The sequence below is a fragment of the Quercus robur genome, chromosome 10 (genome assembly GCF_932294415.1).
Source record: "Quercus robur chromosome 10, dhQueRobu3.1, whole genome shotgun sequence".
In the NCBI taxonomy this organism is placed as follows: domain Eukaryota; kingdom Viridiplantae; phylum Streptophyta; class Magnoliopsida; order Fagales; family Fagaceae; genus Quercus; species Quercus robur.
The window spans coordinates 22408112-22479883 of NC_065543.1; positions in this window are offsets into that span (position 1 = coordinate 22408112).

The following is a 71772-nucleotide window of genomic DNA, read 5'->3' on the forward strand; positions in this document are numbered from 1 at the left end:
CCAGGCCCGTTCCGTCTTGAAACAAAGCCTGGATGATGGTTTTTAATTTTTAGAATTTTTTTTCCATTTATTATTGAATTTTCTAACTCGGGTTGGGTTCGAACGGATAGGAAGGAAATTATTTTTGTTCTCTATTTTTTGGCTTGTCCTTGCCCGTTTCGCCATGAAACGAAGCCTGGATGATATTTTTTAATTTTTAGAATTTTTTTGCATTTATTATTGAATTTTCTAACTCGGGTCGGGTTCGAACGGATAGGAAGGAAATTATTTTTGTTCTCTATTTTTCAGCCTGTCCTTGACCATTTCGTCTTGGAATGAAGCCTGGATGATGTTTTTTAATTTTTAAAATTTTTTTGCATTTGTTTTTGAATTTTCTAACTCGGGTCGGGTATTTGAACGGACTGGAAGGAAATTGTTTTTGTTCTCTATTTTTCGGCCTGTCCTCGCCCGTTTCATCCTGAAATGAAGCCTGGATGATGTTTTTTAATTTTTAAAATTTTTGTGCATTTATTTTTGAATTTTCTAACTCGGGTCGGGTTTGAACGGAAAGGAAGAAAATTATTTTTGTTCTCTATTTTTCGGCCTGTCATTGCCCGTGTCGTCTTGAAATGATGCCTGGATGATGTTTTTTAATTTTTAAAATTATTTTGCATTTATTTTTGAATTTTCAAACTCGGGTCGGGTTCGAACGGATAGGAAGGAAATTATTTTTGTTCTCTATTTTTCGGCTTGTCCTTGCCCGTTTCGCCTTGAAATGAAGCCTGGATGATGTTTTTCAATTTTTAAAATTTTTTTGCATTTATTTTTGAATTTTCTAACTCGGGTCGGGTTCGAACGGATAGGAAGAAAATTTTTTTTCTTCTCTATTTTTCGGCCTGTCCTGGCCCGTTTCGTCTTGAAACGAAGCCTGGATGATGTTTTTTAATTTTTAGAATTTTTTTGCATTAATTATTGAATTTTCTAACTCGGGTCGGGTTCGAACGGATAGGAAGGAAATTATTTTTGTTCTCTATTTTTCGGCCTGTCCTTACCCGTTTCGTCTTGGAATGAAGCCTGGATGATGTTTTTTAATTTTTAAAATTTTTTTGCATTTGTTTTTGAATTTTCTATCTCGGGTCGGGTATTCGAACGGATAGGAAGGAAATTTTTTTTCTTCTCTATTTTTCGGCCTGTCTTCACCCGTTTCGTCTTGAAATGTAACCTGGATGATGTTTTTTAATTTTTAGAATTTTTTTGCATTTATTTATGAATTTTCTAAATCGAGTCGGTTTCGAACGGATATGGAGGAAATTATTTTTGTTCTCTATTTTTTGGCTTGTCCTTGCCCGTTTCGCCATGAAACGAAGCCTGGATGATGTTTTTTAATTTTTAGAATTTTTTTGCATTTATTATTGAGTTTTCTAACTCGGGTCGTGTTCGAACGGATAGGAAGGAAATTATTTTTGTTATCTATTTTTCGGCTTGTCCTTGCCCGTTTCGCCTTGAAATGAAGCCTGGATGATGTTTTTTAATTTTTAAAATTTTTTTGCATTTATTTTTGAATTTTCTAACTCGGGTCGGGTTTGAACGGATAAGAAGAAAATTATTTTTGTTCTGTATTTTTCGGCCTGTCATTGCCCGTTTCGTCTTGAAATGATGCCTGGATGATGTTTTTTAATTTTTAAAATTTTTTTGCATTTATTTTTGAATTTTCAAAGTCGGGTCGGGTTCGAACGGATTGGAAGGAAATTATTTTTGTTCTCTATTTTTCGGCCTGTCCTTGCCCGTTTCGCCTTGAAATTAAGCCTGGATGATTTTTAATTTTTCAAATTTTTTTGCATTTATTTTTGAATTTTCTAACTCGGGTCGGGTTCGAACGGATAGGAAGAAAATTTTTTTCTTCTCTATTTTTCGGCCTGTCCAGGCCCGTTTCGTCTTGAAACAAAGCCTGGATGATGGTTTTTAATTTTTAGAATTTTTTTTCCATTTATTATTGAATTTTCTAACTCGGGTTGGGTTCGAACGGATAGGAAGGAAATTATTTTTGTTCTCTATTTTTTGGCTTGTCCTTGCCCGTTTCGCCATGAAACGAAGCCTGGATGATATTTTTTAATTTTTAGAATTTTTTTGCATTTATTATTGAATTTTCTAACTCGGGTCGGGTTCGAACGGATAGGAAGAAATTATTTTTGTTCTCTATTTTTCAGCCTGTCCTTGACCATTTCGTCTTGGAATGAAGCCTGGATGATGTTTTTTAATTTTTAAAATTTTTTTGCATTTGTTTTTGAATTTTCTAACTCGGGTCGGGTATTTGAACGGACTGGAAGGAAATTGTTTTTGTTCTCTATTTTTCGGCCTGTCCTCGCCCGTTTCATCCTGAAATGAAGCCTGGATGATGTTTTTTAATTTTTAATATTTTTGTGCATTTATTTTTGAATTTTCTAACTCGGGTCGGGTTTGAACGGAAAGGAAGAAAATTATTTTTGTTCTCTATTTTTCGGCCTGTCATTGCCCGTGTCGTCTTGAAATGATGCCTGGATGATGTTTTTTAATTTTTAAAATTTTTTTGCATTTATTTTTGAATTTTCTAACTCGGGTCGGGTTCGAACGGATAGGAAGAAAATTTTTTTTCTTCTCTATTTTTCGGCCTGTCCTGGCCCGTTTCGTCTTGAAACGAAGCCTGGATGATGGTTTTTAATTTTTAGAATTTTTTTACATTTATTATTGAATTTTCTAACTCAGGTCGGGTTCGAACGGATAGGAAGAAAATTATTTTTGATCTCTATTTTTCGGCCTGTCCTTGACCGTTTCGTCTTGGAATGAAGCCTGGATGATGTTTTTTAATTTTTAAAATTTTTTTGCATTTGTTTTTGAATTTTCTAACTCGGGTCGGGTATTCGAACGGATAGGAAGGAAATTGTTTTTGTTCTCTATTTTTCGGCCTGTCCTCGCCCGTTTCATCCTGAAATGAAGCCTGGATGTTGTTTTTTAATTTTTAAAATTTTTTTGCATTTATTTTCGAAATTTCAAACTCGGGTCGGGTTCGAACGGATAGGAAGGAAATTTTTTTTCTTCTCTATTTTTTGGCCTGTCTTCACCCGTTTCGTCTTGAAATGTAACCTGGATGATGTTTTTTAATTTTTAGAATTTTTTTACATTTATTTATGAATTTTCTAAATCGAGTCGGTTTCGAACGGATAGGGGGGAAATTATTTTTGTTCTCTATTTTTCGGCTTGTCCTTGCGCGTTTCGCCTTCAAATGAAGCCTGGATGATGTTTTTTAATTTTTCAAATTTTTTTGCATTTATTTTTGAATTTTCGAACTCGGTTCGGGTTCGAACGGATAGGAAGAAAATTTTTTTCTTCTCTATTTTTCGGCCTGTCCTGGCCCGTTTCGTCTTGAAACAAAGCCTGGATGATGGTTTTTAATTTTTAGAATTTTTTTCCATTTATTATTGAATTTTCTAACTCGGGTCGGGTTCGAACGGATAGGAAGGAAATTATTTTTGTTCTCTATTTTTCAGCCTGTCCTTGACCGTTTCGTTTTGGAATGAAGCCTGGATGATGTTTTTTAATTTTTAAAATTTTTTTGCATTTGTTTTTGAATTTTCTAACTCGGGTCGGGTATTCGAACGGACTGGAAGGAAATTGTTTTTGTTCTCTATTTTTCGGCCTGTCCTCGCCCGTTTCATCCTGAAATGAAGCCTGGATGATGTTTTTTAATTTTTAAAATTTTTGTGCATTTATTTTTGAATTTTCTAACTCGGGTCGGGTTTGAACGGAAAGGAAGAAAATTATTTTTGTTCTCTATTTTTCGGCCTGTCATTGCCCGTGTCGTCTTGAAATGATGCCTGGATGATGTTTTTTAATTTTTAAAATTTTCTTGCATTTATTTTTGAATTTTCAAACTCGGGTCGGGTTCGAACGGATAGGAAGGAAATTATTTTTGTTCTCTATTTTTCGGTTTGTCCTTGCCCGTTTCGCCTTGAAATGAAGCCTGGATGATGTTTTTTAATTTTTAAAATTTTTTTGCATTTATTTTTGAATTTTCTAACTCGGGTCGGGTTCGAACGGATAGGGAGAAAATTTTTTTTCTTCTCTATTTTTCGGCCTGTCCTGGCCCGTTTTGTCTTGAAACGAAGCCTGGATGATGTTTTTTAATTTTTAGAATTTTTTTGCATTTATTATTGAATTTTCTAACTCGGGTCGGGTTCGAACGGATAGGAAGGAAATTATTTTTGTTCTCTATTTTTCGGCCTGTCCTTACCCGTTTCGTCTTGGAATGAAGCCTGGATGATGTTTTTTAATTTTTAAGATTTTTTTGCATTTGTTTTTGAATTTTCTAACTCGGGTCGGGTATTCGAACGGATAGGAAGTAAATTTTTTTTCTTCTCTATTTTTCGGTCTGTCTTCCCCCGTTTCGTCTTGAAATGTAACCTGGATGACGTTTTTTAATTTTTAGAATTTTTTTGCATTTGTTTATGAATTTTCTAAATCGGGTCGGGTTCGAACAGATAGGGAGGAAATTATTTTTGTTCTCTATTTTTCGGCCTGTCATTGCCCGTTTCGTCTTGAAATGATGCCTGGATGATGTTTTTTAATTTTTAAAATTTTTTTGCATTTATTTTTGAATTTTCAAACTCGGGTCGGGTTCGAACGGATAGGAAGGAAATTATTTTTGTTCTCTATTTTTCGGCTTATCCTTGCCCGTTTCGCCTTGAAATGAAGCCTGGATGATGTTTTTTAATTTTTAAAATTTTTTTGCATTTATTTTTGAATTTTCTAACTCGGGTCGGGTTTGAACGGATAGGAAGAAAATTTTTTTTCTTCTCTATTTTTCGGCCTGTCCTGGCCCGTTTCTTCTTGAAACGAAGCCTGGATGATGTTTTTTAATTTTTAGAATTTTGTTTGCATTTATTATTGAATTTTCTAACTCGGGTCGGGTTCGAACGGATAGGAAGGAAATTATTTTTGTTCTCTATTTTTCGGCCTGTCATTGCCCGTTTCGTCTTGAAATGATGCCTGGATGATGTTTTTTAATCTTTTAAATTTTTTTGCATTTATTTTTGAATTTTCAAACTCAGGTCGGGTTCGAACGGATAGGAAGGAAATTATTTTTGTTCTCTATTTTTCGGCCTGTCCTTGCCCGTTTCGTCTTGGAATGAAGCCTGGATGATGTTTTTTAATTTTTAAAATTTTTTTGCATTTGTTTTTGAATTTTCTAACTCGGGTCGGGTATTCGAACGGATAGGAAGGAAATTATTTTTGTTCTCTATTTTTCGGCTTGTCCTTGCCCGTTTCATCCAGAAATGAAGCCTGGATGTTGTTTTTTAATTTTTAAAATTTTTTTGCATTTATTTTCGAAATTTCAAACTCGGGTCGGGTTCGAATGGATAGGAAGGAAATTTTTTTTCTTCTCTATTTTTCGGCCTGTCTTCACCCGTTTCGTCTTGAAATGTAACCTGGATGACGTTTTTTAATTTTTAGAATTTTTTTGCATTTGTTTATGAATTTTCTAAATCGGGTCGGGTTCGAACGGATAGGGAGGAAATTATTTTTGTTCTCCATTTTTCGGCCTGTCATTGCCCGTTTCGTCTTGAAATGATGCCTGGATGATGTTTTTTAATTTTTTAAATTTTTTTGCATTTCTTTTTGAATTTTCAAACTCGGGTCGGGTTCGAACGGGTAGGAAGGAAATTATTTTTGTTCTCTATTTTTCGGCTTATCCTTGCCCGTTTCGCCTTGAAATGAAGCCTGGATGATGTTTTTTAATTTTTAAAATTTTTTTGCATTTATTTTTGAATTTTCTAACTCAGGTCGGGTTTGAACGGTTAGGAAGAAAATTTTTTTTCTTCTCTATTTTTCGGCCTGTCCTGGCCCGTTTCGTCTTGAAACGAAGCCTGGATGATGTTTTTTAATTTTTAGAATTTTTTTTGCATTTATTATTGAATTTTCTAACTCGGGTCGGGTTCGAACGGATAGGAAGGAAATTATTTTTGTTCTCTATTTTTCGGCCTGTCCTTACCCGTTTCGTCTTGGAATGAAGCCTGGATGATGTTTTTTAATTTTTAAAATTTTTTTGCATTTGTTTTTGAATTTTCTAACTCGGGTCGGGTATTCGAACGGATAGGAAGGAAATTATTTTTGTTCTCTATTTTTCAGCCTGTCCTTGACCGTTTCGTCTTGGAATGAAGCCTGGATGATGTTTTTTAATTTTTAAAATTTTTTTGCATTTGTTTTTGAATTTTCTAACTCGGGTCGGGTATTCGAACGGACTGGAAGGAAATTGTTTTTGTTCTCTATTTTTCGGCCTGTCCTCGCCCGTTTCATCCTGAAATGAAGCCTGGATGATGTTTTTTAATTTTTAAAATTTTTGTGCATTTATTTTTGAATTTTCTAACTCGGGTCGGGTTTGAACGGAAAGGAAGAAAATTATTTTTGTACTCTATTTTTCGGCCTGTCATTGCCCGTGTCGTCTTGAAATGATGCCTGGATGATGTTTTTTAATTTTTTAAATTTTTTTGCATTTATTTTTGAATTTTCAAACTCGGGTCGGGTTCGAACGGATAGGAAGGAAATTATTTTTGTTCTCTATTTTTCGGTTTGTCCTTGCCCGTTTCGCCTTGAAATGAAGCCTGGATGATGTTTTTTAATTTTTAAAATGTTTTTGCATTTATTTTTGAATTTTCTAACTCGGGTCGGGTTCGAACGGACAGGGAGAAAATTTTTTTTCTTCTCTATTTTTCGGCCTGTCCTGGCCCGTTTTGTCTTGAAACGAAGCCTGGATGATGTTTTTTAATTTTTAGAATTTTTTTGCATTTATTATTGAATTTTCTAACTCGGGTCGGGTTCGAACGGATAGGAAGGAAATTATTTTTGTTCTCTATTTTTCGGCCTGTCCTTACCCGTTTCGTCTTGGAATGAAGCCTGGATGATGTTTTTTAATTTTTAAGATTATTTGCATTTGTTTTTGAATTTTCTAACTCGGGTCGGGTATTCGAACGGATAGGAAGTAAATTTTTTTTCTTCTCTATTTTTCGGTCTGTCTTCCCCCGTTTCGTCTTGAAATGTAACCTGGATGACGTTTTTTAATTTTTAGAATTTTTTTGCATTTGTTTATGAATTTTCTAAATCGGGTCGGGTTCGAACGGATAGGGAGGAAATTATTTTTGTTCTCTATTTTTCGGCCTGTCATTGCCCGTTTCGTCTTGAAATGATGCCTGGATGATGTTTTTTAATTTTTAAAATTTTTTTGCATTTATTTTTGAATTTTCAAACTCGGGTCGGGTTCGAACGGATAGGAAGGAAATTATTTTTGTTCTCTATTTTTCGGCTTATCCTTGCCCGTTTCGCCTTGAAATGAAGCCTGGATGATGTTTTTTAATTTTTTAAATTTTTTTGCATTTATTTTTGAATTTTCTAACTCGGGTCGGGTTTGAACGGATAGGAAGAAAATTTTTTTTCTTCTCTATTTTTCGGCCTGTCCTGGCCCGTTTCGTCTTGAAACGAAGCCTGGATGATGTTTTTTAATTTTTAGAATTTTGTTTGCATTTATTATTGAATTTTCTAACTCGGGTCGGGTTCGAACGGATAGGAAGGAAATTATTTTTGTTCTCTATTTTTCGGCCTGTCCTTACCCGTTTCGTCTTGGAATGAAGCCTGGATGATGTTTTTTAATTTTTAAAATTTTTTTGCATTTGTTTTTGAATTTTCTAACTCGGGTCGGGTATTCGAACGGATAGGAAGGAAATTATTTTTGTTCTCTATTTTTCGGCCTGTCATTACCCGTTTCGTCTTGAAATGATGCCTGGATGATGTTTTTTAATTTTTTAAATTTTTTTGCATTTATTTTTGAATTTTCAAACTCGGGTCGGGTTCGAACGGATAGGAAGGAAATTATTTTTGTTCTCTATTTTTCGGCCTGTCCTTGCCTGTTTCGTCTTGGAATGAAGCCTGGATGATGTTTTTTAATTTTTAAAATTTTTTTGCATTTGTTTTTGAATTTTCTAACTCGGGTCGGGTATTCGAACGGATAGGAAGGAAATTATTTTTGTTCTCTATTTTTCGGCTTGTCCTTGCCCGTTTCATCCAGAAATGAAGCCTGGATGTTGTTTTTTAATTTTTAAAATTTTTTTGCATTTATTTTCGAAATTTCAAACTCGGGTCGGGTTCGAATGGATAGGAAGGAAATTTTTTTTCTTCTCTATTTTTCGGCCTGTTTTCACCCGTTTCGTCTTGAAATGTAACCTGGATGATGTTTTTTAATTTTTAGAATTTTTTTGCATTTGTTTATGAATTTTCTAAATCGGGTCGGGTTCGAACGGATAGGGAGGAAATTATTTTTGTTCTCCATTTTTCGGCCTGTCATTGCCCGTTTCGTCTTGAAATGATGCCTGGATGATGTTTTTTAATTTTTTAAATTTTTTTGCATTTATTTTTGAATTTTCAAACTCGGGTCGGGTTCGAACGGATAGGAAGGAAATTATTTTTGTTCTCTATTTTTCGGCTTATCCTTGCCCGTTTCGCCTTGAAATGAAGCCTGGATGATGTTTTTTAATTTTTAAAATTTTTTTGCATTTATTTTTGAATTTTCTAACTCAGGTCGGGTTTGAACGGTTAGGAAGAAAATTTTTTTTCTTCTCTATTTTTCGGCCTGTCCTGGCCCGTTTCGTCTTGAAACGAAGCCTGGATGATGTTTTTTAATTTTTAGAATTTTTTTTGCATTTATTATTGAATTTTCTAACTCGGGTCGGGTTCGAACGGATAGGAAGGAAATTATTTTTGTTCTCTATTTTTCGGCCTGTCCTTACCCGTTTCGTCTTGGAATGAAGCCTGGATGATGTTTTTTAATTTTTAAAATTTTTTTGCATTTGTTTTTGAATTTTCTAACTCGGGTCGGGTATTCGAACGGATAGGATGGAAATTATTTTTGTTCTCTATTTTTCGGCCTGTCATTGCCCGTTTCGTCTTGAAATGATGCCTGGATGATGTTTTTTAATTTTTTAAATTTTTTTGCATTTATTTTTAAATTTTCAAACTCGGGTCGGGTTAGAACGGATAGGAAGGAAATTATTTTTGTTCTCTATTTTTCGGCCTGTCCTTGCCCGTTTCGCCTTGAAATGAAGCCTGGATGATGTTTTTTAATTTTTAAAATTTGTTTGCATTTGTTTTTGAATTTTCTATCTCGGGTCGGGTATACGAACGGATAGGAAGGAAATTATTTTTGTTCTCTATTTTTCGGCTTGTCCTTGCCCGTTTCGCCTTGAAATGAAGCCTGGATGATGTTTTTTAATTTTTAAAATTTGTTTGCATTTGTTTTTGAATTTTCTATCTCGGGTCGGGTATACGAACGGATAGGAAGGAAATTATTTTTGTTCTCTATTTTTCGGCCTGTCCTTGCCCGTTTCATCCAGAAATGAAGCCTGGATGTGGTTTTTTAATTTTTAAAATTTTTTTGCACTTATTTTCGAAATTTCAAACTCGTGTCGGGTTCGAACGGATAGGAAGGAAATTTTTTTTCTTCTCTATTTTTTGGCCTGTCTTCACCCGTTTCATCTTGAAATGTAACCTGGATGATGTTTTTTAATTTTTAGAATTTTTTTGCATTTGTTTATGAATTTTCTAAACCGGGTCGGGTTCGAACGGATAGGAAGGAAATTATTTTTGTTCTCTATTTTTCGGCCTTTCCTGACCCGTTTCGTCTTGAAATGAAGCCTGGATGATGTTTTTTAATTTTTAAAATTTTTTTGCATTTATTTTTGAATTTTCTAACTCAGGTCGGGGTCGAACGGATAGGAAGAAAATTTTTTTTCTTCTCTATTTTTCGGCCTGTCCTGGCCCGTTTCGTCTTAAAACGAAGCCTGGATGATGTTTTTTAATTTTTAGAATTTTTTCGCATTTATTATTGAATTTTCTAACTCGGGTCGGGTTCGAACGGATAGGAAGGAAATTATTTTTGTTCTCTATTTTTCGGCCTGTCCTTACCCGTTTCGTCTTAGAATGAAGCCTGGATGATGTTTTTTAATTTTTAAAATTTTTTTGCATTTGTTTTTGAATTTTCTAACTCGGGTCGGGTATTCGAACGGATAGGAAGGAAATTATTTTTGTTCTCAATTTTTCGGCCTGTCCTTGCCCGTTTCATCCAGAAATGAAGCCTGGATGTTGTTTTTTAATTTTTAAAATTTTTTTGCACTTATTTTCGAAATTTCAAACTCGTGTCGGGTTCGAACGGATGGGAAGGAAATTTTTTTTCTTCTCTATTTTTCGGCCTGTCTTCACCCGTTTCGTCTTGAAATGTAACCTGGATGATGTTTTTTAATTTTTAGAATTTTTTTGCATTTGTTTATGAATTTTCTAAATCGGGTCGGGTTCGAACGGATAGGAAGGAAATTATTTTCGTTCTCTATTTTTCGGCCTGTCCTTACCCGTTTCGTCTTGGAATGAAGCCTGGATGATGTTTTTTAATTTTTAAAATTTGTTTGCATTTGTTTTTGAATTTTCTATCTCGGGTCGGGTATACGAACGGATAGGAAGGAAATTATTTTTGTTCTCTATTTTTCGGCCTGTCCTTGCCCGTTTCATCCAGAAATGAAGCCTGGATGTGGTTTTTTAATTTTTAAAATTTTTTTGCACTTATTTTCGAAATTTCAAACTCGTGTCGGGTTCGAACGGATAGGAAGGAAATTTTTTATCTTCTCTATTTTTTGGCCTGTCTTCACCCGTTTCATCTTGAAATGTAACCTGGATGATGTTTTTTAATTTTTAGAATTTTTTTGCATTTGTTTATGAATTTTCTAAACCGGGTCGGGTTCGAACGGATAGGAAGGAAATTATTTTTGTTCTCTATTTTTCGGCCTTTCCTGACCCGTTTCGTCTTGAAATGAAGCCTGGATGATGTTTTTTAATTTTTAAAATTTTTTTGCATTTATTTTTGAATTTTCTAACTCAGGTCGGGTTCGAACGGATAGGAAGAAAATTTTTTTTCTTCTCTATTTTTCGGCATGTCCTGGCCCGTTTCGTCTTAAAACGAAGCCTGGATGATGTTTTTTAATTTTTAGAATTTTTTCGCATTTATTATTGAATTTTCCAACTCGGGTCGGGTTCGAACGGATAGGAAGGAAATTATTTTTGTTCTCTATTTTTCGGCCTGTCCTTACCCGTTTCGTCTTAGAATGAAGCCTGGATGATGTTTTTTAATTTTTAAAATTTTTTTGCATTTGTTTTTGAATTTTCTAACTCGGGTCGGGTATTCGAACGGATAGGAAGGAAATTATTTTTGTTCTCAATTTTTCGGCCTGTCCTTGCCCGTTTCATCCAGAAATGAAGCCTGGATGTTGTTTTTTAATTTTTAAAATTTTTTTGCACTTATTTTCGAAATTTCAAACTCGTGTCGGGTTCGAACGGATGGGAAGGAAATTTTTTTTCTTCTCTATTTTTCGGCCTGTCTTCACCCGTTTCGTCTTGAAATGTAACCTGGATGATGTTTTTTAATTTTTAGAATTTTTTTGCATTTGTTTATGAATTTTCTAAATCGGGTCGGGTTCGAACGGATAGGAAGGAAATTATTTTCGTTCTCTATTTTTCGGCCTGTCCTTACCCACTTCGTCTTGGAATGAAGCCTGGATGATGTTTTTTAATTTTTAAAATTTTTTTGCATTTGTTTTTAAATTTTCTAACTCGGGTCGGGTATTCGAACGGATAGGAAGGAAATTATTTTTGTTCTCTATTTTTTGGCCTGTCCTTGCCCGTTTCATCCAGAAATGAAGCCTGGATGTTGTTTTTTAATTTTTAAAATTTTTTTGCATTTATTTTCGAAATTTCAAACTCGGGTCGGGTTCGAACGGATAGGAAGGAAATTATTTTTGTTCTCTATTTTTCGGCCTGTCCTTGCCCGTTTCGTCTTGGAATGAAGCCTGGATGATGTTTTTTAATTTTTAAAATTTTTTTGCATTTGTTTTTGAATTTTCTAACTCGGGTCGGGTATTCGAACGGATAGGAAGGAAATTATTTTTGTTCTCTATTTTTCGGCTTGTCCTTGCCCGTTTCATCCAGAAATGAAGCCTGGATGTTGTTTTTTAATTTTTAAAATTTTTTTGCATTTATTTTCGAAATTTCAAACTCGGGTCGGGTTCGAATGGATAGGAAGGAAATTTTTTTTCTTCTCTATTTTTCGGCCTGTCTTCACCCGTTTCGTCTTGAAATGTAACCTGGATGACGTTTTTTAATTTTTAGAATTTTTTTGCATTTGTTTATGAATTTTCTAAATCGGGTCGGGTTCGAACGGATAGGGAGGAAATTATTTTTGTTCTCCATTTTTCGGCCTGTCATTGCCCGTTTCGTCTTGAAATGATGCCTGGATGATGTTTTTTAATTTTTTAAATTTTTTTGCATTTATTTTTGAATTTTCAAACTCGGGTCGGGTTCGAACGGATAGGAAGGAAATTATTTTTGTTCTCTATTTTTCGGCTTATCCTTGCCCGTTTCGCCTTGAAATGAAGCCTGGATGATGTTTTTTAATTTTTAAAATTTTTTTGCATTTATTTTTGAATTTTCTAACTCAGGTCGGGTTTGAACGGTTAGGAAGAAAATTTTTTTTCTTCTCTATTTTTCGGCCTGTCCTGGCCCGTTTCGTCTTGAAACGAAGCCTGGATGATGTTTTTTAATTTTTAGAATTTTTTTTGCATTTATTATTGAATTTTCTAACTCGGGTCGGGTTCGAACGGATAGGAAGGAAATTATTTTTGTTCTCTATTTTTCGGCCTGTCCTTACCCGTTTCGTCTTGGAATGAAGCTTGGATGATGTTTTTTAATTTTTAAAATTTTTTTGCATTTGTTTTTGAATTTTCTAACTCGGGTCGGGTATTCGAACGGATAGGAAGGAAATTATTTTTGTTCTCTATTTTTCGGCCTGTCATTGCCCGTTTCGTCTTGAAATGATGCCTGGATGATGTTTTTTAATTTTTTAAATTTTTTTGCATTTATTTTTAAATTTTCAAACTCGGGTCGGGTTCGAACGGATAGGAAGGAAATTATTTTTGTTCTCTATTTTTCGGCTTGTCCTTGCCCGTTTCGCCTTGAAATGAAGCCTGGATGATGTTTTTTAATTTTTAAAATTTGTTTGCATTTGTTTTTGAATTTTCTATCTCGGGTCGGGTATACGAACGGATAGGAAGGAAATTATTTTTGTTCTCTATTTTTCGGCCTGTCCTTGCCCGTTTCATCCAGAAATGAAGCCTGGATGTGGTTTTTTAATTTTTAAAATTTTTTTGCACTTATTTTCGAAATTTCAAACTCGTGTCGGGTTCGAACGGATAGGAAGGAAATTTTTTTTCTTCTCTATTTTTTGGCCTGTCTTCACCCGTTTCATCTTGAAATGTAACCTGGATGATGTTTTTTAATTTTTAGAATTTTTTTGCATTTGTTTATGAATTTTCTAAACCGGGTCGGGTTCGAACGGATAGGAAGGAAATTATTTTTGTTCTCTATTTTTCGGCCTTTCTTGACCCGTTTCGTCTTGAAATGAAGCCTGGATGATGTTTTTTAATTTTTAAAATTTTTTTGCATTTATTTTTGAATTTTCTAACTCAGGTCGGGTTCGAACGGATAGGAAGAAAATTTTTTTTCTTCTCTATTTTTCGGCCTGTCCTGGCCCGTTTCGTCTTAAAACGAAGCCTGGATGATGTTTTTTAATTTTTAGAATTTTTTCGCATTTATTATTGAATTTTCTAACTCGGGTCGGGTTCGAACGGATATGAAGGAAATTATTTTTGTTCTCTATTTTTCGGCCTGTCCTTACCCGTTTCGTCTCAGAATGAAGCCTGGATGATGTTTTTTAATTTTTAAAATTTTTTTGCATTTGTTTTTGAATTTTCTAACTCGGGTCGGGTATTCGAACGGATAGGAAGGAAATTATTTTTGTTCTCAATTTTTCGGCCTGTCCTTGCCCGTTTCATCCAGAAATGAAGCCTGGATGTTGTTTTTTAATTTTTAAAATTTTTTTGCACTTATTTTCGAAATTTCAAACTCGTGTCGGGTTCGAACGGATGGGAAGGAAATTTTTTTTCTTCTCTATTTTTCGGCCTGTCTTCACCCGTTTCGTCTTGAAATGTAACCTGGATGATGTTTTTTAATTTTTAGAATTTTTTTGCATTTGTTTATGAATTTTCTAAATCGGGTCGGGTTCGAACGGATAGGAAGGAAATTATTTTTGTTCTCTATTTTTCGGCCTGTCCTTACCCGTTTCGTCTTGGAATGAAGCCTGGATGATGTTTTTTAATTTTTAAAATTTTTTTGCATTTGTTTTTAAATTTTCTAACTCGGGTCGGGTATTCGAACGGATAGGAAGGAAATTATTTTTGTTCTCTATTTTTTGGCCTGTCCTTGCCCGTTTCATCCAGAAATGAAGCCTGGATGTTGTTTTTTAATTTTTAAAATTTTTTTGCATTTATTTTCGAAATTTCAAACTCGGGTCGGGTTCGAATGGATAGGAAGGAAATTTTTTTTCTTCTCTATTTTTCGGCCTGTCTTCACCCGTTTCGTCTTGAAATGTAACCTGGATGACGTTTTTTAATTTTTAGAATTTTTTTGCATTATTTTATGAATTTTCTAAATCGGGTCGGGTCCGAACGGATAGGGAGGAAATTATTTTTGTTCTCTATTTTTCGGCCTGTCATTGTCCGTTTCGTCTTGAAATGATGCCTGGATGATGTTTTTTAATTTTTTAAATTTTTTTGCATTTATTTTTGAATTTTCAAACTCGGGTCGGGTTCGAACGGATAGGAAGGAAATTATTTTTGTTCTCTATTTTTCGGCTTGTCCTTGCCCGTTTCGCCTTGAAATGAAGCCTGGATGATGTTTTTTAATTTTTAAAATTTTTTTGCATTTGTTTTTGAATTTTCTATCTCGGGTCGGGTATACGAACGGATAGGAAGGAAATTATTTTTGTTCTCTATTTTTCGGCCTGTCCTTGCCCGTTTCATCCAGAAATGAAGCCTGGATGTGGTTTTTTAATTTTTAAAATTTTTTTGCACTTCTTTTCGAAATTTCAAACTCGTGTCGGGTTCGAACGGATAGGAAGGAAATTTTTTTTCTTCTCTATTTTTTGGCCTGTCTTCAACCGTTTCGTCTTGAAATGTAACCTGGATGATGTTTTTTAATTTTCAGAATTTTTTTGCATTTGTTTATGAATTTTCTAAACCGGGTCGGGTTTGAACGGATAGAAAGGAAATTATTTTTGTTCTCTATTTTTCGGCCTGTCCTGACCCGTTTCGTCTTGGAATGAAGCCTGGATGATGTTTTCTAATTTTTAAAATTTTTCTGCATTTGTTTTTTAATTTTCTAACTCGGGTCGGGTATTCGAAAGGATAGGAAGGAAATTGTTTTTGTTCTCTATTTTTCGGACGGTTCTTGCCCGTTTCGTCTTGAAATGTAACCTGGATGATGTTTTTTAGTTTTTAGAATTTTTTTGCATTTGTTTATGAATTTTCTAAATCGGGTCGGGTTGGAACGGATAGGGAGGAAATTATTTTTGTTCTCTATTTTTCGGCCTGTCATTGCCCGTTTCGTCTTGAAATGATGCCTGGATGATGTTTTTTAATTTTTTAAATTTTTTTGCATTTATTTTTGAATTTTCAAACTCGGGTCGGGTTCGAACGGATAGGAAGGAAATTATTTTGTTCTCTATTTTTCGGCTTGTCCTTGCCCGTTTCGCCTTGAAATGAAGCCTGGATGATGTTTTTTAATTTTTAAAATTTTTTTGCATTTATTTTTGAATTTTCAAACTCGGGTCGGGTTCGAACGGATAGGAAGGAAATTATTTTTGTTCTCTATTTTTCGGCTTGTCCTTGCCCGTTTCGCCTTGAAATGAAGCCTGGATGATGTTTTTTAATTTTTAAAATTTTTTTGCATTTATTTTTTAATTTTCTAACTCGGGTTGGGTATTCGAACAGATAGGAAGGAAATTGTTTTTGTTCTCTATTTTTCGGCCTGTCCTCGCCCGTTTCATCCTGAAATGAAGCCTGGATGTTGTTTTTTAATTTTTAAAATTTTTTTGCATTTATTTTCGAAATTTCAAACTCGGGTCGGGTTCGAACAGATAGGAAGGAAATTTTTTTTCTTCTCTATTTTTCGGCCTGTCTTCGCCCGTTTCGTCTTGAAATGTAACCTGGATGATGTTTTTTAATTTTTAGAATTTTTTTGCATTTATTTATGAATTTTCTAAATCGAGTCGGTTTCGAACGGATAGGGAGGAAATTATTTTTGTTCTCTATTTTTTGGCTTGTCCTTGCCTGTTTCGCCATGAAACGAAGCCTGGATGATGTTTTTTAATTTTTAGAATTTTTTGCATTTATTATTGAATTTTCTAACTCGGGTCGGGTTCGAACGGATAGGAAGGAAATTATTTTTGTTCTCTATTTTTTGGCTTGTCCTTGCCCGTTTCGCCTTGAAATGAAGCCTGGATGATGTTTTTTAATTTTTAAAATTTTTTTGCATTTATTTTTGAATTTTCTAACTCGGGTCGGGTTTGAACGGATAGGAACAAAATTTTTTTTTCTTCTCTATTTTTCGGCCTGTCCTGGCCCGTTTCGTCTTGAAACGAAGCCTGGATGATGTTTTTTAATTTTTAGAATTTTTTTGCATTTATTATTGAATTTTCTAACTCGGGTCGGGTATTCGAACGGATAGGAAGGAAATTATTTTTGTTCTCTACTTTTCGGCCTGTCCTTACCCGTTTCGTCTTGGAATGAAGCCTGGATGACGTTTTTTAATTTTTAGAATTTTTTTGCATTTGTTTATGAATTTTCTAAATCGGGTCGGGTTGGAACGGATAGGGAGGAAATTATTTTTGTTCTCTATTTTTCGGCCTGTCATTGCCCGTTTCGTCTTGAAATGATGCCTGGATGATGTTTTTTAATTTTTAAAATTTTTTTGCATTTATTTTTGAATTTTCGAACTCGGGTCGGGTTCGAACGGATAGGAAGGAAATTATTTTTGTTCTCTTTTTTTCGGCTTGTCCTTGCCCGTTTCGCCTTGAAATGAAGCCTGGATGATGTTTTTTAATTTTTCAAATTTTTTTGCATTTATTTTTGAATTTTCTAACTCGGATCGGGTTCGAACGGATAGGAAGAAAATTTTTTTCTTCTCTATTTTTCGGCCTGTCCTGGCCCGTTTCGTCTTGAAACAAAGCCTGCATGATGGTTTTTAATTTTTAGAATTTTTTTCCATTTATTATTGAATTTTCTAACTCGGGTCGGGTTCGAACGGATAGGAAGGAAATTATTTTTGTTCTCTATTTTTCAGCCTGTCCTTGACCGTTTCATCTTGGAATGAAGCCTGGATGATGTTTTTTAATTTTTAAAATTTTTTTGCATTTGTTTTTGAATTTTCTAACTCGGGTCGGGTATTCGAACGGACTGGAAGGAAATTGTTTTTGTTCTCTATTTTTCGGCCTGTCCTCGCCCGTTTCATCCTGAAATGAAGCCTGGATGATGTTTTTTAATTTTTAAAATTTTTGTGCATTTATTTTTGAATTTTCTAACTCGGGTCGGGTTTGAACGGAAAGGAAGAAAATTATTTTTGTTCTCTATTTTTCGGCCTGTCATTACCCGTGTCGTCTTGAAATGATGCCTAGATGATGTTTTTTAATTTTTAAAATTTTTGTGCATTTATTTTTGAATTTTCTAACTCGGGTCGGGTTTGAACGGAAAGGAAGAAAATTATTTTTGTTCTCTATTTTTCGGCCTGTCATTACCCGTGCCGTCTTGAAATGATGCCTAGATGATGTTTTTTAATTTTTAAAATTTTTTTGCATTTATTTTTGAATTTTCAAACTCGGGTCGGGTTCGAACGGATAGGAAGGAAATTATTTTTGTTCTCTATTTTTCGGCTTGTCCTTGCCCGTTTCGCCTTGAAATGAAGCCTGGATGATGTTTTTTAATTTTTAAAATTTTTTTGCATTTATTTTTGAATTTTCTAACTCGGGTCGGGTTCGAACGGATAGGAAGAAAATTTTTTTTCTTCTCTATTTTTCGGCCTGTCCTGGCCCGTTTCGTCTTGAAACGAAGCCTGGATGATGTTTTTTAATTTTTAGAATTTTTTTGCATTTATTATTGAATTTTCTAACTCGGATCGGGTTCGAACGGATAGGAAGGAAATTATTTTTGTTCTCTATTTTTCGGCCTGTCCTTACCCGTTTCGTCTTGGAATGAAGCCTGGATGATGTTTTTTAATTTTTCAAATTTTTTTGCATTTGTTTTTGAATTTTCTAACTCGGATCGGGTATTCGAACGGATAGGAAGGAAATTTTTTTTCTTCTCTATTTTTCGGCCTGTCTTCACCCGTTTCGTCTTGAAATGTAACCTGGATGACGTTTTTTAATTTTTAGAATTTGTTTGCATTTGTTTATGAATTTTCTAAATCGGGTCGGGTTCGAACGGATAGGGAGGAAATTATTTTTGTTCTCTATTTTTCGGCCTGTCATTGCCCGTTTCGTCTTGAAATGATGCCTGGATGATGTTTTTTAATTTTTAAAATTTTTTTGCACTTATTTTCGAATTTTCAAACTCGGGTCGGGTTCGAACGGATAGGAAGGAAATTATTTTTGTTCTCTATTTTTCGGCCTGTCCTTGCCCGTTTCGTCTTGGAATGAAGCCTGGATGATGTTTTTTAATTTTTAAAATTTTTTTGCATTTGTTTTTGAATTTTCTAACTCGGGTCGGGTATTCGAACGGATAGGAAGGAAATTATTTTTGTTCTCTATTTTTCGGCTTGTCCTTGCCCGTTTCATCCAGAAATGAAGCCTGGATGTTGTTTTTTAATTTTTAAAATTTTTTTGCATTTATTTTCGAAATTTCAAACTCGGGTCGGGTTCGAATGGATAGGAAGGAAATTTTTTTTCTTCTCTATTTTTCGGCCTGTCTTCACCCGTTTCGTCTTGAAATGTAACCTGGATGACGTTTTTTAATTTTTAGAATTTTTTTGCATTTGTTTATGAATTTTCTAAATCGGGTCGGGTTCGAACGGATAGGGAGGAAATTATTTTTGTTCTCCATTTTTCGGCCTGTCATTGCCCGTTTCGTCTTGGAATGAAGCCTGGATGATGTTTTTTAATTTTTAAAATTTTTTTGCATTTGTTTTTGAATTTTCTAACTCGGGTCGGGTATTCGAACGGATAGGAAGGAAATTATTTTTGTTCTCTATTTTTCGGCTTGTCCTTGCCCGTTTCATCCAGAAATGAAGCCTGGATGTTGTTTTTTAATTTTTAAAATTTTTTTGCATTTATTTTCGAAATTTCAAACTCGGGTCGGGTTCGAATGGATAGGAAGGAAATTTTTTTTCTTCTCTATTTTTCGGCCTGTCTTCACCCGTTTCGTCTTGAAATGTAACCTGGATGACGTTTTTTAATTTTTTGAATTTTTTTGCATTTGTTTATGAATTTTCTAAATCGGGTCGGGTTCGAACGGATAGGGAGGTAATTATTTTTGTTCTCCATTTTTCGGCCTGTCATTGCCCGTTTCGTCTTGAAATGATGCCTGGATGATGTTTTTTAATTTTTTAAATTTTTTTACATTTATTTTTGAATTTTCAAACTCGGGTCGGGTTCGAACGGATAGGAAGGAAATTATTTTTGTTCTCTATTTTTCGGCCTGTCCTTGCCCGTTTCGTCTTGGAATGAAGCCTGGATGATGTTTTTTAATTTTTAAAATTTTTTTGCATTTGTTTTTGAATTTTCTAACTCGGGTCGGGTATTCGAACGGATAGGAAGGAAATTATTTTTGTTCTCTATTTTTCGGCTTGTCCTTGCCCGTTTCATCCAGAAATGAAGCCTGGATGTTGTTTTTTAATTTTTAAAATTTTTTTGCATTTATTTTCGAAATTTCAAACTCGGGTCGGGTTCGAATGGATAGGAAGGAAATTTTTTTTCTTCTCTATTTTTCGGCCTGTCTTCACCCGTTTCGTCTTGAAATGTAACCTGGATGACGTTTTTTAATTTTTAGAATTTTTTTGCATTTGTTTATGAATTTTCTAAATCGGGTCGGGTTCGAACGGATAGGGAGGAAATTATTTTTGTTCTCCATTTTTCGGCCTGTCATTGCCCGTTTCGTCTTGAAATGATGCCTGGATGATGTTTTTTAATTTTTTAAATTTTTTTGCATTTATTTTTGAATTTTCAAACTCGGGTCGGGTTCGAACGGATAGGAAGGAAATTATTTTTGTTCTCTATTTTTCGGCCTGTCCTTGCCCGTTTCGTCTTGGAATGAAGCCTGGATGATGTTTTTTAATTTTTAAAATTTTTTTGCATTTGTTTTTGAATTTTCTAACTCGGGTCGGGTATTCGAACGGATAGGAAGGAAATTATTTTTGTTCTCTATTTTTCGGCTTGTCCTTGCCCGTTTCATCCAGAAATGAAGCCTGGATGTTGTTTTTTAATTTTTAAAATTTTTTTGCATTTATTTTCGAAATTTCAAACTCGGGTCGGGTTCGAATGGATAGGAAGGAAATTTTTTTTCTTCTCTATTTTTCGGCCTGTCTTCACCCGTTTCGTCTTGAAATGTAACCTCGATGACGTTTTTTAATTTTTAGAATTTTTTTGCATTTGTTTATGAATTTTCTAAATCGGGTCGGGTTCGAACGGAGAGGGAGGAAATTATTTTTGTTCTCCATTTTTCGGCCTGTCATTGCCCGTTTCGTCTTGAAATGATGCCTGGATGATGTTTTTTAATTTTTTAAATTTTTTTGCATTTATTTTTGAATTTTCAAACTCGGGTCGGGTTCGAACGGATAGGAAGGAAATTATTTTTGTTCTCTATTTTTCGGCTTATCCTTGCCCGTTTCACCTTGAAATGAAGCCTGGATGATGTATTTTAATTTTTAAAATTTTTTTGCATTTATTTTTGAATTTTCTAACTCAGGTCGGGTTTGAACGGTTAGGAAGAAAATTTTTTTTCTTCTCTATTTTTCGACCTATCCTGGCCCGTTTCGTCTTGAAACGAAGCCTGGATGATGTTTTTTAATTTTTAGAATTTTGTTTGCATTTATTATTGAATTTTCTAACTCGGGTCGGGTTCGAACGGATAGGAAGGAAATTATTTTTGTTCTCTATTTTTCCGCCTGTCCTTACCCGTTTCGTCTTGGAATGAAGCCTGGATGATGTTTTTTAATTTTTAAAATTTTTTTGCATTTGTTTTTGAATTTTCTAACTCGGGTCGGGTATTCGAACGGATAGGAAGGAAATTATTTTTGTTCTCTATTTTTCGGCCTGTCATTGCCCGTTTCGTCTTGAAATGATGCCTGGATGATGTTTTTTAATTTTTTAAATTTTTTTGCATTTATTTTTAAATTTTCAAACTCGGGTCGGGTTCGAACGGATAGGAAGGAAATTATTTTTGTTCTCTATTTTTCGGCTTGTCCTTGCCCGTTTCGCCTTGAAATGAAGCCTGGATGATGTTTTTTAATTTTTTAAATTTGTTTGCATTTGTTTTTGAATTTTCTATCTCGGGTCGGGTATACGAACGGATAGGAAGGAAATTATTTTTGTTCTCTATTTTTCGGCCTGTCCTTGCCCGTTTCATCCAGAAATGAAGCCTGGATGTGGTTTTTTAATTTTTAAAATTTTTTTGCACTTATTTTCGAAATTTCAAACTCGTGTCGGGTTCGAACGGATCGGAAGGAAATTTTTTTTCTTCTCTATTTTTTGGCCTGTCTTCACCCGTTTCGTCTTGAAATGTAACCTGGATGATGTTTTTTAATTTTTAGAATTTTTTTGCATTTGTTTATGAATTTTCTAAACCGGGTCGGGTTCGAACGGATAGGAAGGAAATTATTTTTGTTCTCTATTTTTCGGCCTTTCCTGACCCGTTTCGTCTTGAAATGAAGCCTGGATGATGTTTTTTAATTTTTAAAATTTTTTTTGCATTTATTTTTCAATTTTCTAACTCAGGTCGGGTTCGAACGGATAGGAAGAAAATTTTTTTTCTTCTCTATTTTTCGGCCTGTCCTGGCCCGTTTCGTCTTAAAACGAAGCCTGGATGATGTTTTTTAATTTTTAGAATTTTTTCGCATTTATTATTGAATTTTCTAACTCGGGTCGGGTTCGAACGGATAGGAAGGAAATTATTTTTGTTCTCTATTTTTCGGCCTGTCCTTACCCGTTTCGTCTTAGAATGAAGCCTGGATGATGTTTTTTAATTTTTAAAATTTTTTTGCATTTGTTTTTGAATTTTCTAACTCGGGTCGGGTATTCGAACGGATAGGAAGGAAATTATTTTTGTTCTCAATTTTTCGGCCTGTCCTTGCCCGTTTCATCCAGAAATGAAGCCTGGATGTTGTTTTTTAATTTTTAAAATTTTTTTGCACTTATTTTCGAAATTTCAAACTCGTGTCGGGTTCGAACGGATGGGAAGAAAATTTTTTTTCTTCTCTATTTTTCGGCCTGTCTTCACCCGTTTCGTCTTGAAATGTAACCTGGATGATGTTTTTTAATTTTTAGAATTTTTTTGCATTTGTTTATGAATTTTCTAAACCGGGTCGGGTTCGAACGGATAGGAAGGAAATTATTTTTGTTCTCTATTTTTCGGCCTTTCCTGACCCGTTTCGTCTTGAAATGAAGCCTGGATGATGTTTTTTAATTTTTTAAATTTTTTTGCATTTATTTTTGAATTTTCAAACTCGGGTCGGGTTCGAACGGATAGGAAGAAAATTTTTTTTCTTCTCTATTTTTCGGCCTGTCCTGGCCCGTTTCGTCTTAAAACGAAGCCTGGATGATGTTTTTTAATTTTTAGAATTTTTTCGCATTTATTATTGAATTTTCTAACACGGGTCGGGTTCGAACGGATAGGAAGGAAATTATTTTTGTTCTCTATTTTTCGGCCTGTCCTTACCCGTTTCGTCTTAGAATGAAGCCTGGATGATGTTTTTTAATTTTTAAAATTTTTTGCATTTGTTTTTGAATTTTCTAACTCGGGTCGGGTATTCGAACGGATAGGAAGGAAATTATTTTTGTTCTCAATTTTTCGGCCTGTCCTTGCCCGTTTCATCCAGAAATGAAGCCTGGATGTTGTTTTTTAATTTTTAAAATTTTTTTGCACTTATTTTCGAAATTTCAAACTCGTGTCGGGTTCGAACGGATGGGAAGGAAATTTTTTTTCTTCTCTATTTTTCGGCCTGTCTTCACCCGTTTCGTCTTGAAATGTAACCTGGATGATGTTTTTTAATTTTTAGAATTTTTTTGCATTTGTTTATGAATTTTCTAAACCGGGTCGGGTTCGAACGGATAGGAAGCAAATTATTTTTGTTCTCTATTTTTCGGCCTTTCCTGACCCGTTTCGTCTTGAAACGAAGCCTGGATGATGTTTTTTAATTTTTTAAATTTTTTTGCATTTATTTTTGAATTTTCAAACTCGGGTCGGGTTCGAACGGATAGGAAGGAAATTATTTTTGTTCTCTATTTTTCGGCTTGTCCTTGCCCGTTTCGCCTTGAAATGAAGCCTGGATGATGTTTTTTAATTTTTAAAATTTTTTTGCATTTATTTTTGAATTTTCTAACTCGGGTCGGGTTTGAACGGATAGGAAGGAAATTTTTTTTCTTCTCTATTTTTCGGCCTGTCCTGGCCCGTTTCGCCTTGAAACGAAGCCCGGATGATGTTTTTTAATTTTTAGAATTTTTTTGCATTTATTATTAAATTTTCTAACTCGGGTCGGGTATTCGAACGGATAGGAAGGAAATTATTTTTGTTCTCTACTTTTCGGCCTGTCCTTACCCGTTTCGTCTTGGAATGAAGCCTGGATGACGTTTTTTAATTTTTAGAATTTTTTTGCATTTGTTTATGAATTTTCTAAATCGGGTCTGGTTGGAACGGATAGGGAGGAAATTATTTTTGTTCTCTATTTTTCGGCCTGTCATTGCCCGTTTCGTCTTGAAATGATGCCTGGATGATGTTTTTTTAATTTTTAAAATTTTTTTGCATTTATTTTTGAATTTTCGAACTCGGGTCGGGTTCGAACGGATAGGAAGGAAATTATTTTTGTTCTCTTTTTTTCGGCTTGTCCTTGCCCGTTTCGCCTTGAAATGAAGCCTGGATGATGTTTTTTAATTTTTCAAATTTTTTTGCATTTATTTTTGAATTTTCTAACTCGGATCGGGTTCGAACGGATAGGAAGAAAATTTTTTTCTTCTCTATTTTTCGGCCTGTCCTGGCCCGTTTCGTCTTGAAACAAAGCCTGCATGATGGTTTTTAATTTTTAGAATTTTTTTCCATTTATTATTGAATTTTCTAACTCGGGTCGGGTTCGAACGGAAAGGAAGGAAATTATTTTTGTTCTCTATTTTTCAGCCTGACCTTGACCGTTTCATCTTGGAATGAAGCCTGGATGATGTTTTTTAATTTTTAAAATTTTTTTGCATTTGTTTTTGAATTTTCTAACTCGGGTCGGGTATTCGAACGGACTGGAAGGAAATTGTTTTTGTTCTCTATTTTTCGGCCTGTCCTCGCCCGTTTCATCCTGAAATAAAGCCTGGATGATGTTTTTTAATTTTTAAAATTTTTGTGCATTTATTTTTGAATTTTCTAACTCGGGTCGGGTTTGAACGGAAAGGAAGAAAATTATTTTTGTTCTCTATTTTTCGGCCTGTCATTACCCGTGTCGTCTTGAAATGATGCCTAGATGATGTTTTTTAATTTTTAAAATTTTTTTGCATTTATTTTTGAATTTTCAAACTCGGGTCGGGTTCGAACGGATAGGAAGGAAATTATTTTTGTTCTCTATTTTTCGGCTTGTCCTTGCCCGTTTCGCCTTGAAATGAAGCCTGGATGATGTTTTTTAATTTTTAAAATTTTTTTGCATTTATTTTTGAATTTTCTAACTCGGGTCGGGTTCGAACGGATAGGAAGAAAATTTTTTTTCTTCTCTATTTTTCGGCCTGTCCTGGCCCGTTTCGTCTTGAAACGAAGCCTGGATGATGTTTTTTAATTTTTAGAATTTTTTTGCATTTATTATTGAATTTTCTAACTCGGGTCGGGTTCGAACGGATAGGAAGGAAATTATTTTTGTTCTCTATTTTTCGGCCTGTCCTTACCCGTTTCGTCTTGGAATGAAGCCTGGATGATGTTTTTTAATTTTTCAAATTTTTTTGCATTTGTTTTTGAATTTTCTAACTCGGGTCGGGTATTCGAACGGATAGGAAGGAAATTTTTTTTCTTCTCTATTTTTCGGCCTGTCTTCACCCGTTTCGTCTTGAAATGTAACCTGGATGACGTTTTTTAATTTTTAGAATTTGTTTGCATTTGTTTATGAATTTTCTAAATCGGGTCGGGTTCGAACGGATAGGGAGGAAATTATTTTTGTTCTCTATTTTTCGGCCTGTCATTGCCCGTTTCGTCTTGAAATGATGCCTGGATGATGTTTTTTAATTTTTAAAATTTTTTTGCACTTATTTTCGAATTTTCAAACTCGGGTCGGGTTCGAACGGATAGGAAGGAAATTATTTTTGTTCTCTATTTTTCGGCCTGTCCTTGCCCGTTTCGTCTTGGAATGAAGCCTGGATGATGTTTTTTAATTTTTAAAATTTTTTTGCATTTGTTTTTGAATTTTCTAACTCGGGTCGGGTATTCGAACGGATAGGAAGGAAATTATTTTTGTTCTCTATTTTTCGGCTTGTCCTTGCCCGTTTCATCCAGAAATGAAGCCTGGATGTTGTTTTTTAATTTTTAAAATTTTTTTGCATTTATTTTCGAAATTTCAAACTCGGGTCGGGTTCGAATGGATAGGAAGGAAATTTTTTTTCTTCTCTATTTTTCGGCCTGTCTTCACCCGTTTCGTCTTGAAATGTAACTTGGATGACGTTTTTTAATTTTTAGAATTTTTTTGCATTTGTTTATGAATTTTCTAAATCGGGTCGGGTTCGAACGGATAGGGAGGAAATTATTTTTGTTCTCCATTTTTCGGCCTGTCATTGCCCGTTTCGTCTTGAAAAGATGCCTGGATGATGTTTTTTAATTTTTTAAATTTTTTTGCATTTATTTTTGAATTTTCAAACTCGGGTCGGGTTCGAACGGATAGGAAGGAAATTATTTTTGTTCTCTATTTTTCGGCCTGTCCTTGCCCGTTTCGTCTTGGAATGAAGCCTGGATGATGTTTTTTAATTTTTAAAATTTTTTTGCATTTGTTTTTGAATTTTCTAACTCGGGTCGGGTATTCGAACGGATAGGAAGGAAATTATTTTTATTCTCTATTTTTCGGCTTGTCCTTGCCCGTTTCATCCAGAAATGAAGCCTGGATGTTGTTTTTTAATTTTTAAAATTTTTTTGCATTTATTTTCGAAATTTCAAACTCGGGTCGGGTTCGAATGGATAGGAAGGAAATTTTTTTTCTTCTCTATTTTTCGGCCTGTCTTCACCCGTTTCGTCTTGAAATGTAACTTGGATGACGTTTTTTAATTTTTAGAATTTTTTTGCATTTGTTTATGAATTTTCTAAATCGGGTCGGGTTCGAACGGATAGGGAGGAAATTATTTTTGTTCTCCATTTTTCGGCCTGTCATTGCCCGTTTCGTCTTGAAAAGATGCCTGGATGATGTTTTTTAATTTTTTAAATTTTTTTGCATTTATTTTTGAATTTTCAAACTCGGGTCGGGTTCGAACGGATAGGAAGGAAATTATTTTTGTTCTCTATTTTTCGGCCTGTCCTTGCCCGTTTGGTCTTGGAATGAAGCCTGGATGATGTTTTTTAATTTTTAAAATTTTTTTGCCTTTGTTTTTGAATTTTCTAACTCGGGTCGGGTATTCGAACGGATAGGAAGGAAATTATTTTTGTTCTCTATTTTTCGGCTTGTCCTTGCCCGTTTCATCCAGAAATGAAGCCTGGATGTTGTTTTTTAATTTTTAAAATTTTTTTGCATTTATTTTAGAAATTTCAAACTCGGGTCGGGTTCGAATGGATAGGAAGGAAATTTTTTTTCTTCTCTATTTTTCGGCCTGTCTTCACCCGTTTCGTCTTGAAATGTAACCTGGATGACGTTTTTTAATTTTTAGAATTTTTTTGCATTTGTTTATGAATTTTCTAAATCGGGTCGGGTTCGAACGGATAGGGAGGAAATTATTTTTGTTCTCCATTTTTCGGCCTGTCATTGCCCGTTTCGTCTTGAAATGATGCCTGGATGATGTTTTTTAATTTTTTAAATTTTTTTGCATTTATTTTTGAATTTTCAAACTCGGGTCGGGTTCGAACGGATAGGAAGGAAATTATTTTTGTTCTCTATTTTTCGGCCTGTCCTTGCCCGTTTCGTCTTGAAATGAAGCCTGGATGATGTTTTTTAATTTTTTAAATTTGTTTGCATTTGTTTTTGAATTTTCTATCTCGGGTCGGGTATACGAACGGATAGGAAGGAAATTATTTTTGTTCTCTATTTTTCGGCCTGTCCTTGCCCGTTTCATCCAGAAATGAAGCCTGGATGTGGTTTTTTAATTTTTAAAATTTTTTTGCACTTATTTTCGAAATTTCAAACTCGTGTCGGGTTCGAACGGATAGGAAGGAAATTTTTTTTCTTCTCTATTTTTTGGCCTGTCTTCACCCGTTTTGTCTTGAAATGTAACCTGGATGATGTTTTTGAATTTTTAGAATTTTTTTGCATTTGTTTATAAATTTTCTAAACCGGGTCGGGTTCGAACGGATAGGAAGGAAATTATTTTTGTTCTCTATTTTTCGGCCTTTCCTGACCCGTTTCGTCTTGAAATGAAGCCTGGATGATGTTTTTTAATTTTTAAAATTTTTTTGCATTTATTTTTCAATTTTCTAACTCAGGTCGGGTTCGAACGGATAGGAAGAAAATTTTTTTTCTTCTCTATTTTTCGGCCTGTCCTGGCCCGTTTCGTCTTAAAACGAAGCCTGGATGATGTTTTTTAATTTTTAGAATTTTTTCGCATTTATTATTGAATTTTCTAACTCGGGTCGGGTTCGAACGGATAGGAAGGAAATTATTTTTGTTCTCTATTTTTCGGCCTGTCCTTACCCGTTTCGTCTTAGAATGAAGCCTGGATGATGTTTTTTAATTTTTAAAATTTTTTTGCATTTGTTTTTGAATTTTCTAACTCGGGTCGGGTATTCGAACGGATAGGAAGGAAATTATTTTTGTTCTCAATTTTTCGGCCTGTCCTTGCCCGTTTCATCCAGAAATGAAGCCTGGATGTTGTTTTTTAATTTTTAAAATTTTTTTGCACTTATTTTCGAAATTTCAAACTCGTGTCGGGTTCGAACGGATGGGAAGGAAATTTTTTTTCTTCTCTTTTTTTCGGCCTGTCTTCACCCGTTTCGTCTTGAAATGTAACCTGGATGATGTTTTTTAATTTTTAGAATTTTTTTGCATTTGTTTATGAATTTTCTAAACCGGGTCGGGTTCGAACGGATAGGAAGGAAATTATTTTTGTTCTCTATTTTTCGGCCTTTCCTGTCCCGTTTCGTCTTGAAATGAAGCCTGGATGATGTTTTTTAATTTTTTAAATTTTTTTGCATTTATTTTTGAATTTTCAAACTCGGGTCGGGTTCGAACGGATAGGAAGAAAATTTTTTTTCTTCTCTATTTTTCGGCCTGTCCTGGCCCGTTTCGTCTTAAAACGAAGCCTGGATGATGTTTTTTAATTTTTAGAATTTTTTCGCATTTATTATTGAATTTTCTAACTCGGGTCGGGTTCGAACGGATAGGAAGGAAATTATTTTTGTTCTCTATTTTTCGGCCTGTCCTTACCCGTTTCGTCTTAGAATGAAGCCTGGATGATGTTTTTTAATTTTTAAAATTTTTTTGCATTTGTTTTTGAATTTTCTAACTCGGGTCGGGTATTCGAACGGATAGGAAGGAAATTATTTTTGTTCTCAATTTTTCGGCCTGTCCTTGCCCGTTTCATCCAGAAATGAAGCCTGGATGTTGTTTTTTAATTTTTAAAATTTTTTTGCACTTATTTTCGAAATTTCAAACTCGTGTCGGGTTCGAACGGATGGGAAGGAAATTTTTTTTCTTCTCTATTTTTCGGCCTGTCTTCACCCGTTTCGTCTTGAAATGTAACCTGGATGATGTTTTTTAATTTTTAGAATTTTTTTGCATTTGTTTATGAATTTTCTAAACCGGGTCGGGTTCGAACGGATAGGAAGGAAATTATTTTTGTTCTCTATTTTTCGGCCTTTCCTGACCCGTTTCGTCTTGAAACGAAGCCTGGATGATGTTTTTTAATTTTTTAAATTTTTTTGCATTTATTTTTGAATTTTCAAACTCGGGTCGGGTTCGAACGGATAGGAAGGAAATTATTTTTGTTCTCTATTTTTCGGCTTGTCCTTGCCCGTTTCGCCTTGAAATGATGCCTGGATGATGTTTTTTAATTTTTAAAATTTTTTTGCACTTATTTTCGAATTTTCAAACTCGGGTCGGGTTCGAACGGATAGGAAGGAAATTATTTTTGTTCTCTATTTTTCGGCCTGTCCTTGCCCGTTTCGTCTTGGAATGAAGCCTGGATGATGTTTTTTAATTTTTAAAATTTTTTTGCATTTGTTTTTGAATTTTCTCACTCGGGTCGGGTATTCGAACGGATAGGAAGGAAATTATTTTTGTTCTCTATTTTTCGGCTTGTCCTTGCCCGTTTCATCCAGAAATGAAGCCTGGATGTTGTTTTTTAATTTTTAAAATTTTTTTGCATTTATTTTCGAAATTTCAAACTCGGGTCGGGTTCGAATGGATAGGAAGGAAATTTTTTTTCTTCTCTATTTTTCGGCCTGTCTTCACCCGTTTCGTCTTGAAATGTAACCTGGATGACGTTTTTTAATTTTTAGAATTTTTTTGCATTTGTTTATGAATTTTCTAAATCGGGTCGGGTTCGAACGGATAGGGAGGAAATTATTTTTGTTCTCCATTTTTCGGCCTGTCATTGCCCGTTTCGTCTTGGAATGAAGCCTGGATGATGTTTTTTAATTTTTAAAATTTTTTTGCATTTGTTTTTGAATTTTCTAACTCGGGTCGGGTATTCGAACGGATAGGAAGGAAATTATTTTTGTTCTCTATTTTTCGGCTTGTCCCTGCCCGTTTCATCCAGAAATGAAGCCTGGATGTTGTTTTTTAATTTTTAAAATTTTTTTGCATTTATTTTCGAAATTTCAAACTCGGGTCGGGTTCGAATGGATAGGAAGGAAATTTTTTTTCTTCTCTATTTTTCGGCCTGTCTTCACCCGTTTCGTCTTGAAATGTAACTTGGATGACGTTTTTTAATTTTTAGAATTTTTTTGCATTTGTTTATGAATTTTCTAAATCGGGTCGGGTTCGAACGGATAGGGAGGAAATTATTTTTGTTCTCCATTTTTCGGCCTGTCATTGCCCGTTTCGTCTTGAAAAGATGCCTGGATGATGTTTTTTAATTTTTTAAATTTTTTTGCATTTATTTATGAATTTTCAAACTCGGGTCGGGTTCGAACGGATAGGAAGGAAATTATTTTTGTTCTCTATTTTTCGGCCTGTCCTTGCCCGTTTCGTCTTGGAATGAAGCCTGGATGATGTTTTTTAATTTTTAAAATTTTTTTGCATTTGTTTTTGAATTTTCTAACTCGGGTCGGGTATTCGAACGGATAGGAAGGAAATTATTTTTGTTCTCTATTTTTCGGCTTGTCCTTGCCCGTTTCATCCAGAAATGAAGCCTGGATGTTGTTTTTTAATTTTTAAAATTTTTTTGCATTTATTTTCGAAATTTCAAACTCGGGTCGGGTTCGAATGGATAGGAAGGAAATTTTTTTTCTTCTCTATTTTTCGGCCTGTCTTCACCCGTTTCGTCTTGAAATGTAACTTGGATGACGTTTTTTAATTTTTAGAATTTTTTTGCATTTGTTTATGAATTTTCTAAATCGGGTCGGGTTCGAACGGATAGGGAGGAAATTATTTTTGTTCTCCATTTTTCGGCCAGTCATTGCCCGTTTCGTCTTGAAAAGATGCCTGGATGATGTTTTTTAATTTTTTAAATTTTTTTGCATTTATTTTTGAATTTTCAAACTCGGGTCGGGTTCGAACGGATAGGAAGGAAATTATTTTTGTTCTCTATTTTTCGGCCTGTCCTTGCCCGTTTCGTCTTGGAATGAAGCCTGGATGATGTTTTTTAATTTTTAAAATTTTTTTGCCTTTGTTTTTGAATTTTCTAACTCGGGTCGGGTATTCGAACGGATAGGAAGGAAATTATTTTTGTTCTCTATTTTTCGGCTTGTCCTTGCCCGTTTCATCCAGAAATGAAGCCTGGATGTTGTTTTTTAATTTTTAAAATTTTTTTGCATTTATTTTAGAAATTTCAAACTCGGGTCGGGTTCGAATGGATAGGAAGGAAATTTTTTTTCTTCTCTATTTTTCGGCCTGTCTTCACCCGTTTCGTCTTGAAATGTAACCTGGATGACGTTTTTTAATTTTTAGAATTTTTTTGCATTTGTTTATGAATTTTCTAAATCGGGTCGGGTTCGAACGGATAGGGAGGAAATTATTTTTGTTCTCCATTTTTCGGCCTGTCATTGCCCGTTTCGTCTTGAAATGATGCCTGGATGATGTTTTTTAATTTTTTAAATTTTTTTGCACTTATTTTTGAATTTTCAAACTCGGGTCGGGTTCGAACGGATAGGAAGGAAATTATTTTTGTTCTCTATTTTTCGGCCTGTCCTTGCCCGTTTCGTCTTGAAATGAAGCCTGGATGATGTTTTTTAATTTTTTAAATTTGTTTGCATTTGTTTTTGAATTTTCTATCTCGGGTCGGGTATACGAACGGATAGGAAGGAAATTATTTTTGTTCTCTATTTTTCGGCCTGTCCTTGCCCGTTTCATCCAGAAATGAAGCCTGGATGTGGTTTTTTAATTTTTAAAATTTTTTTGCACTTATTTTCGAAATTTCAAACTCGTGTCGGGTTCGAACGGATAGGAAGGAAATTTTTTTTCTTCTCTATTTTTTGGCCTGTCTTCACCCGTTTCGTCTTGAAATGTAACCTGGATGATGTTTTTTAATTTTTAGAATTTTTTTACATTTGTTTATGAATTTTCTAAACCGGGTCGGGTTCGAACGGATAGGAAGGAAATTATTTTTGTTCTCTATTTTTCGGCCTTTCCTGACCCGTTTCGTCTTGAAATGAAGCCTGGATGATGTTTTTTAATTTTTAAAATTTTTTTGCATTTATTTTTCAATTTTATAACTCAGGTCGGGTTCGAACGGATAGGAAGAAAATTTTTTTTCTTCTCTATTTTTCGGCCTGTCCTGGCCCGTTTCGTCTTAAAACGAAGCCTGGATGATGTTTTTTAATTTTTAGAATTTTTTCGCATTTATTATTGAATTTTCTAACTCGGGTCGGGTTCGAACGGATAGGAAGGAAATTATTTTTGTTCTCTATTTTTCGGCCTGTCCTTACCCGTTTCGTCTTAGAATGAAGCCTGGATGATGTTTTTTAATTTTTAAAATTTTTTTGCATTTGTTTTTGAATTTTCTAACTCGGGTCGGGTATTCGAACGGATAGGAAGGAAATTATTTTTGTTCTCAATTTTTCGGCCTGTCCTTGCCCGTTTCATCCAGAAATGAAGCCTGGATGTTGTTTTTTAATTTTTAAAATTTTTTTGCACTTATTTTCGAAATTTCAAACTCGTGTCGGGTTCGAACGGATGGGAAGGAAATTTTTTTTCTTCTCTTTTTTTCGGCCTGTCTTCACCCGTTTCGTCTTGAAATGTAACCTGGATGATGTTTTTTAATTTTTAGAATTTTTTTGCATTTGTTTATGAATTTTCTAAACCGGGTCGGGTTCGAACGGATAGGAAGGAAATTATTTTTGTTCTCTATTTTTCGGCCTTTCCTGACCCGTTTCGTCTTGAAATGAAGCCTGGATGATGTTTTTTAATTTTTTAAATTTTTTTGCATTTATTTTTGAATTTTCAAACTCGGGTCGGGTTCGAACGGATAAGAAGAAAATTTTTTTTCTTCTCTATTTTTCGGCCTGTCCTGGCCCGTTTCGTCTTAAAACGAAGCCTGGATGATGTTTTTTAATTTTTAGAATTTTTTCGCATTTATTATTGAATTTTCTAACTCGGGTCGGGTTCGAACGGATAGGAAGGAAATTATTTTTGTTCTCTATTTTTCGGCCTGTCCTTACCCGTTTCGTCTTAGAATGAAGCCTGGATGATGTTTTTTAATTTTTAAAATTTTTTTGCATTTGTTTTTGAATTTTCTAACTCGGGTCGGGTATTCGAACGGATAGGAAGGAAATTATTTTTGTTCTCAATTTTTCGGCCTGTCCTTGCCCGTTTCATCCAGAAATGAAGCCTGGATGTTGTTTTTTAATTTTTAAAATTTTTTTGCACTTATTTTCGAAATTTCAAACTCGTGTCGGGTTCGAACGGATGGGAAGGAAATTTTTTTTCTTCTCTATTTTTCGGCCTGTCTTCACCCGTTTCGTCTTGAAATGTAACCTGGATGATGTTTTTTAATTTTTAGAATTTTTTTGCATTTGTTTATGAATTTTCTAAACCGGGTCGGGTTCGAACGGATAGGAAGGAAATTATTTTTGTTCTCTATTTTTCGGCCTTTCCTGACCCGTTTCGTCTTGAAACGAAGCCTGGATGATGTTTTTTAATTTTTAAAATTTTTTTGCATTTATTTTTGAATTTTCAAACTCGGGTCGGGTTCGAACGGATAGGAAGGAAATTATTTTTGTTCTCTATTTTTCGGCTTGTCCTTGCCCGTTTCGCCTTGAAATGATGCCTGGATGATGTTTTTTAATTTTTAAAATTTTTTTGCACTTATTTTCGAATTTTCAAACTCGGGTCGGGTTCGAACGGATAGGAAGGAAATTATTTTTGTTCTCTATTTTTCGGCCTGTCCTTGCCCGTTTCGTCTTGGAATGAAGCCTGGATGATGTTTTTTAATTTTTAAAATTTTTTTGCATTTGTTTTTGAATTTTCTAACTCGGGTCGGGTATTCGAACGGATAGGAAGGAAATTATTTTTGTTCTCTATTTTTCGGCTTGTCCTTGCCCGTTTCATCCAGAAATGAAGCCTGGATGTTGTTTTTTAATTTTTAAAATTTTTTTGCATTTATTTTCGAAATTTCAAACTCGGGTCGGGTTCGAATGGATAGGAAGGAAATTTTTTTTCTTCTCTATTTTTCGGCCTGTCTTCACCCGTTTCGTCTTGAAATGTAACCTGGATGACGTTTTTTAATTTTTAGAATTTTTTTGCATTTGTTTATGAATTTTCTAAATCGGGTCGGGTTCGAACGGATAGGGAGGAAATTATTTTTGTTCTCCATTTTTCGGCCTGTCATTGCCCGTTTCGTCTTGGAATGAAGCCTGGATGATGTTTTTTAATTTTTAAAATTTTTTTGCATTTGTTTTTGAATTTTCTAACTCGGGTCGGGTATTCGAACGGATAGGAAGGAAATTATTTTTGTTCTCTATTTTTCGGCTTGTCCTTGCCCGTTTCATCCAGAAAGGAAGCCTGGATGTTGTTTTTTAATTTTTAAAATTTTTTTGCATTTATTTTCGAAATTTCAAACTCGGGTCGGGTTCGAATGGATAGGAAGGAAATTTTTTTTCTTCTCTATTTTTCGGCCTGTCTTCACCCGTTTCGTCTTGAAATGTAACCTGGATGACGTTTTTTAATTTTTTGAATTTTTTTGCATTTGTTTATGAATTTTCTAAATCGGGTCGGGTTCGAACGGATAGGGAGGTAATTATTTTTGTTCTTCATTTTTCGGCCTGTCATTGCCCGTTTCGTCTTGAAATGATGCCTGGATGATGTTTTTTAATTTTTTAAATTTTTTTACATTTATTTTTGAATTTTCAAACTCGGGTCGGGTTCGAACGGATAGGAAGGAAATTATTTTTGTTCTCTATTTTTCGGCCTGTCCTTGCCCGTTTCGTCTTGGAATGAAGCCTGGATGATGTTTTTTAATTTTTAAAATTTTTTTGCATTTGTTTTTGAATTTTCTAACTCGGGTCGGGTATTCGAACGGATAGGAAGGAAATTATTTTTGTTCTCTATTTTTCGGCTTGTCCTTGCCCGTTTCATCCAGAAATGAAGCCTGGATGTTGTTTTTTAATTTTTAAAATTTTTTTGCATTTATTTTCGAAATTTCAAACTCGGGTCGGGTTCGAATGGATAGGAAGGAAATTTTTTTTCTTCTCTATTTTTCGGCCTGTCTTCACCCGTTTCGTCTTGAAATGTAACCTGGATGACGTTTTTTAATTTTTAGAATTTTTTTGCATTTGTTTATGAATTTTCTAAATCGGGTCGGGTTCGAACGGATAGGGAGGAAATTATTTTTGTTCTCCATTTTTCGGCCTGTCATTGCCCGTTTCGTCTTGAAATGATGCCTGGATGATGTTTTTTAATTTTTTAAATTTTTTTGCATTTATTTTTGAATTTTCAAACTCGGGTCGGGTTCGAACGGATAGGAAGGAAATTATTTTTGTTCTCTATTTTTCGGCCTGTCCTTGCCCGTTTCGTCTTGGAATGAAGCCTGGATGATGTTTTTTAATTTTTAAAATTTTTTTGCATTTGTTTTTGAATTTTCTAACTCGGGTCGGGTATTCGAACGGATAGGAAGGAAATTATTTTTGTTCTCTATTTTTCGGCTTGTCCTTGCCCGTTTCATCCAGAAATGAAGCCTGGATGTTGTTTTTTAATTTTTAAAATTTTTTTGCATTTATTTTCGAAATTTCAAACTCGGGTCGGGTTCGAATGGATAGGAAGGAAATTTTTTTTCTTCTCTATTTTTCGGCCTGTCTTCACCCGTTTCGTCTTGAAATGTAACCTCGATGACGTTTTTTAATTTTTAGAATTTTTTTGCATTTGTTTATGAATTTTCTAAATCGGGTCGAGTTCGAACGGATAGGGAGGAAATTATTTTTGTTCTCCATTTTTCGGCCTGTCATTGCCCGTTTCGTCTTGAAATGATGCCTGGATGATGTTTTTTAATTTTTTAAATTTTTTTGCATTTATTTTTGAATTTTCAAACTCGGGTCGGGTTCGAACGGATAGGAAGGAAATTATTTTTGTTCTCTATTTTTCGGCTTATCCTTGCCCGTTTCGCCTTGAAATGAAGCCTGGATGATGTTTTTTAATTTTTTAAATTTGTTTGCATTTGTTTTTGAATTTTCTATCTCGGGTCGGGTATACGAACGGATAGGAAGGAAATTATTTTTGTTCTCTATTTTTCGGCCTGTCCTTGCCCGTTTCATCCAGAAATGAAGCCTGGATGTGGTTTTTTAATTTTTAAAATTTTTTTGCACTTATTTTCGAAATTTCAAACTCGTGTCGGGTTCGAACGGATAGGAAGGAAATTTTTTTTCTTCTCTATTTTTTGGCCTGTCTTCACCCGTTTCGTCTTGAAATGTAACCTGGATGATGTTTTTTAATTTTTAGAATTTTTTTACATTTGTTTATGAATTTTCTAAACCGGGTCGGGTTCGAACGGATAGGAAGGAAATTATTTTTGTTCTCTATTTTTCGGCCTTTCCTGACCCGTTTCGTCTTGAAATGAAGCCTGGATGATGTTTTTTAATTTTTAAAATTTTTTTGCATTTATTTTTCAATTTTATAACTCAGGTCGGGTTCGAACGGATAGGAAGAAAATTTTTTTTCTTCTCTATTTTTCGGCCTGTCCTGGCCCGTTTCGTCTTAAAACGAAGCCTGGATGATGTTTTTTAATTTTTAGAATTTTTTCGCATTTATTATTGAATTTTCTAACTCGGGTCGGGTTCGAACGGATAGGAAGGAAATTATTTTTGTTCTCTATTTTTCGGCCTGTCCTTACCCGTTTCGTCTTAGAATGAAGCCTGGATGATGTTTTTTAATTTTTAAAATTTTTTTGCATTTGTTTTTGAATTTTCTAACTCGGGTCGGGTATTCGAACGGATAGGAAGGAAATTATTTTTGTTCTCAATTTTTCGGCCTGTCCTTGCCCGTTTCATCCAGAAATGAAGCCTGGATGTTGTTTTTTAATTTTTAAAATTTTTTTGCACTTATTTTCGAAATTTCAAACTCGTGTCGGGTTCGAACGGATGGGAAGGAAATTTTTTTTCTTCTCTTTTTTTCGGCCTGTCTTCACCCGTTTCGTCTTGAAATGTAACCTGGATGATGTTTTTTAATTTTTAGAATTTTTTTGCATTTGTTTATGAATTTTCTAAACCGGGTCGGGTTCGAACGGATAGGAAGGAAATTATTTTTGTTCTCTATTTTTCGGCCTTTCCTGACCCGTTTCGTCTTGAAATGAAGCCTGGATGATGTTTTTTAATTTTTTAAATTTTTTTGCATTTATTTTTGAATTTTCAAACTCGGGTCGGGTTCGAACGGATAAGAAGAAAATTTTTTTTCTTCTCTATTTTTCGGCCTGTCCTGGCCCGTTTCGTCTTAAAACGAAGCCTGGATGATGTTTTTTAATTTTTAGAATTTTTTCGCATTTATTATTGAATTTTCTAACTCGGGTCGGGTTCGAACGGATAGGAAGGAAATTATTTTTGTTCTCTATTTTTCGGCCTGTCCTTACCCGTTTCGTCTTAGAATGAAGCCTGGATGATGTTTTTTAATTTTTAAAATTTTTTTGCATTTGTTTTTGAATTTTCTAACTCGGGTCGGGTATTCGAACGGATAGGAAGGAAATTATTTTTGTTCTCAATTTTTCGGCCTGTCCTTGCCCGTTTCATCCAGAAATGAAGCCTGGATGTTGTTTTTTAATTTTTAAAATTTTTTTGCACTTATTTTCGAAATTTCAAACTCGTGTCGGGTTCGAACGGATGGGAAGGAAATTTTTTTTCTTCTCTATTTTTCGGCCTGTCTTCACCCGTTTCGTCTTGAAATGTAACCTGGATGATGTTTTTTAATTTTTAGAATTTTTTTGCATTTGTTTATGAATTTTCTAAACCGGGTCGGGTTCGAACGGATAGGAAGGAAATTATTTTTGTTCTCTATTTTTCGGCCTTTCCTGACCTGTTTTGTCTTGAAACGAAGCCTGGATGATGTTTTTTAATTTTTAAATTTTTTTTGCATTTATTTTTGAATTTTCTAACTCGGGTCGGGTTCGAACGGATAGGAAGGAAATTATTTTTGTTCTCTATTTTTCGGCTTGTCCTTGCCCGTTTCGTCTTGAAATGATGCCTGGATGATGTTTTTTAATTTTTAAAATTTTTTTGCACTTATTTTCGAATTTTCTAACTCGGGTCGGGTTCGAACGGATAGGAAGGAAATTATTTTTGTTCTCTATTTTTCGGCCTGTCCTTGCCCGTTTCGTCTTGGAATGAAGCCTGGATGATGTTTTTTAATTTTTAAAATTTTTTTGCATTTGTTTTTGAATTTTCTAACTCGGGTCGGGTATTCGAACGGATAGGAAGGAAATTATTTTTGTTCTCTATTTTTCGGCTTGTCCTTGCCCGTTTCATCCAGAAATGAAGCCTGGATGTTGTTTTTTAATTTTTAAAATTTTTTTGCATTTATTTTCGAAATTTCAAACTCGGGTCGGGTTCGAATGGATAGGAAGGAAATTTTTTTTCTTCTCTATTTTTCGGCCTGTCTTCACCCGTTTCGTCTTGAAATGTAACCTGGATGACGTTTTTTAATTTTTAGAATTTTTTTGCATTTGTTTATGAATTTTCTAAATCGGGTCGGGTTCGAACGGATAGGGAGGAAATTATTTTTGTTCTCCATTTTTCGGCCTGTCATTGCCCGTTTCGTCTTGGAATGAAGCCTGGATGATGTTTTTTAATTTTTAAAATTTTTTTGCATTTGTTTTTGAATTTTCTAACTCGGGTCGGGTATTCGAACGGATAGGAAGGAAATTATTTTTGTTCTCTATTTTTCGGCTTGTCCTTGCCCGTTTCATCCAGAAAGGAAGCCTGGATGTTGTTTTTTAATTTTTAAAATTTTTTTGCATTTATTTTCGAAATTTCAAACTCGGGTCGGGTTCGAATGGATAGGAAGGAAATTTTTTTTCTTCTCTATTTTTCGGCCTGTCTTCACCCGTTTCGTCTTGAAATGTAACCTGGATGACGTTTTTTAATTTTTTGAATTTTTTTGCATTTGTTTATGAATTTTCTAAATCGGGTCGGGTTCGAACGGATAGGGAGGTAATTATTTTTGTTCTTCATTTTTCGGCCTGTCATTGCCCGTTTCGTCTTGAAATGATGCCTGGATGATGTTTTTTAATTTTTTAAATTTTTTTACATTTATTTTTGAATTTTCAAACTCGGGTCGGGTTCGAACGGATAGGAAGGAAATTATTTTTGTTCTCTATTTTTCGGCCTGTCCTTGCCCGTTTCGTCTTGGAATGAAGCCTGGATGATGTTTTTTAATTTTTAAAATTTTTTTGCATTTGTTTTTGAATTTTCTAACTCGGGTCGGGTATTCGAACGGATAGGAAGGAAATTATTTTTGTTCTCTATTTTTCGGCTTGTCCTTGCCCGTTTCATCCAGAAATGAAGCCTGGATGTTGTTTTTTAATTTTTAAAATTTTTTTGCATTTATTTTCGAAATTTCAAACTCGGGTCGGGTTCGAATGGATAGGAAGGAAATTTTTTTTCTTCTCTATTTTTCGGCCTGTCTTCACCCGTTTCGTCTTGAAATGTAACCTGGATGACGTTTTTTAATTTTTAGAATTTTTTTGCATTTGTTTATGAATTTTCTAAATCGGGTCGGGTTCGAACGGATAGGGAGGAAATTATTTTTGTTCTCCATTTTTCGGCCTGTCATTGCCCGTTTCGTCTTGAAATGATGCCTGGATGATGTTTTTTAATTTTTTAAATTTTTTTGCATTTATTTTTGAATTTTCAAACTCGGGTCGGGTTCGAACGGATAGGAAGGAAATTATTTTTGTTCTCTATTTTTCGGCCTGTCCTTGCCCGTTTCGTCTTGGAATGAAGCCTGGATGATGTTTTTTAATTTTTAAAATTTTTTTGCATTTGTTTTTGAATTTTCTAACTCGGGTCGGGTATTCGAACGGATAGGAAGGAAATTATTTTTGTTCTCTATTTTTCGGCTTGTCCTTGCCCGTTTCATCCAGAAATGAAGCCTGGATGTTGTTTTTTAATTTTTAAAATTTTTTTGCATTTATTTTCGAAATTTCAAACTCGGGTCGGGTTCGAATGGATAGGAAGGAAATTTTTTTTCTTCTCTATTTTTCGGCCTGTCTTCACCCGTTTCGTCTTGAAATGTAACCTCGATGACGTTTTTTAATTTTTAGAATTTTTTTGCATTTGTTTATGAATTTTCTAAATCGGGTCGAGTTCGAACGGATAGGGAGGAAATTATTTTTGTTCTCCATTTTTCGGCCTGTCATTGCCCGTTTCGTCTTGAAATGATGCCTGGATGATGTTTTTTAATTTTTTAAATTTTTTTGCATTTATTTTTGAATTTTCAAACTCGGGTCGGGTTCGAACGGATAGGAAGGAAATTATTTTTGTTCTCTATTTTTCGGCTTATCCTTGCCCGTTTCGCCTTGAAATGAAGCCTGGATGATGTTTTTTAATTTTTAAAATTTTTTTGCATTTATTTTTGAATTTTCTAACTCAGGTCGGGTTTGAACGGTTAGGAAGAAAATTTTTTTTCTTCTCTATTTTTCGGCCTATCCTGGCCCGTTTCGTCTTGAAACGAAGCCTGGATGATGTTTTTTAATTTTTAGAATTTTGTTTGCATTTATTATTGAATTTTCTAACTCGGGTCGGGTTCGAACGGATAGGAAGGAAATTATTTTTGTTCTCTATTTTTCGGCCTGTCCTTACCCGTTTCGTCTTGGAATGAAGCCTGGATGATGTTTTTTAATTTTTAAAATTTTTTTGCATTTGTTTTTGAATTTTCTAACTCGGGTCGGGTATTCGAACGGATAGGAAGGAAATTATTTTTGTTCTCTATTTTTCGGCCTGTCATTGCCCGTTTCGTCTTGAAATGATGCCTGGATGATGTTTTTTAATTTTTTAAATTTTTTTGCATTTATTTTTAAATTTTCAAACTCGGGTCGGGTTCGAACGGATAGGAAGGAAATTATTTTTGTTCTCTATTTTTCGGCTTGTCCTTGCCCGTTTCGCCTTGAAATGAAGCCTGGATGATGTTTTTTAATTTTTTAAATTTGTTTGCATTTGTTTTTGAATTTTCTATCTCGGGTCGGGTATACGAACGGATAGGAAGGAAATTATTTTTGTTCTCTATTTTTCGGCCTGTCCTTGCCCGTTTCATCCAGAAATGAAGCCTGGATGTGGTTTTTTAATTTTTAAAATTTTTTTGCACTTATTTTTGAAATTTCAAACTCGTGTCGGGTTCGAACGGATAGGAAGGAAATTTTTTTTCTTCTCTATTTTTTGGCCTGTCTTCACCCGTTTTGTCTTGAAATGTAACCTGGATGATGTTTTTTAATTTTTAGAATTTTTTTGCATTTGTTTATGAATTTTCTAAACCGGGTCGGGTTCGAACGGATAGGAAGGAAATTATTTTTGTTCTCTATTTTTCGGCCTTTCCTGACCCGTTTCGTCTTGAAATGAAGCCTGGATGATGTTTTTTAATTTTTAAAATTTTTTTGCATTTATTTTTCAATTTTCTAACTCAGGTCGGGTTCGAACGGATAGGAAGAAAATTTTTTTTCTTCTCTATTTTTCGGCCTGTCCTGGCCCGTTTCGTCTTAAAACGAAGCCTGGATGATGTTTTTTAATTTTTAGAATTTTTTCGCATTTATTATTGAATTTTCTAACTCGGGTCGGGTTCGAACGGATAGGAAGGAAATTATTTTTGTTCTCTATTTTTCGGCCTGTCCTTACCCGTTTCGTCTTAGAATGAAGCCTGGATGATGTTTTTTAATTTTTAAAATTTTTTTGCATTTGTTTTTGAATTTTCTAACTCGGGTCGGGTATTCGAACGGATAGGAAGGAAATTATTTTTGTTCTCAATTTTTCGGCCTGTCCTTGCCCGTTTCATCCAGAAATGAAGCCTGGATGTTGTTTTTTAATTTTTAAAATTTTTTTGCACTTATTTTCGAAATTTCAAACTCGTGTCGGGTTCGAACGGATGGGAAGGAAATTTTTTTTCTTCTCTTTTTTTCGGCCTGTCTTCACCCGTTTCGTCTTGAAATGTAACCTGGATGATGTTTTTTAATTTTTAGAATTTTTTTGCATTTGTTTATGAATTTTCTAAACCGGGTCGGGTTCGAACGGATAGGAAGGAAATTATTTTTGTTCTCTATTTTTCGGCCTTTCCTGACCCGTTTCGTCTTGAAATGAAGCCTGGATGATGTTTTTTAATTTTTTAAATTTTTTTGCATTTATTTTTGAATTTTCAAACTCGGGTCGGGTTCGAACGGATAGGAAGAAAATTTTTTTTCTTCTCTATTTTTCGGCCTGTCCTGGCCCGTTTCGTCTTAAAACGAAGCCTGGATGATGTTTTTTAATTTTTAGAATTTTTTCGCATTTATTATTGAATTTTCTAACTCGGGTCGGGTTCGAACGGATAGGAAGGAAATTATTTTTGTTCTCTATTTTTCGGCCTGTCCTTACCCGTTTCGTCTTAGAATGAAGCCTGGATGATGTTTTTTAATTTTTAAAATTTTTTTGCATTTGTTTTTGAATTTTCTAACTCGGGTCGGGTATTCGAACGGATAGGAAGGAAATTATTTTTGTTCTCAATTTTTCGGCCTGTCCTTGCCCGTTTCATCCAGAAATGAAGCCTGGATGTTGTTTTTTAATTTTTAAAATTTTTTTGCACTTATTTTCGAAATTTCAAACTCGTGTCGGGTTCGAACGGATAGGAAGGAAATTATTTTTGTTCTCTATTTTTCGGCCTGTCCTTGCCCGTTTCGTCTTGGAATGAAGCCTGGATGATGTTTTTTAATTTTTAAAATTTTTTTGCATTTGTTTTTGAATTTTCTAACTCGGGTCGGGTATTCGAACGGATAGGAAGGAAATTATTTTTGTTCTCTATTTTTCGGCTTGTCCTTGCCCGTTTCGCCTTGAAATGATGCCTGGATGATGTTTTTTAATTTTTAAAATTTTTTTGCACTTATTTTCGAATTTTCAAACTCGGGTCGGGTTCGAACGGATAGGAAGGAAATTATTTTTGTTCTCTATTTTTCGGCCTGTCCTTGCCCGTTTCGTCTTGGAATGAAGCCTGGATGATGTTTTTTAATTTTTAAAATTTTTTTGCATTTGTTTTTGAATTTTCTAACTCGGGTCGGGTATTCGAACGGATAGGAAGGAAATTATTTTTGTTCTCTATTTTTCGGCTTGTCCTTGCCCGTTTCATCCAGAAATGAAGCCTGGATGTTGTTTTTTAATTTTTAAAATTTTTTTGCATTTATTTTCGAAATTTCAAACTCGGGTCGGGTTCGAATGGATAGGAAGGAAATTTTTTTTCTTCTCTATTTTTCGGCCTGTCTTCACCCGTTTCGTCTTGAAATGTAACCTGGATGACGTTTTTTAATTTTTAGAATTTTTTTGCATTTGTTTATGAATTTTCTAAATCGGGTCGGGTTCGAACGGATAGGGAGGAAATTATTTTTGTTCTCCATTTTTCGGCCTGTCATTGCCCGTTTCGTCTTGGAATGAAGCCTGGATGATGTTTTTTAATTTTTAAAATTTTTTTGCATTTGTTTTTGAATTTTCTAACTCGGGTCGGGTATTCGAACGGATAGGAAGGAAATTATTTTTGTTCTCTATTTTTCGGCTTGTCCTTGCCCGTTTCATCCAGAAATGAAGCCTGGATGTTGTTTTTTAATTTTTAAAATTTTTTTGCATTTATTTTCGAAATTTCAAACTCGGGTCGGGTTCGAATGGATAGGAAGGAAATTTTTTTTCTTCTCTATTTTTCGGCCTGTCTTCACCCGTTTCGTCTTGAAATGTAACCTGGATGACGTTTTTTAATTTTTTGAATTTTTTTGCATTTGTTTATGAATTTTCTAAATCGGGTCGGGTTCGAACGGATAGGGAGGTAATTATTTTTGTTCTTCATTTTTCGGCCTGTCATTGCCCGTTTCGTCTTGAAATGATGCCTGGATGATGTTTTTTAATTTTTTAAATTTTTTTACATTTATTTTTGAATTTTCAAACTCGGGTCGGGTTCGAACGGATAGGAAGGAAATTATTTTTGTTCTCTATTTTTCGGCCTGTCCTTGCCCGTTTCGTCTTGGAATGAAGCCTGGATGATGTTTTTTAATTTTTAAAATTTTTTTGCATTTGTTTTTGAATTTTCTAACTCGGGTCGGGTATTCGAACGGATAGGAAGGAAATTATTTTTGTTCTCTATTTTTCGGCTTGTCCTTGCCCGTTTCATCCAGAAATGAAGCCTGGATGTTGTTTTTTAATTTTTAAAATTTTTTTGCATTTATTTTCGAAATTTCAAACTCGGGTCGGGTTCGAATGGATAGGAAGGAAATTTTTTTTCTTCTCTATTTTTCGGCCTGTCTTCACCCGTTTCGTCTTGAAATGTAACCTGGATGACGTTTTTTAATTTTTAGAATTTTTTTGCATTTGTTTATGAATTTTCTAAATCGGGTCGGGTTCGAACGGATAGGGAGGAAATTATTTTTGTTCTCCATTTTTCGGCCTGTCATTGCCCGTTTCGTCTTGAAATGATGCCTGGATGATGTTTTTTAATTTTTTAAATTTTTTTGCATTTATTTTTGAATTTTCAAACTCGGGTCGGGTTCGAACGGATAGGAAGGAAATTATTTTTGTTCTCTATTTTTCGGCCTGTCCTTGCCCGTTTCGTCTTGGAATGAAGCCTGGATGATGTTTTTTAATTTTTAAAATTTTTTTGCATTTGTTTTTGAATTTTCTAACTCGGGTCGGGTATTCGAACGGATAGGAAGGAAATTATTTTTGTTCTCTATTTTTCGGCTTGTCCTTGCCCGTTTCATCCAGAAATGAAGCCTGGATGTTGTTTTTTAATTTTTAAAATTTTTTTGCATTTATTTTCGAAATTTCAAACTCGGGTCGGGTTCGAATGGATAGGAAGGAAATTTTTTTTCTTCTCTATTTTTCGGCCTGTCTTCACCCGTTTCGTCTTGAAATGTAACCTCGATGACGTTTTTTAATTTTTAGAATTTTTTTGCATTTGTTTATGAATTTTCTAAATCGGGTCGAGTTCGAACGGATAGGGAGGAAATTATTTTTGTTCTCCATTTTTCGGCCTGTCATTGCCCGTTTCGTCTTGAAATGATGCCTGGATGATGTTTTTTAATTTTTTAAATTTTTTTGCATTTATTTTTGAATTTTCAAACTCGGGTCGGGTTCGAACGGATAGGAAGGAAATTATTTTTGTTCTCTATTTTTCGGCTTATCCTTGCCCGTTTCGCCTTGAAATGAAGCCTGGATGATGTTTTTTAATTTTTAAAATTTTTTTGCATTTATTTTTGAATTTTCTAACTCAGGTCGGGTTTGAACGGTTAGGAAGAAAATTTTTTTTCTTCTCTATTTTTCGGCCTATCCTGGCCCGTTTCGTCTTGAAACGAAGCCTGGATGATGTTTTTTAATTTTTAGAATTTTGTTTGCATTTATTATTGAATTTTCTAACTCGGGTCGGGTTCGAACGGATAGGAAGGAAATTATTTTTGTTCTCTATTTTTCGGCCTGTCCTTACCCGTTTCGTCTTGGAATGAAGCCTGGATGATGTTTTTTAATTTTTAAAATTTTTTTGCATTTGTTTTTGAATTTTCTAACTCGGGTCGGGTATTCGAACGGATAGGAAGGAAATTATTTTTGTTCTCTATTTTTCGGCCTGTCATTGCCCGTTTCGTCTTGAAATGATGCCTGGATGATGTTTTTTAATTTTTTTAAATTTTGTTGCATTTATTTTTAAATTTTCAAACTCGGGTCGGGTTCGAACGGATAGGAAGGAAATTATTTTTGTTCTCTATTTTTCGGCTTGTCCTTGCCCGTTTCGCCTTGAAATGAAGCCTGGATGATGTTTTTTAATTTTTTAAATTTGTTTGCATTTGTTTTTGAATTTTCTATCTCGGGTCGGGTATACGAACGGATAGGAAGGAAATTATTTTTGTTCTCTATTTTTCGGCCTGTCCTTGCCCGTTTCATCCAGAAATGAAGCCTGGATGTGGTTTTTTAATTTTTAAAATTTTTTTGCACTTATTTTTGAAATTTCAAACTCGTGTCGGGTTCGAACGGATAGGAAGGAAATTTTTTTTCTTCTCTATTTTTTGGCCTGTCTTCACCCGTTTTGTCTTGAAATGTAACCTGGATGATGTTTTTTAATTTTTGGAATTTTTTTGCATTTGTTTATAAATTTTCTAAACCGGGTCGGGTTCGAACGGATAGGAAGGAAATTATTTTTGTTCTCTATTTTTCGGCCTTTCCTGACCCGTTTCGTCTTGAAATGAAGCCTGGATGATGTTTTTTAATTTTTAAAATTTTTTTGCATTTATTTTTCAATTTTCTAACTCAGGTCGGGTTCGAACGGATAGGAAGAAAATTTTTTTTCTTCTCTATTTTTCGGCCTGTCCTGGCCCGTTTCGTCTTAAAACGAAGCCTGGATGATGTTTTTTAATTTTTAGAATTTTTTCGCATTTATTATTGAATTTTCTAACTCGGGTCGGGTTCGAACGGATAGGAAGGAAATTATTTTTGTTCTCTATTTTTCGGCCTGTCCTTACCCGTTTCGTCTTAGAATGAAGCCTGGATGATGTTTTTTAATTTTTAAAATTTTTTTGCATTTGTTTTTGAATTTTCTAACTCGGGTCGGGTATTCGAACGGATAGGAAGGAAATTATTTTTGTTCTCAATTTTTCGGCCTGTCCTTGCCCGTTTCATCCAGAAATGAAGCCTGGATGTTGTTTTTTAATTTTTAAAATTTTTTTGCACTTATTTTCGAAATTTCAAACTCGTGTCGGGTTCGAACGGATGGGAAGGAAATTTTTTTTCTTCTCTTTTTTTCGGCCTGTCTTCACCCGTTTCGTCTTGAAATGTAACCTGGATGATGTTTTTTAATTTTTAGAATTTTTTTGCATTTGTTTATGAATTTTCTAAACCGGGTCGGGTTCGAACGGATAGGAAGGAAATTATTTTTGTTCTCTATTTTTCGGCCTTTCCTGACCCGTTTCGTCTTGAAATGAAGCCTGGATGATGTTTTTTAATTTTTTAAATTTTTTTGCATTTATTTTTGAATTTTCTAACTCGGGTCGGGTTCGAACGGATAGGAAGAAAATTTTTTTTCTTCTCTATTTTTCGGCCTGTCCTGGCCCGTTTCGTCTTAAAACGAAGCCTGGATGATGTTTTTTAATTTTTAGAATTTTTTCGCATTTATTATTGAATTTTCTAACTCGGGTCGGGTTCGAACGGATAGGAAGGAAATTATTTTTGTTCTCTATTTTTCGGCCTGTCCTTACCCGTTTCGTCTTAGAATGAAGCCTGGATGATGTTTTTTAATTTTTAAAATTTTTTTGCATTTGTTTTTGAATTTTCTAACTCGGGTCGGGTATTCGAACGGATAGGAAGGAAATTATTTTTGTTCTCAATTTTTCGGCCTGTCCTTGCCCGTTTCATCCAGAAATGAAGCCTGGATGTTGTTTTTTAATTTTTAAAATTTTTTTGCACTTATTTTCGAAATTTCAAACTCGTGTCGGGTTCGAACGGATGGGAAGGAAATTTTTTTTCTTCTCTATTTTTCGGCCTGTCTTCACCCGTTTCGTCTTGAAATGTAACCTGGATGATGTTTTTTAATTTTTAGAATTTTTTTGCATTTGTTTATGAATTTTCTAAACCGGGTCGGGTTCGAACGGATAGGAAGGAAATTATTTTTGTTCTCTATTTTTCGGCCTTTCCTGACCCGTTTCGTCTTGAAACGAAGCCTGGATGATGTTTTTTAATTTTTTAAATTTTTTTGCATTTATTTTTGAATTTTCAAACTCGGGTCGGGTTCGAACGGATAGGAAGGAAATTATTTTTGTTCTCTATTTTTCGGCTTGTCCTTGCCCGTTTCGCCTTGAAATGATGCCTGGATGATGTTTTTTAATTTTTAAAATTTTTTTGCACTTATTTTCGAATTTTCAAACTCGGGTCGGGTTCGAACGGATAGGAAGGAAATTATTTTTGTTCTCTATTTTTCGGCCTGTCCTTGCCCGTTTCGTCTTGGAATGAAGCCTGGATGATGTTTTTTAATTTTTAAAATTTTTTTGCATTTGATTTTTAATTTTCTAACTCGGGTCGGGTATTCGAACGGATAGGAAGGAAATTATTTTTGTTCTCTATTTTTCGGCTTGTCCTTGCCCGTTTCATCCAGAAATGAAGCCTGGATGTTGTTTTTTAATTTTTAAAATTTTTTTGCATTTATTTTCGAAATTTCAAACTCGGGTCGGGTTCGAATGGATAGGAAGGAAATTTTTTTTCTTCTCTATTTTTCGGCCTGTCTTCACCCGTTTCGTCTTGAAATGTAACCTGGATGACGTTTTTTAATTTTTAGAATTTTTTTGCATTTGTTTATGAATTTTCTAAATCGGGTCGGGTTCGAACGGATAGGGAGGAAATTATTTTTGTTCTCCATTTTTCGGCCTGTCATTGCCCGTTTCGTCTTGGAATGAAGCCTGGATGATGTTTTTTAATTTTTAAAATTTTTTTGCATTTGTTTTTGAATTTTCTAACTCGGGTCGGGTATTCGAACGGATAGGAAGGAAATTATTTTTGTTCTCTATTTTTCGGCTTGTCCTTGCCCGTTTCATCCAGAAATGAAGCCTGGATGTTGTTTTTTAATTTTTAAAATTTTTTTGCATTTATTTTCGAAATTTCAAACTCGGGTCGGGTTCGAATGGATAGGAAGGAAATTTTTTTTCTTCTCTATTTTTCGGCCTGTCTTCACCCGTTTCGTCTTGAAATGTAACCTGGATGACGTTTTTTAATTTTTTGAATTTTTTTGCATTTGTTTATGAATTTTCTAAATCGGGTCGGGTTCGAACGGATAGGGAGGTAATTATTTTTGTTCTCCATTTTTCGGCCTGTCATTGCCCGTTTCGTCTTGAAATGATGCCTGGATGATGTTTTTTAATTTTTTAAATTTTTTTACATTTATTTTTGAATTTTCAAACTCGGGTCGGGTTCGAACGGATAGGAAGGAAATTATTTTTGTTCTCTATTTTTCGGCCTGTCCTTGCCCGTTTCGTCTTGGAATGAAGCCTGGATGATGTTTTTTAATTTTTAAAATTTTTTTGCATTTGTTTTTGAATTTTCTAACTCGGGTCGGGTATTCGAACGGATAGGAAGGAAATTATTTTTGTTCTCTATTTTTCGGCTTGTCCTTGCCCGTTTCATCCAGAAATGAAGCCTGGATGTTGTTTTTTAATTTTTAAAATTTTTTTGCATTTATTTTCGAAATTTCAAACTCGGGTCGGGTTCGAATGGATAGGAAGGAAATTTTTTTTCTTCTCTATTTTTCGGCCTGTCTTCACCCGTTTCGTCTTGAAATGTAACCTGGATGACGTTTTTTAATTTTTAGAATTTTTTTGCATTTGTTTATGAATTTTCTAAATCGGGTCGGGTTCGAACGGATAGGGAGGAAATTATTTTTGTTCTCCATTTTTCGGCCTGTCATTGCCCGTTTCGTCTTGAAATGATGCCTGGATGATGTTTTTTAATTTTTTAAATTTTTTTGCATTTATTTTTGAATTTTCAAACTCGGGTCGGGTTCGAACGGATAGGAAGGAAATTATTTTTGTTCTCTATTTTTCGGCCTGTCCTTGCCCGTTTCGTCTTGGAATGAAGCCTGGATGATGTTTTTTAATTTTTAAAATTTTTTTGCATTTGTTTTTGAATTTTCTAACTCGGGTCGGGTATTCGAACGGATTGGAAGGAAATTATTTTTGTTCTCTATTTTTCGGCTTGTCCTTGCCCGTTTCATCCAGAAATGAAGCCTGTATGTTGTTTTTTAATTTTTAAAATTTTTTTGCATTTATTTTCGAAATTTCAAACTCGGGTCGGGATCGAATGGATAGGAAGGAAATTTTTTTTCTTCTCTATTTTTCGGCCTGTCTTCACCCGTTTCGTCTTGAAATGTAACCTCGATGACGTTTTTTAATTTTTAGAATTTTTTTGCATTTGTTTATGAATTTTCTAAATCGGGTCGGGTTCGAACGGATAGGGAGGAAATTATTTTTGTTCTCCATTTTTCGGCCTGTCATTGCCCGTTTCGTCTTGAAATGATGCCTGGATGATGTTTTTTAATTTTTTAAATTTTTTTGCATTTATTTTTGAATTTTCAAACTCGGGTCGGGTTCGAACGGATAGGAAGGAAATTATTTTTGTTCTCTATTTTTCGGCTTATCCTTGCCCGTTTCGCCTTGAAATGAAGCCTGGATGATGTTTTTTAATTTTTAAAATTTTTTTGCATTTATTTTTGAATTTTCTAACTCAGGTCGGGTTTGAACGGTTAGGAAGAAAATTTTTTTTCTTCTCTATTTTTCGGCCTATCCTGGCCCGTTTCGTCTTGAAACGAAGCCTGGATGATGTTTTTTAATTTTTAGAATTTTGTTTGCATTTATTATTGAATTTTCTAACTCGGGTCGGGTTCGAACGGATAGGAAGGAAATTATTTTTGTTCTCTATTTTTCGGCCTGTCCTTACCCGTTTCGACTTGGAATGAAGCCTGGATGATGTTTTTTTAATTTTTTTGCATTTGTTTTTGAATTTTCTAACTCGGGTCGGGTATTCGAACGGATAGGAAGGAAATTATTTTTGTTCTCTATTTTTCGGCCTGTCATTGCCCGTTTCGTCTTGAAATGATGCCTGGATGATGTTTTCTAATTTTTTAAATTTTTTTGCATTTATTTTTAAATTTTCAAACTCGGGTCGGGTTCGAACGGATAGGACGGAAATTATTTTTGTTCTCTATTTTTCGGCTTGTCCTTGCCCGTTTCGCCTTGAAATGAAGCCTGGATGATGTTTTTTAATTTTTTAAATTTGTTTGCATTTGTTTTTGAATTTTCTATCTCGGGTCGGGTATACGAACGGATAGGAAGGAAATTATTTTTGTTCTCTATTTTTCGGCCTGTCCTTGCCCGTTTCATCCAGAAATGAAGCCTGGATGTGGTTTTTTAATTTTTAAAATTTTTTTGCACTTATTTTTGAAATTTCAAACTCGTGTCGGGTTCGAACGGATAGGAAGGAAATTTTTTTTCTTCTCTATTTTTTGGCCTGTCTTCACCCGTTTCGTCTTGAAATGTAACCTGGATGATGTTTTTTAATTTTTAGAATTTTTTTGCATTTGTTTATGAATTTTCTAAACCGGGTCGGGTTCGAACGGATAGGAAGGAAATTATTTTTGTTCTCTATTTTTCGGCCTTTCCTGACCCGTTTCGTCTTGAAATGAAGCCTGGATGATGTTTTTTAATTTTTAAAATTTTTTTGCATTTATTTTTCAATTTTCTAACTCAGGTCGGGTTCGAACGGATAGGAAGAAAATTTTTTTTCTTCTCTATTTTTCGGCCTGTCCTGGCCCGTTTCGTCTTAAAACGAAGCCTGGATGATGTTTTTTAATTTTTAGAATTTTTTCGCATTTATTATTGAATTTTCTAACTCGGGTCGGGTTCGAACGGATAGGAAGGAAATTATTTTTGTTTTCTATTTTTCGGCCTGTCCTTACCCGTTTCGTCTTAGAATGAAGCCTGGATGATGTTTTTTAATTTTTAAAATTTTTTTGCATTTGTTTTTGAATTTTCTAACTCGGGTCGGGTATTCGAACGGATAGGAAGGAAATTATTTTTGTTCTCAATTTTTCGGCCTGTCCTTGCCCGTTTCATCCAGAAATGAAGCCTGGATGTTGTTTTTTAATTTTTAAAATTTTTTTGCACTTATTTTCGAAATTTCAAACTCGTGTCGGGTTCGAACGGATGGGAAGGAAATTTTTTTTCTTCTCTATTTTTCGGCCTGTCTTCACCCGTTTCGTCTTGAAATGTAACCTGGATGATGTTTTTTAATTTTTAGAATTTTTTTGCATTTGTTTATGAATTTTCTAAACCGGGTCGGGTTCGAACGGATAGGAAGGAAATTATTTTTGTTCTCTATTTTTCGGCCTTTCCTGACCCGTTTCGTCTTGAAATGAAGCCTGGATGATGTTTTTTAATTTTTTAAATTTTTTTGCATTTATTTTTGAATTTTCAAACTCGGGTCGGGTTCGAACCGATAGGAAGAAAATTTTTTTTCTTCTCTATTTTTCGGCCTGTCCTGGCCCGTTTCGTCTTAAAACGAAGCCTGGATGATGTTTTTTAATTTTTAGAATTTTTTCGCATTTATTATTGAATTTTCTAACTCGGGTCGGGTTCGAACGGATAGGAAGGAAATTATTTTTGTTCTCTATTTTTCGGCCTGTCCTTACCCGTTTCGTCTTAGAATGAAGCCTGGATGATGTTTTTTAATTTTTAAAATTTTTTTGCATTTGTTTTTGAATTTTCTAACTCGGGTCGGGTATTCGAACGGATAGGAAGGAAATTATTTTTGTTCTCAATTTTTCGGCCTGTCCTTGCCCGTTTCATCCAGAAATGAAGCCTGGATGTTGTTTTTTAATTTTTAAAATTTTTTTGCACTTATTTTCGAAATTTCAAACTCGTGTCGGGTTCGAACGGATGGGAAGGAAATTTTTTTTCTTCTCTATTTTTCGGCCTGTCTTCACCCGTTTCGTCTTGAAATGTAACCTGGATGATGTTTTTTAATTTTTAGAATTTTTTTGCATTTGTTTATGAATTTTCTAAACCGGGTCGGGTTCGAACGGATAGGAAGCAAATTATTTTTGTTCTCTATTTTTCGGCCTTTCCTGACCCGTTTCGTCTTGAAACGAAGCCTGGATGATGTTTTTTAATTTTTTAAATTTTTTTGCATTTATTTTTGAATTTTCAAACTCGGGTCGGGTTCGAACGGATAGGAAGGAAATTATTTTTGTTCTCTATTTTTCGGCCTGTCCTTGCCCGTTTCGTCTTGAAATGTAACCTGGATGACGTTTTTTAATTTTTAGAATTTGTTTGCATTTGTTTATGAATTTTCTAAATCGGGTCGGGTTCGAACGGATAGGGAGGAAATTATTTTTGTTCTCTATTTTTCGGCCTGTCATTGCCCGTTTCGTCTTGAAATGATGCCTGGATGATGTTTTTTAATTTTTAAAATTTTTTTGCACTTATTTTCGAATTTTCAAACTCGGGTCGGGTTCGAACGGATAGGAAGGAAATTATTTTTGTTCTCTATTTTTCGGCCTGTCCTTGCCCGTTTCGTCTTGGAATGAAGCCTGGATGATGTTTTTTAATTTTTAAAATTTTTTTGCATTTGTTTTTGAATTTTCTAACTCGGGTCGGGTATTCGAACGGATAGGAAGGAAATTATTTTTGTTCTCTATTTTTCGGCTTGTCCTTGCCCGTTTCATCCAGAAATGAAGCCTGGATGTTGTTTTTTAATTTTTAAAATTTTTTTGCATTTATTTTCGAAATTTCAAACTCGGGTCGGGTTCGAATGGATAGGAAGGAAATTTTTTTTCTTCTCTATTTTTCGGCCTGTCTTCACCCGTTTCGTCTTGAAATGTAACTTGGATGACGTTTTTTAATTTTTAGAATTTTTTTGCATTTGTTTATGAATTTTCTAAATCGGGTCGGGTTCGAACGGATAGGGAGGAAATTATTTTTGTTCTCCATTTTTCGGCCTGTCATTGCCCGTTTCGTCTTGAAAAGATGCCTGGATGATGTTTTTTAATTTTTTAAATTTTTTTGCATTTATTTTTGAATTTTCAAACTCGGGTCGGGTTCGAACGGATAGGAAGGAAATTATTTTTGTTCTCTATTTTTCGGCCTGTCATTGCCCGTTTCGTCTTGGAATGAAGCCTGGATGATGTTTTTTAATTTTTAAAATTTTTTTGCATTTGTTTTTGAATTTTCTAACTCGGGTCGGGTATTCGAACGGATAGGAAGGAAATTATTTTTGTTCTCTATTTTTCGGCTTGTCCTTGCCCGTTTCATCCAGAAATGAAGCCTGGATGTTGTTTTTTAATTTTTAAAATTTTTTTGCATTTATTTTCGAAATTTCAAACTCGGGTCGGGTTCGAATGGATAGGAAGGAAATTTTTTTTCTTCTCTATTTTTCGGCCTGTCTTCACCCGTTTCGTCTTGAAATGTAACTTGGATGACGTTTTTTAATTTTTAGAATTTTTTTGCATTTGTTTATGAATTTTCTAAATCGGGTCGGGTTCGAACGGATAGGGAGGAAATTATTTTTGTTCTCCATTTTTCGGCCTGTCATTGCCCGTTTCGTCTTGAAAAGATGCCTGGATGATGTTTTTTAATTTTTTAAATTTTTTTGCATTTATTTTTGAATTTTCAAACTCGGGTCGGGTTCGAACGGATAGGAAGGAAATTATTTTTGTTCTCTATTTTTCGGCCTGTCCTTGCCCGTTTCGTCTTGGAATGAAGCCTGGATGATGTTTTTTAATTTTTAAAATTTTTTTGCATTTGTTTTTGAATTTTCTAACTCGGGTCGGGTATTCGAACGGATAGGAAGGAAATTATTTTTGTTCTCTATTTTTCGGCTTGTCCTTGCCCGTTTCATCCAGAAATGAAGCCTGGATGTTGTTTTTTAATTTTTAAAATTTTTTTGCATTTATTTTCGAAATTTCAAACTCGGGTCGGGTTCGAATGGATAGGAAGGAAATTTTTTTTCTTCTCTATTTTTCGGCCTGTCTTCACCCGTTTCGTCTTGAAATGTAACCTGGATGACGTTTTTTAATTTTTAGAATTTTTTTGCATTTGTTTATGAATTTTCTAAATCGGGTCGGGTTCGAACGGATAGGGAGGAAATTATTTTTGTTCTCCATTTTTCGGCCTGTCATTGCCCGTTTCGTCTTGAAATGATGCCTGGATGATGTTTTTTAATTTTTTAAATTTTTTTGCATTTATTTTTGAATTTTCAAACTCGGGTCGGTTTCGAACGGATAGGAAGGAAATTATTTTTGTTCTCTATTTTTCGGCTTATCCTTGCCCGTTTCGCCTTGAAATGAAGCCTGGATGATGTTTTTTAATTTTTAAAATTTTTTTGCATTTATTTTTGAATTTTCTAACTCAGGTCGGGTTTGAACGGTTAGGAAGAAAATTTTTTTTCTTCTCTATTTTTCGGCCTGTCCTGGCCCGTTTCGTCTTGAAACGAAGCCTGGATGATGTTTTTTAATTTTTAGAATTTTGTTTGCATTTATTATTGAATTTTCTAACTCGGGTCGGGTTCGAACGGATAGGAAGGAAATTATTTTTGTTCTCTATTTTTCGGCCTGTCCTTACCCGTTTCGTCTTGGAATGAAGCCTGGATGATGTTTTTTAATTTTTAAAATTTTTTTGCATTTGTTTTTGAATTTTCTAACTCGGGTCGGGTATTCGAACGGATAGGAAGGAAATTATTTTTGTTCTCTATTTTTCGGCCTGTCATTGCCCGTTTCGTCTTGAAATGATGCCTGGATGATGTTTTTTAATTTTTAAAATTTTTTTGCACTTATTTTCGAATTTTCAAACTCGGGTCGGGTTCGAATGGATAGGAAGGAAATTATTTTTGTTCTCTATTTTTCGGCTTGTCCTTGCCCGTTTCGCCTTGAAATGAAGCCTGGATGATGTTTTTTAATTTTTAAAATTTTTTTGCATTTATTTTTGAATTTTCTCACTCGGGTCGGGTTTGAACGGATAGGAAGAAAATTATTTTTGTTCTCTACTTTTCGGCCTGTCCTTACCCGTTTCGTCTTGGAATGAAGCCTGGATGATGTTTTTTAATTTTTAGAATTTTTTTGCATTTATTATTGAATTTTCTAACTCGGGTCGGGTTCGAACGGATAGGAAGGAAATTATTTTTGTTCTCTATTTTTCGGCCTGTCCTTACCCGTTTCGTCTTGGAATGAAGCCTGGATGATGTTTTTTAATTTTTCAAATTTTTTTGCATTTGTTTTTGAATTTTCTAACTCGGGTCGGGTATTCGAACGGATAGGAAGGAAATTTTTTTTCTTCTCTATTTTTCGGCCTGTCTTCACCCGTTTCGTCTTGAAATGTAACCTGGATGACGTTTTTTAATTTTTAGAATTTGTTTGCATTTGTTTATGAATTTTCTAAATCGGGTCGGGTTCGAACGGATAGGGAGGAAATTATTTTTGTTCTCTATTTTTCGGCCTGTCATTGCCCGTTTCGTCTTGAAATGATGCCTGGATGATGTTTTTTAATTTTTAAAATTTTTTTGCACTTATTTTCGAATTTTCAAACTCGGGTCGGGTTCGAATGGATAGGAAGGAAATTATTTTTGTTCTCTATTTTTCGGCTTGTCCTTGCCCGTTTCGCCTTGAAATGAAGCCTGGATGATGTTTTTTAATTTTTAAAATTTTTTTGCATTTATTTTTGAATTTTCTCACTCGGGTCGGGTTTGAACGGATAGGAAGAAAATTATTTTTGTTCTCTACTTTTCGGCCTGTCCTTACCCGTTTCGTCTTGGAATGAAGCCTGGATGATGTTTTTTAATTTTTAGAATTTTTTTGCATTTATTATTGAATTTTCTAACTCGGGTCGGGTTCGAACGGATAGGAAGGAAATTATTTTTGTTCTCTACTTTTCGGCCTGTCCTTACCCGTTTCGTCTTGGAATGAAGCCTGGATGATGTTTTTTAATTTTTAAAATTTTTTTGCATTTGTTTTTGAATTTTCTAACTCGGGTCGGGTATTCGAACGGATAGGAAGGAAATTATTTTTGTTCTCTATTTTTCGGCCTGTCCTTGCCCGTTTCATCCAGAAATGAAGCCTGGATGTTCTTTTTTAATTTTTAAAATTTTTTTGCACTTATTTTCGAAATTTCAAACTCGTGTCGGGTTCGAACGGATAGGAAGGAAATTTTTTTTCTTCTCTATTTTTCGGCCTGTCTTCACTCGTTTCGTCTTGAAATGTAACCTGGATGATGTTTTTTAATTTTTAGAATTTTTTTACATTTGTTTATGAATTTTCTAAATCGGGTCGGGTTCGAACGGATAGGAAGGAAATTATTTTTGTTCTCTATTTTTCGGCCTGTCCTTACCCGTTTCGTCTTGGAATGAAGCCTGGATGATGTTTTTTAATTTTTAAAATTTTTTTGCATTTGTTTTTGAATTTTCTAACTCGGGTCGGTTATTCGAACGGATAGGAAGGAAATTATTTTTGTTCTCTATTTTTCGGCCTGTCCTTGCCCGTTTCATCCAGAAATGAAGCCTGGATGTTGTTTTTTAATTTTTAAAATTTTTTTGCATTTATTTTCGAAATTTCAAACTCGGGTCGGGTTCGAATGGATAGGAAGGAAATTTTTTTTCTTCTCTATTTTTCGGCCTGTCTTCACCCGTTTCGTCTTGAAATGTAACCTGGATGACGTTTTTTAATTTTTAGAATTTTTTTGCATTTGTTTATGAATTTTCTAAATCGGGACGGGTTCGAACGGATAAGGAAGAAATTATTTTTGTTCTCTATTTTTCGGCCTGTCATTGCCCGTTTCGTCTTGAAATGATGCCTGGATGATGTTTTTTAATTTTTTAAATTTTTTTGCATTTATTTTTGAATTTTCAAACTCGGGTCGGGTTCGAACGGATAGGAAGGAAATTATTTTTGTTCTCTATTTTTCGGCCTGTCCTTGCCCGTTTCGTCTTGGAATGAAGCCTGGATGATGTTTTTTAATTTTTAAAATTTTTTTGCATTTGTTTTTGAATTTTCTAACTCGGGTCGGGTATTCGAACGGATAGGAAGGAAATTATTTTTGTTCTCTATTTTTCGGCCTGTCCTTCCCCGTTTCATCCAGAAATGAAGCCTGGATGTTGTTTTTTAATTTTTAAAATTTTTTTGCACTTATTTTCGAAATATCAAACTCGTGTCGGGTTCGAACGGATGGGAACGAAATTTTTTTTCTTCTCTATTTTTCGGCCTGTCTTCACCCGTTTCGTCTTCAAATGTAACCTGGATGATGTTTTTTAATTTTTAGAATTTTTTTGCATTTGTTTATGAATTTTCTAAATCGGGTCGGGTTCGAACGGATAGGAAGAAAATTATTTTTGTTCTCTATTTTTCGGCCTGTCCTTACCCGTTTCGTCTTGGAATGAAGCCTGGATGATGTTTTTTAATTTTTAAAATTTTTTTGCATTTGTTTTTAAATTTTCTAACTCGGGTCGGGTATTCGAACGGATAGGAAGGAAATTATTTTTGTTCTCTATTTTTCGGCTTGTCCTTGCCCGTTTCATCCAGAAATGAAGCCTGGATGTTGTTTTTTAATTTTTAAAATTTTTTTGCATTTATTTTCGAAATTTCAAACTCGGGTCAGGTTCGAATGGATAGGAAGGAAATTTTTTTTCTTCTCTATTTTTCGGCCTGTCTTCACCCGTTTCGTCTTGAAATGTAACCTGGATAACGTTTTTTAATTTTTAGAATTTTTTTGCATTTGTTTATGAATTTTCTAAATCGGGTCGGGTTCGAACGGATAGGGAGGAAATTATTTTTGTTCTCTATTTTTCGGCCTGTCATTGCCCGTTTCGTCTTGAAATGATGCCTGGATGATGTTTTTTAATTTTTTAAATTTTTTTGCATTTATTTTTGAATTTTCAAACTCGGGTCGGGTTCGAACGGATAGGAAGGATATTATTTTTGTTCTCTATTTTTCGGTTTGCCCTTGCCCGTTTCGCCTTGAAATGAAGCCTGGATGATGTTTTATAATTTTTAAAATTTGTTTGCATTTGTTTTTGAATTTTCTATCTCGGGTCGGGTATACGAACGGATAGGAAGGAAATTATTTTTGTTCTCTATTTTTTGGCCTGTCTTCACCCGTTTCGTCTTGAAATGTAACCTGGATGATGTTTTTTAATTTTTAGAATTTTTTTGCATTTGCTTATGAATTTTCTAAACCGGGTCGGGTTTGAACGGATAGGAAGGAAATTATTTTTGTTCTCTATTTTTCGGCCTGTCCTGACCCGTTTCATCTTGGAATGAAGCCTGGATGATGTTTTCTAATTTTTAAAATTTTTCTGCATTTGTTTTTTAATTTTCTAACTCGGGTCGGGTATTCGAAAGGATAGGAAGGAAATTGTTTTTGTTCTCTATTTTTCGGACGGTACTTGCCCGTTTCATCCTGAAATGAAGCCTGGATGTTGTTTTTTAATTTTTAAAATTTTTTTGCATTTATTTTCGAAATTTCAAACTCGGGTCGGGTTCGAATGGATAGGAAGGAAATTTTTTTTCTTTTCTATTTTTCGGCCTGTCTTCACCATTTTTGTCTTGAAATGTAACCTGGATGATGTTTTTTAATTTTTAGAATTTTTTTGCATTTGTTTAGGAATTTTCTAAATCGGGTCGGGTTGGAACGGATAGGGAGGAAATTATTTTTGTTCTCTATTTTTCGGCCTGTCATTGCCCGTTTCGTCTTGAAATGATGCCTGGATGATGTTTTTTAATTTTTTAAATTTTTTTGCATTTATTTTTGAATTTTCAAACTCGGGTCGGGTTCGAACGGATAGGAAGGAAATTATTTTGTTCTCTATTTTTCGGCTTGTCCTTGCCCGTTTCGCCTTGAAATGAAGCCTGGATGATGTTTTTTAATTTTTAAAATTTTTTTGCATTTATTTTTGAATTTTCTAACTCGGGTCGGGTTCGAACGGATAGGAAGGAAATTATTTTTGTTCTCTATTTTTCAGCCTGTCCTTGACCGTTTCGTCTTGGAATGAAGCCTGGATGATGTTTTTTAATTTTTAAAATTTTTTTGCATTTGTTTTTGAATTTTCTAACTCGGGTCGGGTATTCGAACGGACTGGAAGGAAATTGTTTTTGTTCTCTATTTTTCGGCCTGTCTTCACCCGTTTCGTCTTGAAATGTAACCTGGATGACGTTTTTTAATTTTTAGAATTTTTTTGCATTTGTTTATGAATTTTCTAAACCGGGTCGGGTTCGAACGGATAGGAAGGAAATTATTTTTGTTCTCTATTTTTCGGCCTTTCCTGACCCGTTTCGTCTTGAAATGAAGCCTGGATGATGTTTTTTAATTTTTTAAATTTTTTTGCATTTATTTATGAATTTTCTAAATCGAGTCGGTTTCGAACGGATAGGGAGGAAATTATTTTTGTTCTCTATTTTTCGGCCTGTCCTGACCCGTTTCATCTTGGAATGAAGCCTGGATGATGTTTTCTAATTTTTAAAATTTTTCTGCATTTGTTTTTTAATTTTCTATCTCGGGTCGGGTATACGAACGGATAGGAAGGAAATTATTTTTGTTCTCTATTTTTTGGCCTGTCTTCACCCGTTTCGTCTTGAAATGTAACCTGGATGATGTTTTTTAATTTTTAGAATTTTTTTGCATTTGTTTATGAATTTTCTAAACCGGGTCGGGTTCGAACGGATAGGAAGAAAATTATTTTTGTTCTCTATTTTTCGGCCTTTCCTGACCCGTTTCGTCTTGAAATGAAGCCTGGATGATGTTTTTTAATTTTTTAAATTTTTTTGCATTTATTTTTGAATTTTCAAACTCGGGTCGGGTTCGAACGGATAGGAAGGAAATTATTTTTGTTCTCTATTTTTCGGCTTGTCCTTGCCCGTTTCGCCTTGAAATGAAGCCTGGATGATGTTTTTTAATTTTTAAAATTTTTTTGCATTTATTTTTGAATTTTCAAACTCGGGTCGGGTTCGAACGGATAGGAAGGAAATTATTTTTGTTCTCTATTTTTCGGCTTGTCCTTGCCCGTTTCGCCTTGAAATGAAGCCTGGATGATGTTTTTTAATTTTTAAAATTTTTTTGCATTTATTTTTTAATTTTCTAACTCGGGTCGGGTATTCGAACAGATAGGAAGGAAATTGTTTTTGTTCTCTATTTTTCGGCCTGTCCTCGCCCGTTTCATCCTGAAATGAAGCCTGGATGTTGTTTTTTAATTTTTAAAATTTTTTTGCATTTATTTTCGAAATTTCAAACTCGGGTCGGGTTCGAACGGATAGGAAGGAAATTTTTTTTCTTCTCTATTTTTCGGCCTGTCTTCACCCGTTTCGTCTTGAAATGTAACCTGGATGATGTTTTTTAATTTTTAGAATTTTTTTGCATTTATTTATGAATTTTCTAAATCGAGTCGGTTTCGAACGGATAGGGAGGAAATTATTTTTGTTCTCTATTTTTTGGCTTGTCCTTGCCTGTTTCGCCATGAAACGAAGCCTGGATGATGTTTTTTAATTTTTAGAATTTTTTGCATTTATTATTGAATTTTCTAACTCGGGTCGGGTTCGAACGGATAGGAAGGAAATTATTTTTGTTCTCTATTTTTCGGCTTGTCCTTGCCCGTTTCGCCTTGAAATGAAGCCTGGATGATGTTTTTTAATTTTTAAAATTTTTTTGCATTTATTTTTGAATTTTCTAACTCGGGTCGGGTTTGAACGGATAGGAACAAAATTTTTTTTCTTCTCTATTTTTCGGCCTGTCCTGGCCCGTTTCGTCTTGAATCGAAGCCTGGATGATGTTTTTTAATTTTTAGAATTTTTTTGCATTTATTATTGAATTTTCTAACTCGGGTCGGGTATTCGAACGGATAGGAAGGAAATTATTTTTGTTCTCTACTTTTCGGCCTGTCCTTACCCGTTTCGTCTTGGAATGAAGCCTGGATGACGTTTTTTAATTTTTAGAATTTTTTTGCATTTGTTTATGAATTTTCTAAATCGGGTCGGGTTGGAACGGATAGGGAGGAAATTATTTTTGTTCTCTATTTTTCGGCCTGTCATTGCCCGTTTCGTCTTGAAATGATGCCTGGATGATGTTTTTTAATTTTTAAAATTTTTTTGCATTTATTTTTGAATTTTCGAACTCGGGTCGGGTTCGAACGGATAGGAAGGAAATTATTTTTGTTCTCTTTTTTTCGGCTTGTCCTTGCCCGTTTCGCCTTGAAATGAAGCCTGGATGATGTTTTTTAATTTTTCAAATTTTTTTGCATTTATTTTTGAATTTTCTAACTCGGATCGGGTTCGAACGGATTGGAAGAAAATTTTTTTCTTCTCTATTTTTCGGCCTGTCCTCGCCCGTTTCATCCTGAAATGAAGCCTGGATGATGTTTTTTAATTTTTAAAATTTTTGTGCATTTATTTTTGAATTTTCTAACTCGGGTCGGGTTTGAACGGAAAGGAAGAAAATTATTTTTGTTCTCTATTTTTCGGCCTGTCATTACCCGTGTCGTCTTGAAATGATGCCTAGATGATGTTTTTTAATTTTTAAAATTTTTTTCCATTTATTTTTGAATTTTCAAACTCGGGTCGGGTTCGAACGGATAGGAAGGAAATTATTTTTGTTCTCTATTTTTCGGCTTGTCCTTGCCCGTTTCGCCTTGAAATGAAGCCTGGATGATGTTTTTTAATTTTTAAAATTTTTTTGCATTTATTTTTGAATTTTCTAACTCGGGTCGGGTTCGAACGGATAGGAAGAAAATTTTTTTTCTTCTCTATTTTTCGGCCTGTCCTGGCCCGTTTCATCTTGAAACGAAGCCTGGATGATGTTTTTTAATTTTTAGAATTTTTTTGCATTTATTATTGAATTTTCTAACTCGGGTCGGGTTCGAACGGATAGGAAGGAAATTATTTTTGTTCTCTATTTTTCGGCCTGTCCTTACCCGTTTCGTCTTGGAATGAAGCCTGGATGATGTTTTTTAATTTTTCAAATTTTTTTGCATTTGTTTTTGAATTTTCTAACTCGGGTCGGGTATTCGAACGGATAGGAAGGAAATTTTTTTTCTTCTCTATTTTTCGGCCTGTCTTCACCCGTTTCGTCTTGAAATGTAACCTGGATGATGTTTTTTAATTTTTAGAATTTTTTTGCATTTGTTTATGAATTTTCTAAATCGGGTCGGGTTCGAACGGATAGGGAGGAAATTATTTTTGTTCTCTATTTTTCGGCTTGTCCTTGCCCGTTTCGCCTTGAAATGAAGCCTGGATGATGTTTTTTAATTTTTAAAATTTTTTTGCATTTATTTTTGAATTTTCTAACTGGGGTCGGGTTTGAACGGATAGGAAGAAAATTATTTTTGTTCTCTACTTTTCGGCCTGTCCTTACCCGTTTCGTCTTGGAATGAAGCCTGGATGATGTTTTTTAATTTTTAGAATTTTTTTGCATTTATTATTGAATTTTCTAACTCGGGTCGGGTTCGAACGGATAGGAAGGAAATTATTTTTGTTCTCTATTTTTCGGCTTGTCCTTGCCCGTTTCGCCTTGAAATGAAGCCTGGATGATGTTTTTTAATTTTTAAAATTTTTTTGCATTTATTTTTGAATTTTCTAACTCGGGTCGGGTTTGAACGGATAGGAACAAAATTTTTTTTCTTCTCTATTTTTCGGCCTGTCCTGGCCCGTTTCGTCTTGAAACGAAGCCTGGATGATGTTTTTTAATTTTTAGAATTTTTTTGCATTTATTATTGAATTTTCTAACTCGGGTCGGGTATTCGAACGGATAGGAAGGAAATTATTTTTGTTCTCTACTTTTCGGCCTGTCCTTACCCGTTTCGTCTTGGAATGAAGCCTGGATGACGTTTTTTAATTTTTAGAATTTTTTTGCATTTGTTTATGAATTTTCTAAATCGGGTCGGGTTGGAACGGATAGGGAGGAAATTATTTTTGTTCTCTATTTTTTCGGCCTGTCATTGCCCGTTTCGTCTTGAAATGATGCCTGGATGATGTTTTTTAATTTTTAAAATTTTTTTGCATTTATTTTTGAATTTTCGAACTCGGGTCGGGTTCGAACGGATAGGAAGGAAATTATTTTTGTTCTCTTTTTTTCGGCTTGTCCTTGCCCGTTTCGCCTTGAAATGAAGCCTGGATGATGTTTTTTAATTTTTCAAATTTTTTTGCATTTATTTTTGAATTTTCTAACTCGGATCGGGTTCGAACGGATTGGAAGAAAATTTTTTTCTTCTCTATTTTTCGGCCTGTCCTCGCCCGTTTCATCCTGAAATGAAGCCTGGATGATGTTTTTTAATTTTTAAAATTTTTGTGCATTTATTTTTGAATTTTCTAACTCGGGTCGGGTTTGAACGGAAAGGAAGAAAATTATTTTTGTTCTCTATTTTTCGGCCTGTCATTACCCGTGTCGTCTTGAAATGATGCCTAGATGATGTTTTTTAATTTTTAAAATTTTTTTCCATTTATTTTTGAATTTTCAAACTCGGGTCGGGTTCGAACGGATAGGAAGGATATTATTTTTGTTCTCTATTTTTCGGCTTGTCCTTGCCCGTTTCGCCTTGAAATGAAGCCTGGATGATGTTTTTTAATTTTTAAAATTTTTTTGCATTTATTTTTGAATTTTCTAACTCGGGTCGGGTTCGAACGGATAGGAAGAAAAATTATTTTCTTCTCTATTTTTCGGCCTGTCCTGGCCCGTTTCATCTTGAAACGAAGCCTGGATGATGTTTTTTAATTTTTAGAATTTTTTTGCATTTATTATTGAATTTTCTAACTCTAACTCGGGTTCGAACCGATAGGAAGGAAATTATTTTTGTTCTCTATTTTTCGGCCTGTCCTTACCCGTTTCGTCTTGGAATGAAGCCTGGATGATGTTTTTTAATTTTTCAAATTTTTTTGCATTTGTTTTTGAATTTTCTAACTCGGGTCGGGTATTCGAACGGATAGGAAGGAAATTTTTTTTCTTCTCTATTTTTCGGCCTGTCTTCACCCGTTTCGTCTTGAAATGTAACCTGGATGACGTTTTTTAATTTTTAGAATTTGTTTGCATTTGTTTATGAATTTTCTAAATCGGGTCGGGTTCGAACGGATAGGGAGGAAATTATTTTTGTTCTCTATTTTTCGGCTTGTCCTTGCCCGTTTCGCCTTGAAATGAAGCCTGGATGATGTTTTTTAATTTTTAAAATTTTTTTGCATTTATTTTTGAATTTTCTAACTGGGGTCGGGTTTGAACGGATAGGAAGAAAATTATTTTTGTTCTCTACTTTTCAGCCTGTCCTTACCCGTTTCGTCTTGGAATGAAGCCTGGATGATGTTTTTTAATTTTTAGAATTTTTTTGCATTTATTATTGAATTTTCTAACTCGGGTCGGGTTCGAACGGATAGGAAGGAAATTATTTTTGTTCTCTATTTTTCGGCTTGTCCTTGCCCGTTTCGCCTTGAAATGAAGCCTGGATGATGTTTTTTAATTTTTAAAATTTTTTTGCATTTATTTTTGAATTTTCTAACTCGGGTCGGGTTTGAACGGATAGGAACAAAATTTTTTTTCTTCTCTATTTTTCGGCCTGTCATTGCCCGTTTCGTCTTGAAACGAAGCCTGGATGATGTTTTTTAATTTTTAGAATTTTTTTGCATTTATTATTGAATTTTCTAACTCGGGTCGGGTATTCGAACAGATAGGAAGGAAATTGTTTTTGTTCTCTACTTTTCGGCCTGTCCTTACCCGTTTCGTCTTGGAATGAAGCCTGGATGACGTTTTTTAATTTTTAGAATTTTTTTGCATTTGTTTATGAATTTTCTAAATCGGGTCGGGTTGGAACGGATAGGGAGGAAATTATTTTTGTTCTCTATTTTTCGGCCTGTCATTGCCCGTTTCGTCTTGAAATGATGCCTGGATGATGTTTTTTAATTTTTAAAATTTTTTTGCATTTATTTTTGAATTTTCGAACTCGGGTCGGGTTCGAACGGATAGGAAGGAAATTATTTTTGTTCTCTTTTTTTCGGCTTGTCCTTGCCCGTTTCGCCTTGAAATGAAGCCTGGATGATGTTTTTTAATTTTTCAAATTTTTTTGCATTTATTTTTGAATTTTCTAACTCGGATCGGGTTCGAACGGATTGGAAGAAAATTTTTTTCTTCTCTATTTTTCGGCCTGTCCTCGCCCGTTTCATCCTGAAATGAAGCCTGGATGATGTTTTTTAATTTTTAAAATTTTTGTGCATTTATTTTTGAATTTTCTAACTCGGGTCGGGTTTGAACGGAAAGGAAGAAAATTATTTTTGTTCTCTATTTTTCGGCCTGTCATTACCCGTGTCGTCTTGAAATGATGCCTAGATGATGTTTTTTAATTTTTAAAATTTTTTTGCATTTATTTTTGAATTTTCAAACTCGGGTCGGGTTCGAACGGATAGGAAGGATATTATTTTTGTTCTCTATTTTTCGGCTTGTCCTTGCCCGTTTCGCCTTGAAATGAAGCCTGGATGATGTTTTTTAATTTTTAAAATTTTTTTGCATTTATTTTTGAATTTTCTAACTCGGGTCGGGTTCGAACGGATAGGAAGAAAATTTTTTTTCTTCTCTATTTTTCGGCCTGTCCTGGCCCGTTTCATCTTGAAACGAAGCCTGGATGATGTTTTTTAATTTTTAGAATTTTTTTGCATTTATTATTGAATTTTCTAACTCGGGTCGGGTTCGAACGGATAGGAAGGAAATTATTTTTGTTCTCTATTTTTCGGCCTGTCCTTACCCGTTTCGTCTTGGAATGAAGCCTGGATGATGTTTTTTAATTTTTCAAATTTTTTTGCATTTGTTTATGAATTTTCTAAATCGGGTCGGGTTGGAACGGATAGGGAGGAAATTATTTTTGTTCTCTATTTTTCGGCCTGTCCTTACCCGTTTCGTCTTGGAATGAAGCCTGGATGATGTTTTTTAATTTTTCAAATTTTTTTGCATTTGTTTTTGAATTTACTAACTCGGGTCGGGTATTCGAACGGATAGGAAGGAAATTTTTTTTCTTCTCTATTTTTCGGCCTGTCTTCACCCGTTTCGTCTTGAAATGTAACCTGGATGACGTTTTTTAATTTTTAGAATTTGTTTGCATTTGTTTATGAATTTTCTAAATCGGGTCGGGTTCGAACGGATAGGGAGGAAATTATTTTTGTTCTCTATTTTTCGGCTTGTCCTTGCCCGTTTCGCCTTGAAATGAAGCCTGGATGATGTTTTTTAATTTTTAAAATTTTTTTGCATTTATTTTTGAATTTTCTAACTGGGGTCGGGTTTGAACGGATAGGAAGAAAATTATTTTTGTTCTCTACTTTTCGGCCTGTCCTTACCCGTTTCGTCTTGGAATGAAGCCTGGATGATGTTTTTTAATTTTTAGAATTTTTTTGCATTTATTATTGAATTTTCTAACTCGGGTCGGGTTCGAACGGATAGGAAGGAAATTATTTTTGTTCTCTACTTTTCGGCCTGTCCTTACCCGTTTCGTCTTGGAATGAAGCCTGGATGATGTTTTTTAATTTTTAAAATTTTTTTGCATTTGTTTTTGAATTTTCTAACTCGGGTCGGGTATTCGAACGGATAGGAAGGAAATTATTTTTGTTCTCTATTTTTCGGCCTGTCCTTGCCCGTTTCATCCAGAAATGAAGCCTGGATGTTCTTTTTTAATTTTTAAAATTTTTTTGCACTTATTTTCGAAATTTCAAACTCGTGTCGGGTTCGAACGGATAGGAAGGAAATTTTTTTTCTTCTCTATTTTTCGGCCTGTCTTCACTCGTTTCGTCTTGAAATGTAACCTGGATGATGTTTTTTAATTTTTAGAATTTTTTTACATTTGTTTATGAATTTTCTAAATCGGGTCGGGTTCGAACGGATAGGAAGGAAATTATTTTTGTTCTCTATTTTTCGGCCTGTCCTTACCCGTTTCGTCTTGGAATGAAGCCTGGATGATGTTTTTTAATTTTTAAAATTTTTTTGCATTTGTTTTTGAATTTTCTAACTCGGGTCGGGTATTCGAACGGATAGGAAGGAAATTATTTTTGTTCTCTATTTTTCGGCCTGTCCTTGCCCGTTTCATCCAGAAATGAAGCCTGGATGTTGTTTTTTAATTTTTAAAATTTTTTTGCATTTATTTTCGAAATTTCAAACTCGGGTCGGGTTCGAATGGATAGGAAGGAAATTTTTTTTCTTCTCTATTTTTCGGCCTGTCCTCACCCGTTTCGTCTTGAAATGTAACCTGGATGACGTTTTTTAATTTTTAGAATTTTTTTGCATTTGTTTATGAATTTTCTAAATCGGGACGGGTTCGAACGGATAAGGAAGAAATTATTTTTGTTCTCTATTTTTCGGCCTGTCATTGCCCGTTTCGTCTTGAAATGATGCCTGGATGATGTTTTTTAATTTTTTAAATTTTTTTGCATTTATTTTTGAATTTTCAAACTCGGGTCGGGTTCGAACGGATAGGAAGGAAATTATTTTTGTTCTCTATTTTTCGGCATGTCCTTGCCCGTTTCGTCTTGGAATGAAGCCTGGATGATGTTTTTTAATTTTTAAAATTTTTTTGCATTTGTTTTTGAATTTTCTAACTCGGGTCGGGTATTCGAACGGATAGGAAGGAAATTATTTTTGTTCTCTATTTTTCGGCCTGTCCTTCCCCGTTTCATCCAGAAATGAAGCCTGGATGTTGTTTTTTAATTTTTAAAATTTTTTTGCACTTATTTTCGAAATATCAAACTCGTGTCGGGTTCGAACGGATGGGAACGAAATTTTTTTTCTTCTCTATTTTTCGGCCTTTCTTCACCCGTTTCGTCTTCAAATGTAACCTGGATGATGTTTTTTAATTTTTAGAATTTTTTTGCATTTGTTTATGAATTTTCTAAATCGGGTCGGGTTCGAACGGATAGGAAGGAAATTATTTTTGTTCTCTATTTTTCGGCCTGTCCTTCCCCGTTTCGTCTTGGAATGAAGCCTGGATGATGTTTTTTAATTTTTAAAATTTTTTTGCATTTGTTTTTAAATTTTCTAACTCGGGTCGGGTATTCGAACGGATAGGAAGGAAATTATTTTTGTTCTCTATTTTTCGGCTTGTCCTTGCCCGTTTCATCCAGAAATGAAGCCTGGATGTTGTTTTTTAATTTTTAAAATTTTTTTGCATTTATTTTCGAAAATTCAAACTCGGGTCGGGTTCGAATGGATAGGAAGGAAATTTTTTTTCTTCTCTATTTTTCGGCCTGTCTTCACCCGTTTCGTCTTGAAATGTAACCTGGATAACGTTTTTTAATTTTTAGAATTTTTTTGCATTTGTTTATGAATTTTCTAAATCGGGTCGGGTTCGAACGGATAGGGAGGAAATTATTTTTGTTCTCTATTTTTCGGCCTGTCATTGCCCGTTTCGTCTTGTAATGATGCCTGGATGATGTTTTTTAATTTTTTAAATTTTTTTGCATTTATTTTTGAATTTTCAAACTCGGGTCGGGTTCGAACGGATAGGAAGGAAATTATTTTTGTTCTCTATTTTTCGGTTTGTCCTTGCCCGTTTCGCCTTGAAATGAAGCCTGGATGATGTTTTATAATTTTTAAAATTTGTTTGCATTTGTTTTTGAATTTTCTATCTCGGGTCGGGTATACGAACGGATAGGAAGGAAATTATTTTTGTTCTCTATTTTTTGGCCTGTCTTCACCCGTTTCGTCTTGAAATGTAACCTGGATGATGTTTTTTAATTTTTAGAATTTTTTTGCATTTGTTTATGAATTTTCTAAACCGGGTCGGGTTTGAACGGATAGGAAGGAAATTATTTTTGTTCTCTATTTTTCGGCCTGTCCTGACCCGTTTCATCTTGGAATGAAGCCTGGATGATGTTTTCTAATTTTTAAAATTTTTCTGCATTTGTTTTTTAATTTTCTAACTCGGGTCGGGTATTCGAAAGGATAGGAAGGAAATTGTTTTTGTTCTCTATTTTTCGGACGGTACTTGCCCGTTTCATCCTGAAATGAAGCATGGATGTTGTTTTTTAATTTTTAAAATTTTTTTGCATTTATTTTCGAAATTTCAAACTCGGGTCGGGTTCGAATGGATAGGAAGGAAATTTTTTTTCTTCTCTATTTTTCGGCCTGTCTTCACCATTTTCGTCTTGAAATGTAACCTGGATGATGTTTTTTAATTTTTAGAATTTTTTTGCATTTGTTTAGGAATTTTCTAAATCGGGTCGGGTTGGAACGGATAGGGAGGAAATTATTTTTGTTCTCTATTTTTCGGCCTGTCATTGCCCGTTTCGTCATGAAATGATGCCTGGAAAATGTTTTTTAATTTTTTAAATTTTTTTGCATTTATTTTTGAATTTTCAAACTCGGGTCGGGTTCGAACGGATAGGAAGGAAATTATTTTGTTCTCTATTTTTCGGCTTGTCCTTGCCCGTTTCGCCTTGAAATGAAGCCTGGATGATGTTTTTTAATTTTTAAAATTTTTATGCATTTATTTTTGAATTTTCTAACTCGGGTCGGGTTCGAACGGATAGGAAGGAAATTATTTTTGTTCTCTATTTTTCAGCCTGTCCTTGACCGTTTCGTCTTGGAATGAAGCCTGGATGATGTTTTTTAATTTTTAAAATTTTTTTGCATTTGTTTTTGAATTTTCTAACTCGGGTCGGGTATTCGAACGGACTGGAAGGAAATTGTTTTTGTTCTCTGTTTTTCGGCCTGTCCTCGCCCGTTTCATCCTGAAATGAAGCCTGGATGATGTTTTTTAATTTTTAAAATTTTTGTGCATTTATTTTTGAATTTTCTAACTCGGGTCGGGATTGAACGGAAAGGAAGAAAATTATTTTTGTTCTCTATTTTTCGGCCTGTCATTGCCCGTGTCGTCTTGAAATGATGCCTGGATGATGTTTTTCAATTTTTAAAATTTTTTTGCATTTATTTTTGAATTTTCAAACTCGGGTCGGGTTCGAACGGATAGGAAGGAAATTATTTTTGTTCTCTATTTTTCGGCTTGTCCTTGCCCGTTTCGCCTTGAAATGAAGCCTGGATGATGTTTTTTAATTTTTAAAATTTTTTTGCATTTATTTTTGAATTTTCTAACTCGGGTCGGGTTCGAACGGATAGGAAGAAAATTTTTTTTCTTCTCTATTTTTCAGCCTGCCCTGGCCCGTTTCGTCTTGAAACGAAGCCTGGATGATGTTTTTTAATTTTTAGAATTTTTTTGCATTTATTATTGAATTTTCTAACTCGGGTCGGGTTCGAACGGATAGGAAGGAAATTATTTTTGTTCTCTATTTTTCGGCCTGTCCTTACCCGTTTCGTCTTGGAATGAAGCCTGGATGATGTTTTTTAATTTTTAAAATTTTTTTGCATTTGTTTTTGAATTTTCTAACTCGGGTCGGGTATTCGAACGGATAGGAAGGAAATTTTTTTTCTTCTCTATTTTTCGGCCTGTCTTCACCCGTTTCGTCTTGAAATGTAACCTGGATGACGTTTTTTAATTTTTAGAATTTTTTTCCATTTGTTTATGAATTTTCTAAATCGGGTCGGGTTCGAACGGATAGGGAGGAAATTATTTTTGTTCTCTATTTTTCGGCCTGTCATTGCCCGTTTCGTCTTGAAATGATGCCTGGATGATGTTTTCTAATTTTTAAAATTTTTTTGCATTTATTTTTGAATTTTCAAACTCGGGTCGGGTTCGAATGGATAGGAAGGAAATTATTTTTGTTCTCTATTTTTCGGCTTGTCCTTGCCCGTTTCGCCTTGAAATGAAGCCTGGATGATGTTTTTTAATTTTTAAAATTTTTTTGCATTTATTTTTGAATTTTCTAACTCGGGTCGGGTTTGAACGGATAGGAAGAAATTTTTTTTTCTTATCTATTTTTCGGTCTGTCCTGGCCCGTTTCGCCTTGAAACGAAGCCTGGATGATGTTTTTTAATTTTTAGAATTTTTTTGCATTTATTATTGAATTTTCTAACTCGGGTCGGGTTCGAACGGATAGGAAGGAAATTATTTTTGTTCTCTACTTTTCGGCCTGTCCTTACCCGTTTCGTCTTGGAATGAAGCCTGGATGATGTTTTTTAATTTTTAAAATTTTTTTGCATTTGTTTTTGAATTTTCTAACTCGGGTCGGGTATTCGAACGGATAGGAAGGAAATTATTTTTGTTCTCTATTTTTCGGCCTGTCCTTGCCCGT